General features: G+C 40.1%; 1 pseudogene; it reads right to left on the reverse strand.

Moving 5' to 3' along the window:
- Positions 1-16,552: 16,552 nt before the first annotated feature.
- On the reverse strand, positions 16,553-52,042 carry LOC103292913 (histone chaperone ASF1B-like; annotated as a pseudogene).
- Between the last annotated feature and the right edge of the window lie 20,047 nt (positions 52,043-72,089).

Raw genomic sequence — 72,089 nt, forward strand, 5'->3', positions numbered from 1 at the left:
GAGCAGCTGGGTGGTGGCCATCTTTGGCCTTCTAATTTGCATATTCACTCTGATTGGCTGTGGGCGTAGCGGAGGTATGGTCAATTTACATGTTTGTCTATTATTAGGTAAGATGCATTTTGTAAATGCATCTTACCTAATAATCTCCTACTCTATGGCTTCTTTCTCCCCTTAGGTGTGTCTTTCATAGAGTGGAATTTTTTAATTTTAATGAAGTCCAATTTATTACATTTTTTTCTTGTATGTGTCATGTTTTTGGTGTTACATGTAAAAACTCATTAACTATATATTGTGTCAGATGGGTATGTGATTTATCAGATTGTCATTAGTAACTTATATAATGTGTTATCACTGGATTGTACACCTGAAACTAACCTATATATATGAAAGCCCAGAGACCAGAATGGCAGAACTACCAGAATGACCGGTGGCTATGATGTGCACTGCAGCAGCCAACCAGCCTGATCTGGACCCCAATTGCCCCCACCTCCACCCCCTGGCAGGCCCAGCCTCCAATCGGCCCTCAACAGGGCAGGCTGGCCGGACCCTACCCATGCATGCCCCGGACTCTAATACAATAATGTATGTCAACTGTAATTGAAAATTTTTAAAAATGATTTAAAAGATTAAAAAATAAAATAAAAACTCCTTGCCAAATCCAAGTTCACCTAGTTATCCTCCTTTGTTATCTTATACAAGTTTTGTGTTTTATATTTAGGTCTATGTTCTATTTGGAGTTAATTTGTGTGAATGGTGTAAGGAAGGTCTATGTTTAGACTCATGGGGGGTGGGTGTATATTCACTTGTTACAGCACCATTTGTTGAGAAGACTGCTTTTTCTCCACCAAATTGCCTTTGCTCCTTTGTCAATGATGAATTGACTATGTTTCTGTGGGTCTATTTCTGAGCGCTCTATTTTGTTCCATTGATTTTTGTCTATTATGTCACCATTACCGCACTGCCTTGATTACTGTAGCTTTATAGTAAGTCTTGAAGTTGAATAGGGACAGTTCCCTGACTTTGTTCTTCTTCAGTACTGTGCTGGTTATTCTTGGTCTTTTGCCTTTCCGTATAAACTTTAAAATCAGTTGTAAATATCCACAAAGTAATTTGCTGGGATTTTAATTGGGATTATGTTACATTTGTAGACCAAGTTGAGAAGAACTTACACATTAAAATATTAAATATTCCTTTCACAAACATGTAATATCTCTCCATTTATTTAGATCTCATTTTATTTCTTTATTTAACATATTGTATGTTGTTGGTGTTTTTTTTCAGATAGATCCTGTGCATATTTTGTTAGACTTACACCTAAGTACTTGATTTTTTATATTAATATAAATTTAATATAATATTGTGTTCTTAATTTCAAATTCCAATTGTATAAGGTTGAGGGTAGAGCAGGGCCTTTTTGTCAGGGTGTAAAGGGAATGAAGCCTTGTGCAACCTCTAAGGATGCAACTCATCAAACAGATGCAATAAGTTGAGCCAGTAAGAAAGTCTCTGTCAGTAAAAGATTACAGGTGGCCAACACAGTGTACTATAGTAACAGAGTAGGGTGCTGACACTCAAACCCAGTGCTCATTCAGAGAAGGGAGATGTCACTAGTAAGCCTGGCCTGAGATTCCCAGGAGCCTCTGCAGAAGATGGGGACACAGAAGCTATGTTTTGGGACCTCACTGAACCAATATGAACCAAAGAGGGCCATTTCTTGTCAGACCTCTTCAGCTTCTCCTACCACACAGCTCCGTGCAGCTTTGGCTGGTGAGGACTCCACTGTGTGCATGGAAATATCCAGAGAGAACAAAACAGTGGCAGTGAGGCCTGCTGAGAGACCGCAGTGAGCAGCAGACCAATGCTAGTTCCCAGAGAGTAGCAATGGCAACTTCCTCAAGAGAAATGTTGTCAGAGCACGTGGGAAACAATGCCTGGGCTGCCCTGCACTATTTTGAGGCAGAGAGAGTTCGTGCAGGGGTTTAGACACCTACGAAGCAGGCTATGCAGGAGACCAGAAGCCAGGGGACATTTTAGGTCACTTGCCAGTTTCCAGATTGCAGTGGAGAGGCTCTAGGCCTGACCATTTCACCTCACAGGCGCCCAGGATGCCCACGTTGGAGACGGGGTAGTGAAGAAATGAAGTCATTTGCCTAGAGGAATTAGCGCACTGAGGAATAGTGCCAGCTAAGTTTGCTCAGGAAAGAGGAGATGCACTAACATTTTTTTATGTCTACTGTTGTGTTAGGCATTTCACACATGAAGTTTAATTCTCAAAAGACTCCAGTGGGGAAGGTGTTATGCCCATAACACCCCGAGGCTCAGACAGGTCAAGAACCACGTGCAAGGACACATGGTAGACAGAGATATGGTTTCTGAGCAATGGCAGGCACTCTCCTTTGCTGCTTTCTGTCGTTACAGAAGTTTCTTCCCTCAGAGAGTCTCCTGGCATCTGGCAGTCATGAGGAAATTCTCCTATTCCATGTAAACAGCAGTGCTTTTTCAATCTTGGCTGTCTCATCTGTTTCATAGTTCTAGATTTTAAATTACATTTCATTATGTGTGAGTCTGAAGCAATATTAGTTGTTGTTTTTTTTTGGGGGGGTGGATATTGGAAGTTGCCACAAAGAGACTTGTAATTAAATTGGCATATCAAATCCCTAGGAGGATTATTTTCACATGGGTATTTAATAAGTAATCTGTGGGGTAAAATAGAATCTAAAGTGTGCTTTGAAAACACATAGACCTCTTCCATCCTCTTTAGAGTCTCTCTATACTCAGTCTGCTGAACAGCTTCCATGCTGTGCTACCCTCTCTGACTCTCATGTCCAGGCCCCGTCCCGGCTGCTTTTCAAGATGCATAGAAGAAAGCTCAAAGCAGCTCTCTTACCACTGCCAGTGAACAAAAGTCTGCGTGATGATGGAAAGATAATATGGCTGTTGCTGAGAAGAATTCACATGCTTTAGTGCTGTGTGTATAAAAAAACATGGCAGCAGATAGACTGTGGACTTTTATGCCAATTTTATAAAGCTATGCAAAACCAATGCTAGTTTACCACGGATGCCACCAATAGAGTGACCCCAATATGCCCATAGGTGAAGAGAGACAAGGCTATTACACAGAGCACCGTGGTCATGAAATCCAATATTTATGATCACATTCAGAAAGCCATGAACCTTTCCCACTCGCCATCGTATTTTAATTCACTGCCACATTTGTGAGCACACGTATAAATCACAGGTGCATCTTTCAAAGATAAACCTCACACAAATCCTGGGCAAACTACTGCATCCTTTTTTATGGAATCTATGTGACCTGACTGCAAAGAGCACTTTTGATTAATCAGAACAAAGATTTTAATAAAGAAACAGCAGGTGGGCTAACCACAAAATTAAAACTCCCAACCATCTCAGCGTAATAAAGTCATAAATATAAAAGTGCTCAAAATACCTCATTTGCAACTTTGAATAACGTCCCTGTTTAACAAGGACAGGGCACTGGCTTGACCAGCAGAGGGCAGTTGTTCAAGTGTGTGCTCATTTCCTGGTTCAGTCTCAGCACCTTTGTCAATCATTCACTGAGTAATAGAGCAGGGCCGTGCGGTAATTAATTGCCATCTGCAGTGTGTTTTTACCAGTGATTTTCACACCCAATTGCTCAATTGCAATAGCATACGCGCTGCATTTCAACACATGCTGGAGAACAAAAATGTGCATCTAATTTCCTAATCAACTTTGGTCAATTTAAGGATTTTTTCCCCAAAAAATGATATCAGTGTATCTCAGTGACTATATATAACCTCCCTGTTAGTAGTTACCATTTTATGGCTTTTTAAAGAAGTCAGATCCAGACTTGAAACCAGGCTCTGCTGCCTGCTGTGTGACCTTGTATAGGTTTTGTTAATTAATCTAGTTTCTGAGACTGGACCTACTTTCTCATAGTAAAATTTAAATAACAATAGTAGCCAAAGGTTGTATTGAGGTTTAAGCTTTTTAAGAATTCATAAAAGGTGCGCTTGAAAATTTTCAGCTGATCTACATAAGTTACACATGTCCTCAGAACACTGCCTCCCAACAAATTTACCTGAGGAATTTTCTAGCATCATTGAGCTACACTAACTACCTCTAAGAAAACAGTTGAATTAATGGGGAACATAAGAAATTTGGGGGGGGGGGCTAGCAATCTGAATATGTGCCACTAACCTGCCTTCCACCGCACACTCTTGCTAGCTGATAATTAACTCCATTTGTGAAAGAATGTAGGCGACTAGCAGCCTGATATTAATCAGTATCCCTAATGCACATTCCTGTTGGCCTATAGTCTAGTCACTGCCCCTTCCTTCATTATCTGGTCTTGCAAGACCTGTTTACCTAAATACTCCCATTTTGCAGAGGCCATAAACCATGAACCATACACAACCCCCAGAGGGGGTTATCAGCGCTGGCACCAGGCCAGGCCTTTAGGTGTGGTCTCACAGCCCCCACCCCAACACACAGGGCTTTTTGCAAAGCCTGCAAAAGGTCCGGAAGTCTGATCCATATTTGGGGGACAAAGAAACCAAAGGGTATAAAGAGAAAGCCTCCTCCTTATTGGCTTGCTCAGGATTTGGAAACAGGCTCTCCTGAGTCATGGTACTAGTACATCTGGAAATAAATGGGTTTTTCCTGAATCTCAGAATATTCCTGTGTGTATTTTCTGGTCACCTGGTAAATCCTGTAACAGAGTCAATATGCTCATCTGTTGCCTTGGTGATTGTAAACATGGCAAAGGAATGATAACAAAAAAACTGTGTAGTTCATGAAATGCTTTTATGTACATCGATATTCATTCCTTTTGGCAACTCTGTAGCTAAGCAGGAAAGAGGTTAGGATTTTCCTTTTACATTGAGGAAATGCAGCCCCAGGACTTTAAGCAATTGGCTCAATATCATGTGGTGATGATAGATACAGACTCAAACTCATTCACTCTGACACCCAGTCCTGGGCATTTGCAACACACAATCCGGTACCTCTGAGAATCACAGTGACTCTCCTCTCAGTCTCTCTCTGCATTGTAACCAAGAGAATTAGGTCAAAGTACCACCAGGTTTCCTTTTTGCTCTGACATTAAAAGAGGTCCTAAAACAATTTCCACGGAAAAAATTGTTCTAACCTCAGTAGAGAATTACCATGACATTTGTATAATTCTCAGAGAATGAGTCTCTAAGGTTTAAAAATACTGAAGAAACTTCTTGGAGGGAAGAGAAGTAACAAGGAAGATAGTGAGGCTCTATTGGTGCCCAGTCAGTAAATCATTAGATTTTTTAAAAGTCAACTGTTTCATTCCCTCCTTTTAATACTCATTAAATATCACCTACCATCATTCTCAATACCATCCCCTAAGACAGTACACCATAATATAATTCTATCAAATTGTTTTCTAAACCCAAACCAAATGATTGCAAACAATAGTAGTAGTCATAAAAGTGGCAGTATTAAATAATAAACATGTATAAGCTTTCTATGTGCCAGAACTGTTCTTTGTGCTTTAGAGGCATAATCTCATATAATCTTTTTCATCTTATGAGGAAGGTACTTATAATATTCATGTTATACAGCTGGTCTTTTTACCAGCCCTCCTTTCACCACACTGTTTACCAATGGTCTCCAAAGCATCCAGACTGGTCTTTTAAAATGTAAATCTAATCATGCCATTATCATGTTTAAATTCTTTATGCAATTTATATTTCTAAAAAGCATTTCTGCCCATGACATAACTTTGTAATCTCATCTCATCTCATCCTCTCATCTGGTCTCCTCTCATCTCCTCCTCTCCTTTCTTCCGTCCCATCCCGAGGCTTCCTGAAGTTCTCTGTATTGCTTGGCAGGAGCAAGATTCTTCCCAGTGCAGGTCTTTCCCCTGGAGTTTCCTGCCTGGCGTGCCGTCCTTCCTGTTCTCCCCTGTGTTATTCCAGCGCTTACCTCTCACATGTCCTTTCTTCAGAGAGGCTTTCCTGGATTACCTAGTCTCACCTGGGACACACGCAATTGTTTGGCTCAAATAAATTTTTTTTTTTATTATGCGTAACACAATGCCTTATACCCTAATGTGCATGTTTATTATTGTGGTTTTTTTTAATTAAGGAAGGGTCCATGCCTGTTTGACTACTGCGATGCAGCCAAACTTTTACAGAGTTCCTTGCAGAGAGTAGAAAAAAATTATATAGCAAAGTCAAGGACTCAACTTTTTTATCCTTACTGAACATTCTCATTCATTTCTCCTCAATTTGTTCCTCAAAAAAGGCAAGACATTTAAGCAAACTATTTCTTAGACCAAAAGAAAAATTATAGAGTGCGTGAAACCATAATTGAAACAAGTAAAAACAAACAAATAAAAATGTTCAAGGATAATAAAAGAATAAGTGGGAATTGAAATAATAACTTCTATATTTATTATATAAGTTTTTTACTCTCGTTTTGTTTTGTTGTTTTAAATAATACTAGTCTCCTGATATTAGTATTCCATTGATTCTGCATGTAACTAATAAAGAAATTATAGAAAAATTACTGGGGGAAGAGAACTAGCTTCTATTGAAGAATTAGAAAGGTACTCAAGGATGAAATTGAGAAATTACTGGGCCCCGCATTTAATTGCAAAGGCCATATGATATAAGTCATAAAATTATAATTACATGGATGAGGTGAATGGTGACTAGTTCACCCAATCTTAGAGTAATAGAACTGGTAAGCACCCTGCAATTCACTAAAGAAATAAGTAGCAAATTTTAAAATAGAGATACATTTTAGAAAATGTATATGAATTCATGGATATTAGTATACTGATATCTTCAGGGGAGTAGGCCATTGAGGATCTATCACTTAGCTTTTTAACCAGGTGCCTGGACCAAAGATATACTTGTCTTCAGACCATGCTCATTTCTTAGATTAAACACATATTTGAATCAAAGTATTTTAGTCTACATTTTGGTGTCAAAACTTTTTCTTATTTTACTAGAATCATGGCATTAATTTAAAATATGTATTTTTATTGATTTCAGAGAGGAAAGGAGAAGGAGAAAGAGAGATAGAAACATCAATGATGAGAGAGAATCATTGATCAGCTGCCTCCTGCACGCCCCACACTGGGGATCAAGCCCGCAACCCTGGCATGTGCCCTGACCAGGAATCGAACCACCTCCTGTTTCATAGGTTGATGCTCAACCACTGAGCAACACCAGCTGGGCCATGGCATCAATTTTCATCCAAGTAGGGAAGACCTACCATTGATCAGGTGTCTACAGGACTGAGTGATCCTGTGCATAATGCTTCCAATTAACTCCTCCCTCAATCTATCTGAGCTGTTATCTAGGAAAATGGCTTCCTATTCTTTGCACCAATGACCACCCACTAGACATGTTTTTACAGGGCTTTGTTACTACCATTTATTATTTGATTATCCATAAATATTTATTGGAAACCTAGTACAAAGATGCTAGGTAATGGAGAAATGGGAAAGAGAAGAACATGATTACACATCTTGCAATGCATGCAAGAGAAAGGAAAAATTGAATGATCACTATATAGTGTGTGAAGTGCTACAAGAGAGACATGTGAAAGAAGCACAATATAATTGCAGAAAGAAAATCTCATAGAGGAAATGGATATTTGAGTTAAGACTTAAGTGCTCACAGGGCAACACTTGAGAGATGGGGAAAAAAACAAAACCATTTATCATAGAGAATTGTGCTAGAACATAGCATGCTTAAGAGAATGGAATTCATTTATGGGGGGCGGGATGCCTGAAAAGAGAGGTAAGCATGAGCTTAAGGAGAATTCATATCTAGAAGTTGAAACTCTGTTCTGAAGCAATAGAAATGGGCCCCACAGAGAGAAAAGGCTTCAATAGTTTCTGAGAAAGAGAAAGAGTCTAGGCCGGCTTTCTGATTTCTAACCTGTTTAGGTAGATGGATTATGGTGACATACGTTGAGGTGGGAAGCACCAGAGGCAGATCATTTGAGTGTTTGCGTGTGTACATGCATGTAATGAAGAGGGAAAAGGTATAAGATGGTGAGTTCATCCTTGGGCATGCTAGTGTTGAGGTACTGTGGTTCCTTTAAGCAGAAACATACAGCAGGCAACTTGACACAGAGTCGTGGAAATGAAGATTGCTGTTTGGCTGGAGATAATGACTTAAAAGTTATACAAATGGGAGTGAAAGCCATAATGCTGGATGAGACTGTGAAAGAAGAACATTTAGAGTGGAAAGACAAAGTGATGTTATTTAATCAGAAGTTATGAAAGGATATAATTTTCATAGAGCAAAGTTATTGAATTCTGCTACAATGGCCTCATCTTAGCAAATGGGAAAATGTGAGCACATAGCAGGCCTTCATTCAACAAATACACACCATTTCACTAGAAAAACATGGCATAGTTATACAAAAGTTCTGAAGTTGTTTTTTAACCAAAATTAAGCCTCATAGAAGTACAAAGTGTATTGATTTCTAATTGTTGTGTGATAAAATCCAGGAGAAATAAGCTTCTAGTTCTGATGTAGCAACATTAATAGAGGGTACTTAAGCAGGTATGGTCTTACCTCCTTGGGAAAGCTGAACCAGTATGAAGCAGCTCTTTTCTTCTAAAAATAGGTGGGGGGAGGGTAGAAGGGTGAGAACATTGTAAGACTGAGACTGCTCATGGACAGAACTCTGTGTTATGTATCCAACTAGTTTGAAAGATGTATTAGTATCTACCTCAACAGCTTGTCTCATGAAAGCAATTTGAGCCAGGAGCACAGCAGAAAGCAACTGATCCTATATAATAAAAGGCTAATATGCAAATTGACCAAACGGCGGGAGACAAAACATGCACTGACCACCAGGGTGCAGACGCTCATTGTAGGAGCTGCCCCCTGGTGGTCAGTGCACTCCCACAGGGGGAGCGCTGCTCAGCCACAAGCCAGGCTGATGGCTGGCGAGTGCAGTGGCCCCCCTCCGCGGCAGCACTAAGGATGTGCTGAAAGACATCCATCCCCAAGGGCTCCTGGACTGCAAAAGGGCACAGGCTGGACTGAGGGTATCCGCCCCTTCCTCCCCCCCCCCCCCCCCGCCACCCCAAGTGCTCAATGTGGTGCACTGGGCCTCTAGTGGTATATAAGTCGTAATGATATGCATTGTACTCACACCAGGGACCGTTGCCGGGTATTTGGGAATATCCTTCTTACAGTGAATGGACATGACCACCGAAAGTTGGCCACTTCCTTCTCTGCCCACATTTTCTTGTTAGATTGAGATATAATAGCAAAGTAAATAGAGAGATGATAGGTAGATAGCTAAACAGACAGACATTGCAGACATATACTTTAAAAAAAAAAAGATCTTTATTGTTGAAAATATTACAGATGTCCCTTTTTCCCTCCATTTACTCCCTTGCCCTCTTTACCTGTCCTCTCCTCCCCCCAGGCCTTCACAGCATTTTTGTCTATGTCCATAGGTTATGCATATCTATATTATAAAAGCCAAGGGACTGGAACAGTGGAATGACCGGAACAATCATTCCAACCACCCACAGCCCCTCCCCCTGGCTGGGCTGGCCCCGATCAGCCCCAATTGGGAGGGTGGGCCAGCCGGACCCCATCCATGCATGAATTCATGCACCTGGCCTCTAGTCTAATCTAATAATAGACAAATATGCAAATTGACCATACCCCCGACACACCCACAAGCCACGCCCACCCTCCAATCAGAGCGAGTATGCAAATTAACCCAAACCAAGATGGCTACAGCCACAGAGAGTAAGGTTTCCTAGGTAACAGAGGAAGCCAAGCTTTCTGCCAGCCGTTGCAGGCCTAAGCCTCCACTCAAGCTACAAAGTTTCAATTATAGAAGGTAAACAAATTCAAACAAATGGCCGCAGAATGGAGCTTGAGAGAGCAGGCCAGGGTTGCCGCCGGCAACAGGGGAAGCAAAGCTTTCCGCACACCTTGGCCAGGCCCACCCACTTAAGGCAACAAAGTTTCAATTATAACCCCAACACAAATGAATGGCTGCGGGCCTCAGAGGGAGCCCCAGGCTTGGCTCTGCTCCAGGCTACAAAGTTTCAATTGTAGAAGGAAAATAAATTCCAGATACCAGGGCCTCTGCTTGCGTTGCCAGGGGGCGTGGCTGGCCTGCAAACCACCACAGGCCCCTCCCTCAGGCCGCCCCACGCCCCAAGGGTACCCCACCCTGATCAGGGACACCCTTCAGGGCAAACCAGCTGGCCCTCACCCCTGTACCAGGCCTCTATCCTATCTAATAAAAGAGTACTATGCAGATTGATCATCACTGCAACACACAATATAGCTGCCCCCATGTGGTCAAAGATCCTGCCCCCATGTGGACACAGGATGGCCACCACAAGATGGCCAGCAGGAGAGGGCAGTTGGGAGGCACCTGGCCTGCAAGGGAGGGCAGTTGAGAGGGACCAAGCCTGCAAGGGAGGGCAGTTGGAGGTGATCAACCCTGCAGGAGAGGGCAGTTAGGGGTGACCAGGCCGACAGAAGAGGGAAGTTGGGGGCAAACAGGCTGGCAGCAGAGTGGTTAGGGGGTGATCAGGCTGGCAGGCAGAAGCGGTTAGGGGCAATCAGAAAGGCAGGCAGGCAAGCAGTTGGGAGCCAGCAGTCCTGGATTGTGAGAGGGATGTCCGATTGCCCGTTTAGGCTCGATCCCAGGGATCGGGCCTAAACGGGCAGTCAGATATCCCTTGAGGGGTCCCAGATTGGAGAGGGTACAGGCTGGGCTGAGGGACAACCCCCCTCCGTGCACGAATTTCGTGCACCGGGCTCTAGTATGTATATAAATTCTTTAGTTAATCTCTTCTTCCCACCTCCCCTCTTCCCTCTGAGATCCCTCAGATACTTACTGTGCAAGATCAGAAATCAAGGAGGATTGAAATAATGCTGCTGCCCTTTATCTCCTCACACTGCTCCCAATCTTCTACTCATCTATGAAGCTATCTAGGGATTTTAACTCCTAAAGTTCTTCATACTTAAGTGTACTAAAAGCTATTGGGTATTTCTCTGGCTATACTAAATGGTATTTTAAGTAGAGATAAACTTGGGCAAGCCAGAAAAATTTTGATAAATGTAAAAAGAAGGATTTCAGGGTTATCTGGCCAAAGAATCATTAGGAACAACTGTCTGTTCATCAAAATAGACCCATAGAGCTCCTCAATATCTGAAGCTTGAGTATCATATGAGAGAACATTAGGGATATAACCAAAGACTTTGAATTCTAATTGATTGAAAAATAATTGATATTGATTTCTTATATATTTTATTGTGCTAAGACTTTAGTCATATTCCTGAGCCTCCTCTTAATCATTTTACGAATGAAGGTGTGTCCATGACAGTCCTCTGCTTATTTCCTCAGTGTGTATCAAAGCCCTCCCATGTTCTTTATTTCTTAACGCTATAAAGGTAAGCTATAAAGAATATGATAACTGAGCCTTGAGGGATTTAAATTTTATTATTAGAAGCTCAGGAAAAATTTAGGAAATTACAATCTGGCTGTATGTACCCATAGATGAGCACTTTGGAGAAAGTAGTTAAATAGTCCTCCTGTCTGTGTCAATAGCAGAACAACTAATTAACTTAATGACTGTCTACTAATATATGTTGGTGATGATCATAAAAGAGTAACTGAGAATTAGGAGACCTATGTTCTCACACTGGCTTTTTAAATAACCATCTCTGTGATCTTGATGAGCTAAACATTTTTTTCCCATCTCCAAAATGAGATAAACTTATTCCCTCAACTCTAATATTCCATGAATCTATGAAATAATGTGGATTCAAGGGTACCTAAGCAAACCTTGGCAGGTACCATCGGCCCAGGCTGACCCATAAGCAGTTTCCACAAAGAGTGGTAAGATTTGCAGGGCCCCTGTCCTATAAAGCTGACTGAAGCCTGTTTCTATGCCTGGGTGCAGAGATGTTCTCATTGTAGTACATCTCTTCAGCTAGGAGCTGACAACTTGTTTTGATTCAAGTCAGCAGATGTTCTACTAGCCACCCTCAGTTATCTGCACCCTGGAACTAGCAGGAGTCAATCAGATTCACATGGGGACTTGGGACCCCTGGACATTATGTGATTTAGTCTCTAAATAACACTCCAGCCCAAATCAAGTCAGAGAGCCTGCATTGCAATTGCCAGGGCACCCACTGACTATCTGTGTGCTGAATAAATACTGTACTTCCTGTGACACAAACTTGCCAAGATACTCCTAAGCCTTTTTTAGCATGGGAGCTCCCAGGGAACTCTTAACCTGGGAGATTGTGGCAAGATCCGGCATACCCACTCCCCACACCTGTTTTTGTCTCCATAAATTTGCAATTACTTCCCTCCAGGCTTACACTGATTAGAGCCTTCTTCTTGCCCCTCCAGTTCCAATGTGAATCAGCTCAAATGCCAGAGCAGGTCAAATCTTTAACTTCCAGGTTCCCCAAGGGGCCTAGTGGAAGTACGAAGAGGAGCCTTTAAGCCTTGATGTGCAATGCCGTCTCTTGGTCTCTGAGCAGGAAACTGGCAGAGTTAGTAATGATGACAGCAGAGAATTTATTAACTGCCTTAATTGAGGACTGCGGAGAGGGGCTGGAGCCCACAGTTTGACCTGATTGAGCCTAGAAACTAGAGTGGAAAGACAACTAATATTTCCTGAAGCATCTAAGAACTAGAATCTTAAGCATTTTATTTTACCCTCATGACATCTCTTTAAGATAAGAATAATTATCACCTTTTCACATATGGCTCAGAGAGGTTAAATAATTTGCCCTGGGTCACATATCTACAAGTAGAAGAGCCATTATTAGAATGCAAATCTGTCTGTAGAGCTGTTTTTTTTTCCTGTTCCTTAGCCTGCTGGGGAGAAATACACAGGCATAGGGAAGTACAGAGTGACGCAAAGAATGGTTTGAGGGGTCCCTTGTCCTATAAAGCTGATGGAAGCCTGTTGTCACAGAGTTGGAGGCAGGAGCATGCAGAGGAGCCGAATGAATCTGAATAAATTACAGGTGGGGAGGGCAGGCTGTGAGAGAAAGCAGCAGGGATCAGGCTCTGCAGAGAATTAGCTGGGGCCTCAAGAGTCTCCATAGAGAAGGCTCAACTTACAATTCCTCTTACAGGCAATCAAGAGCCTCCAAAGCCAGCCACACTGGCGTTCTGACCTTAGTGTTGATTGCTGAATTGCAAGTGCTATAATTGACTAGCAGGATGGCGTGTCCTTCTCTGACCTTCACACACCAGAGGGCCTTCCCCCAGGGGCTGGAGATCTGTCTCTTCCCACCTGCCCTACTCCCTTCATCAAGGCCCAGATCAAATGTCTGTAACTTTCTCTGAATCCCCCAGCATGAATAAATAAATCTCCTCTCACTGAATTCCCTCAGCATATTAATCAAGTCCTAATCACATGGCAGTTTCTGTGCAAGCCTTACACTCCCTGCTGGGTCCTCAAATCCTTAAAGGTTGGGGCAAGAGATACGGTAGAAGAAGCACATATTTGCGGTTAAAAATCCCTTTCTCCTCTCAGTCTCCTACACAGAGATAATGCTCAGAAAATATGTATAGAGTAAGGAAACTTACTCCCATCATTATGGTTGATTTTTCTTTTTTATACCTTGCAGAAGACACTGACCATCCATTGATTAAGTCTTTTTTACTAATTACCGGAGTTCTGTGGTGGTCCAGAGCGTGCTAAGGCGCTGAGTGTTACTCGTGTTTCAGGGAGACATGAATAACTGTGAAGCAGGGATGACATAAGACTTATTTTTTTGGAGATTCTTCGAAATGCAACGCTATGGAGGGAGCTGCCCAGGCAGCAGGAAGAATGGAGGATGTGGGCTGCATTCCAGGCATGAGATGGTAATGGCTTAAATCAATCTTTATGATGGAGAGGAAAAGGACTGATGAAATAATAGAACTGTGGGTGTCTGCTCATATACTTTTCAGCTCTGGCTTCATCACTTGATCATCTACAGCTGGTTCCTAGTAGCCACCTATTCCTTCCTTTTCACTCAGTGGGGTTTGGCTTTTCTTCTTTGTATATTTGCCAAACATGATAGACATAAAATGAAGAACCTATTACTAATAAGGAAAAACCATGTATTACATTTTAAGTAATAGAAAATGTATATGATTAGGCAGAAACGAGTTCCAGAATGCGGTGGTCTTAGAACACTGTCATGAAATTGCTATGAAGCATGGGCCAATGTTAATTACGTATGCAGCTAGATGATGAAGGGCCCAACTGCTTTCAAGAGCTGGGGCAGCATTTCACACAAGGGTCCCAACTGCTCCACATCTTTACCAGCACCTGATTTTTCAAAATCATAACCATCCTAGTAGGTGTGAAACAGTATCTCGTTGCGGGTTTGATTTGCATTTACCTAAAGATGTTTAGTATAATTTCCTGTAATTATTGTCCATTTGTATATATTCTTTGGACAAATGCCTATTTACACATTACATGCCCAGTAATTATAGATTTGTAATTATTTTTATGTTTGTGTTTTAAATCATGTGAGAAAAAGCAGAGTTACAAATAATACATGATATAGGCTTTTATATTTTCCCATGTTTTTGTCATTACTAGATACATTTATATTTCTTCAGATGCCTTCAAGTTACTGTCCAGTATCTTTTCATTTCAATCTGAAATATTCCCTTTAAGGTGTCTTATAAGACAGGATTATTGATAATGAACCCCTTCAGCTTTTACTTCCCTAGAAATGTCTTAATTTGTTTTTCATTCTTTGGGGGGAGATTTGCCAGATATAGGATTATTTGACTTTATTTTTCTTTCGGCACTTTAAATATTTCATTATACTGTCTTCCTGCTTTCATGGCTTCTGATGAGAAATTGGCTGTTAATCTTACTGAACATCTCTTTTTCTCTTTCTGTTTTTAAGATTTTTGTTGGTCTTTGGCTTTAATTAATTTTATTATAAAGTGTCTTGAGTATGCTAAGGCGCTGAGTGTTGAGTTTATTATATTTAGAGCTCTTGAGTTTCTCGGATTTTTAAATCTATGTATTTCATAAAATTTGGGATGTTTTGGCCATCATTTTAATTATTCTTTCTGCTCCTATCCCTCTAATAATGCATATGTTCATCTACTTTATGGTGTTTCACAGAGACCTTAGGTTCTGCTCACTTTTCTTCATCCTTTTTCTTTCTGCTCCTTAGATTTAGTCATTTCAACAGTCCTATCTTCAAATCCATGGTTTCACTTTTCTGCCTGCTCCAATTAGCTGTTGAACTCTAGTGATTTTTTTATTTTAGTTTTTATACTTTTTGGTTCCAAAACTTGTTTGATTAATTTTTATAATGTCTATCTCTTAATCAATATTTTCACTTTATTTCTGTAATTTTTGGATTTCCTTAAATTTTTGACCATATTTTCCTTTAGTTCTCTGAGCTTAATTTAGCCAGTTGATTTAAATTCTTTACCTAGTAAGTCCAATTTCTGGGCTTCCTCACAGATGGTTCTATCAAAAAATTTGTTCTATTTAATGGGCTATACTTTCCTGTTTTTTTTACATACTTTGTGATTTTGTTGTTGTTGAAAACTGGTCCTTTTAAATATAAAACCCTTTAATATACAACAGCATCCACACAGCAGCGAGCAGATGGGAACCCTGGCAGAGAGCATGGCAGGGGGAGGGAGGCTTTCAGGGTCCCTACTGCTTCCTGTGCCTGCAATCACTCTGTTTGTTGCCTGTGGGAGTGTGAGGTCTTCGCAGAAGGCCCATCAAGGCAGCCAGAAGCAGAGGGGCCCTGTTACTTACAGCGAGACAGACAGAGCAGGCTGGCCGCTCCAGCATGCCATCTCCCCACAGTGGTACCTCCAGGGGAATCCAGATCCAGTGAGAAGGCAAGGAGAAGGTGGTTGTGACTGAGAGGAGAATCAGCCATCATTCCTCAGCATCCTGCTGATTACACTTTTGGGAAAAGAGTTGTCCAGAGGCTGTTGGATTGAAAAAGAAAACACACTAAAAATCATCCTGGGAAGAGGACAGAAATTGTGTCTGAGTCCACCTTCTAACCCAGATTCTTTGTGACTCCAGAAAGCTGAGTGGGTCCACTCAGATGTTTGGGAAGGGAAAGAAATGACAGAGCCTCTGGCCCAACAGGACTAGATCCTTGCCAGCCATTGACCAAGAAAGCCTCAAGGCGGCCAGGGAAGTCTGTGGGAAGCGCTCTGGGTCAATGGTACTCATATGGGGAGAATGGTGACACAATATCCTGCGTGTGGAAGAGAGAGAAAGAACACAAGTTAGGGAGAATTAAGAACTGAAGTACCTACTTTTTATAGGACTGAGCAGTAAAAGTGAGACAATCCTTCTATGATAAGACTGGGAGATATCTGAGGCCCGTTTTTTCCTTGCGGACAAGTTTGACAGGCCTGAATGTAGTTGATGGCCCCAAAGTCTTCCAGATGGTTCCACAGGACTCTCCAGGAGGCCTGACTGCCCCCTCCAGGTGTGTTGGAGACTGACCTTAGTCCCAGCTGGGCCCGAGTAGGGCCTGGAGTTCCCCAGTTAGATGCAGTCCATGGCATTCTCCAAGAGGAGGCCAGAGATGACACAGGGTCCCCCAAGCCCTTGGCAGAGGTGCAGTTGATGGGGAGGGTGAGGTTAGGGATGGGTCCTAGTTTTCTATGACCTCTAGGCTGTCTGTGTGGTTGTTTCAGTGGATGTGGAAATGGGTCACCAAGGGATTCCAGGCCAAGATGTTCCATTGGAACTGAGAGAGGTCTGGCTTTGGGTTCTCCTATATCTCTGGGTTGGGGTACTCATTGTTGACTTAGTAGCCCATAGGGATGAACTCCTGTCTATGGTAGGTGCAGGTGATGAGGTCCAAGGGCACACCTAAGGCATCGCTCTCATGGAGGAGGGATGAGTTGGGGACATCAGCCTGAAAGATGAACATGTGTTTCCCTGCACCGCCAACCAGCACCAAGTCTAGGGTGGGATCAAACTCCTCACTCTCAGCTGAGCCAACATAAATGATCACCAACTCCAGGCCGTCCACCAGAGTCTCATTGCACTCAAAGCTGATCTGGAACTGGAAGGAGGCTGTGGAAGGGCTTGGGTTCTCCAGCACCTTGGTCAGCGCCTAGCACTGCAGCAGCTGAAGCTGGCGCTGGGCCAAGACCACATCTGGGTCCTGTTGGGTCAGCAGGACAGCATTGCCCTCAGAACTTCCCACCTCCTCTGTCTGACGACTGAAGTGTGAAAAATTGGACTTTTGAATATGACAATGTGCTATCTCTGGAAATCAGATTCCACCCCTACCCTCCACTCCAGATTTTTCTGTTTTATTGATTGTTGAAGACTATAGGAGTCCATTTGTTTAGTGAATTTTCCAAACTATTTTTATGAAGATGGTATGCCTTCTGTGTGTGGCTACTGAATTCTCTGCTTAGCTTGTGTTCAGCTAATGTTTTAATAGAGAATTGTCTCTATGCTAGGGACTTCAACACTTAGCAGGCTTGCACTAGCCACAGGTATCAGCTCCAGGTGAAACTTAGGGTCTTCTCAGGTCTTTTATGAGTGTATGTCTTGCCGTGGGCATGTATATGGATTTTAAAAATCTATACCTGGGTACTTTTGACTATTCTAATTTCTAAAAATTCCCCCAGCTTTTCCTCCAGGGCTTTAGACAGCCAAATAGATTTTAAAGCCATAATCTTTTGCCCTAGGCACCTGCAGGTTGCAGTTCACCTTGCAGTGTTTTTGAGTAATTCTTACCACTTCTCTACCCTGAGTTCCAAGTTAGATTTAAAAAGTTGAGCAGCTCACATCACTGTTTCAGGCATCCCCCCAACAAGTTTGGACAGATATCCTATATAATAAAAGCATAGTATGCAAATTGTCCCCTCGACCAGGAGTTCATCTGGCAGTTCGACCAGGGGGCGGGTCTGGCCGGGGGAAGGGAGGGAGTACCTGGCGGGCAGCTGGCAGCCGCTAGGGACCCTACCAGTGCACGAATTTCGTGCACTGGGCCTCTAGTCTATATATATATAAGCCTAAGCATCTGTTATGACCGGTTGACTGAATGACCAGTTGACCGGTCTCTATGACATGCACTGACCACCAGGGGGCAGACACTCAACTCAGGAGCTTCCCCCTGGTGGTCAGAGTGCTCCCACATCCAACCTCCCATGGCCAGCAAACCTCTCGTGGTCTCTCCCCCTGGCCAGCAGGCTGGCCGGTCAGCCCCAATCAGTCCCAATTGGGACTGGGCAAGATGGCCCTGATTCTGATCAGGCCAGATCGCCGGCCAGGGCGAGGAATCCCACCCATGCGTGAATTTGTGCACTGGACCTGTAGTACATAATAATTTAACTAAAAGATCTGTTCTGCTGCCTCTAGATCCAGGAACAGGGTCCCACCCAGGGCTGCTGCTGCTTCAGAACCTGCTATGTGGGAGAGGCTGTGGGGCAAGTTAACACACACACACACACACACACACACACACACACACACACACACACACTGCTTTTCTACCATTTAGAGTTGCCTTTTTTTGTGATTTATCATTTGCTTGGGGTTCTGACAAAGTTGTTCCTGACAATTTTGCTTGTTTAGTGATATTTCAAGGAGAAAGGGGAATGAGACCTTGAGGCTGCCTATTGAACCATTGTGCTGACATGCTTTGTTTCTAAGTAAAATTTTATTGAGGAAAATCATGCATTCAGAAAAGTGCGTTAAGGGTAAGTATAGAGCTTGATGACTTTTCACCTGATTACACCTATATACCAAGCAATTCAATAAAGAAATAGGATATTACTTGTTCTCCAGTGGCCCCTCTTGTGCCCACTTTTAGCAAATCTCAAGTGTGACCACTCTCTAACTTCTAACAATGTAGATTGTATGTATTCTGATATTTTCTAACTTATTTTATTCAACATTATGTTTTTGAGACTTATTCATGAAATGGTGTGTAGCTGTAATACATTAATTTTTATTTCCAAACATTTTTTTCAGCTTTTCCCTTTCTCTTGTTAATGGTCATTTGTGTATGTGCATTTGTTGACTATTACCAATTTTACTATTATGGGCATTTTGGAACACATCTTTTCCTAGTTATATGCGCTTATTCCTTGGAGGAAATATCTAGGTCATAAGGCACACGCTAGTTCAGCTTCAGTTTTCCAAACTGGTTATACTGTGACAAGCCCGCCAACAATGGATGGAAGCTGTGGTTGTAGCACATGCTCATTAACATTTGCTAGAGCCTGTGGTTTGTTCTTTTTTACTTCTGGTGTGTGAGTTATGGCTGTCCAGCATGTCACACTATTACCAGAAAAGTGTGAGAGTTGTGGTTCCTCCACATCCTTGCCATCCTTTGGTATTGTCAGCCTGCTAGGTTTAAAGTGTCCTGGTGACAGTGTTATGGATTTCACTGTAGTTTTAATTTGCATTTCCATGATCAACAAAACATTGAAAATGTTCCATATGAGTATTGGTTGTTCATGTATGTTGCTTTGTGAACTCTCTTTAAATATTTTGCCCATTATTTAATTGAGGTTTGTATCAACCCAATATGTAGTCACATGGATTATTTATAAATTCTGGGCACTAGTCTTTTCTCAGATACATGTAATTTTTTAGTTTCTGGTTTAATTACTCATTTTCTTAAGGGTAATTTTATAAGTCCAAGTCTATTTTGGGGTTCACTATTATTGTTCTATATGTCTATCCTATTTAGCTGTCACACTCTTTTGATTAGTGTCAGTTTATAGAAAACCTTGAAGTCAGGAAGTGTAAGTTCTCTAACTTTGTTCTTTTTCAATATTATTTTAATATTTGATGTCATTTTCATATCCATATTGTTTTTAATTTTATTGATTTATTCTCTAATCCTTATCATTTTTCCCCTTCTACTTACTTTGGGTTTAATTTTCTCTTCTTTTTCTGGTTTCCTTAGGTGGAAACTTAGACTATTGCTTTTAGGTCTTTATTCTTTTCTAATATATGCATTCTACTATACAGTTCCCTATAAGCGCTGCTTTCACTCTATCACATAACTATTAATAAGTTGAGTTTCCATTTTTATTTAGTTCATAATATTTAAAAATTTATCTTGTGGTTTCTTCTTTGACCTATGGGTTATTTAGATGTGTCTTCTTTAGTCTTTACATACTTTTATTTTTCCAGCTATCTTCCTTTTGTTGATTTCTAGCTTAATTCCATTCTAGTTTGAGAGCAGAAGTTGTATGATTTCTATATTTAAAAAATTCTAAGGTGTGTTTTATGGCCCAGAATGTGGTCTATCTTATTGAATGTTTCATATGAACTTGAGAAAAATGTGTATTTTCCTGTTGTTAGGTCAAGAAATCTATAGATGCCAATTTAGATCCGTTGTTTGATGACATCATTGAATTTAACTATGTCCTCATTGATTTTCTGCTGCTGGGTTTGTCCATTTCTCATAGATGGGTGTTGAATTCTCCAAGTATGATATCAGACACATCGTTTTCTCTTTACAGTTCTATTGGTTTTTGCTGCACACAGTTTGATGCTTTATTGTTAATTACATACATGTTGAGGACTGTTATGCCTTCTTGGAGAATTGATCCTGCATCATTATTTAATGCATTTCTTTATTCTGGATTACTTCCCTGGGTTAGATAACTGCTCTATCTGAAATTAATAGCTACTCCTGCTTTCTTTTGAGTAGTGTTAGTATGGTCATTCATCTCACTTACATATAAAAATAATAAAAGACTAATATGCAAATTGACCGAATGGTGGAATGACCAGTTGCTATGACACACACTGACCACCAGGGGGCAGGCACTCAATGCAGGAACTGCCCTCTGGTAGTCAGTGTGCTCCTACAGGGGGAGCGCTGCTCAGCCAGAAGCTGGGCTCACAGCTGGAGAGTGCAGCAGCAGTGGCGGGAGCCTCTCCTGCCTCCGCGGTAGCGCTAAGGATGTCCGACTGCCAGTAGGACATCCCCCAAGGGCTCCCAGACTGTGAGAGGGCCCAGGCTGGGCTGAGGTACCCCCAAGTGCATGAATTTTAAAAATATATAAGTAGATAGATATAAAAATATCTAAGTATTTAATACCCTAGTATAAAAATATATAAGTAGATAGATATTTACATAACATATATAATCAAATAAATTTTCAGTATTATTTTAAACAAACTATTATCTGTTATATCAATACACCATACAAAAAATTAAAGTTTTTATTCTGCCTTTATTTATTTTGTTTTAAATGCTCTTCTTTACTTTATGTGAATCTCAGTTTCAAATTTCTATCATTTTGATTTTCTCTAAAGAACTTCTTTCAACATGTCTTGCAAAGCTAGCCTACTGACAACAAATTTCCACATTTTTTCTCCTGAAAAAAAAACAAAACAAAACATTTTCTTTACCACCTTTATCACTTTTGAAAGGTAATATTGTAGGATATAAAATTCCAGGTTGGTGGGGTCCTTTTCTCAACACATTAAATATTTCCCTGTATTCTGTTCTTGACTATATGGTTTCTGGGTAGAAGTCAGATGTAATTCTTATTTTTGTTCCTCTACAGATAAGATGTATTTCCCCCACAGTTCCTTTCCAGACTTTTATTTGTCTTTGATTTTATGTATTTGAAAATATGTGCCTAATATAAATAGTTGTTTTTTGTTTTTTTTTGTTTTTTTTTATCCTGGTTGATGTTCTCTTAATTTCCTGGATCTGTGGTTTAGTGTCTTATATTCTTATATTAATTTAGAGAAATTTTGGTCATTATCATTTCAAATATTTCTTCTGTTTTTTTTCTCTCTTTTCTTCCCTTCTGCTATTCTCATTACATACATATTATGTATGTGTAGTTGTCCCACAGATCTAAGATATTCTGCTGTGTTTTTGTTTTTAGTTTTTTGTTTTCTTTGCTCTTTGGGTTTTAAGGATTCTGATGATATATCCTCTAGCTCAGAGAATCTTTCTTTTTTAAAATTTATCATTATTGTTGATAGTATTAAAGATGTCCTGAGAATCTTTCTTGGGCCATGTTCAGTCTACTAATAAGCTCATCAAGGGCTTTACTTATTTATGTTATAGTGCATTTTATCTCTAGAATTATTTTTGGTTCTTTATTAAGATTTTCACCTCTTTGCTTATACTGTCCATCTGTTTTTCCATGCTTTCTATATTATACATTAGTGCCCTTAGCATATTAATTATAGTTGCTTTAAATTCCCACTCTGATAATTCTACCATCCCTGCCATGTCTGGTTTTGATGTTTGCTCTGTCTCCTCAATTTGTGTTTTTTGCCTTTGGTATACCTGCTGATTTTTCTTGACAACTAGGCATGATGTAATGGGGGAAAATACTATTATAAGTAGGCATTTAGTCTTGTGGTGATGAGGTGTCAGGTAAAGTATATAGTTCTATGATTAGATATCAGTCTCTTAGTGAGCTTATGTCCTGAATAGTAAATTTTACAAATGTTTCTTAGGGTTTTTTTAATCCTCTTTTATTTGGGAAAGATGTGCAAGAGAGGATTGAAGTTGGGTATTTCCCTTCTGCAGGTCAGTTGGGCTCTTGTTAACTAGTTTTCTCTCAGAGCAGAACTATTTCTGAAGAACAGATTGCTCTGGTATATAGGCATGTACTGCTTAATGACAGGGATATGTGCAGAGAAATGCATTGCTAAGCAATATTTCTCATTGTGCAAACATCATAGAGTGCACTCAATAACCTACTACACACTTAGGCTATATGGTATAGCCTATTGTTCTTAGGATATAAACCTGTACAGCATGCTACTGTACTGAATACTGCATGCAATTATAACACAATGGTAAGTATTTGTGTATCCAAACATATCTAAATACTAGAGGCCCGGTGCATGAAATTCATGCACTGTGGGGGGGGGGGCGGGGGTTCCTCGGCTTGGCCTGCACCCTCTCACAGTCCGGGACCCCTCGCTTCTTACCACCCACCTGCTCACTGCTCCTTAATGCTTGGCTTGTTGCTCCTTAGCACTGCTGCAGGGGCAGGAGAGGCTCCTGCCACCACCGCTGTGCTCACCAGCCATGAGCCCCGCTTCTGGCTGAGCAGTGCTCCCCTGTGGGAGCACACTGACCACCAAGGGGCAGCTCCTGCATTGACCATCTGCCCCCTGGTGGTCAGTGCGCATCATAGCAACTGGTCGTTCTGGTCGTTCCACTGTAACGGTTGCTTAGGCTTTTATTATATAGATAAAAAATGTACAGTACATATATAGTATGAAAAATAAAAAATTGTACACCTGTGCAGGGTACTAACTATGAACGAAGCTTGTAGGACTGGAAGTTGCTCTGGGTGAGTCAGTAGTGAGTGGTAATGAGTCAATAATGAGAAGGCCTAGGATATCACTATACACTAATGTCATTAATGTAGACTTTATTCACACTGTACACATAGGCTAGACTAAATTTATACAACAACATGGGATTAAATCAAGTACAAGATATAATGATGCAATCAGGAAACATGGTAAACAGGAAATACATGAGGCTGCTGCCAGCATAACACAGCATACTGTTTTACAGCAAAACATTTTAAGTAGAGATAGTACACTCTAAAGTAACAAGAAAAAAGTACAGTATAGTAAATACATAAACCAGTAACTTAGTCATGTATTACCATTATCAAGTATTATGTACTGTACATAATTATATGTGCTGTTCTTTTATACAACTGGTAACGCAGTATGTTTGTTTGCACCAGCCTCACTACAAACACAAGTGATGCATTACACTATGCCGTTTCCATGGCTACAATGTCACTAGACTATAGGAATTTTTCAGCTTCATTGTAACCTCATGGGATCACAGTTGTATATGCGGCTCGTCCTGGACCATAACATTCTTATGTGGCATATGACTGTATTTCAAAATAGTTTATTTCTCCTCTTCTCTCAGAACAAGGAAAGGATTTTTCTCAGACATTTACTGCAGGAATCTGGTCAAGCTCCTGGAGGTAAATCTTAAAATATTGTAGAGGCCCCACTATGAATGGGTCCCCCTAGAGTTTTTAACTTTCAGAGTTGTGCACACTGAGCCTGCAGCAATTTGTCAATTACAGTTCAGGTTTGCCTACCTGACACTGTTCCCACAGTGGTTTCTGCTAATGAATCTCTGCTCTAGTAGTTATGATTCCCTCTGTTCACCTGTCTGTCCAATTTGGGGGATAGAAGTTGTCCTATGTCCTTAAATCTTTTATGGATCCAACAAGAGTTGTGGATTTTCAGTTGGCTAGCTTTTTACCTGTTGTTAGGGTGGAGTGTTGACTTTCAAACTCCTGACATGGAGAATTGGAAACATTTTTAAAATGAAACATATTAAAGTTTGCCAGGGTTGAAAGACAGAGGGCAGAGGGGCTTGTGGGTGAAGTTATGAGAGATCAATGCAACAGATTCTTGTAGTGATAGAACCATTCATTATCTTGACTGTTATGAGTCTACATGTGAAAAATTGCACAGAATAAATATAAACATGCACACACACAGACACATAAAATGTAGTTCATTTTTTTAAAACTGATTTCATAGAGGAAGAGATAGAAACATCAATGATGAGAGAGAATCATTGATCAACTGCCACTTGAACACTCCTTATTAGGGATCAAGCCTACAACCCAGGTATGTGCCCTGACTGGGAATTGAACCATGACCTCCTGGTTCATAGGTACAAGCTTGACCAGTGAGCCACACTGGTTCACTCTTGGACTAGAGATTCGTGTGAGGTAAATGGATATGTGATTTCTAAGTATTATCTTGGCACTCTAGGATTCTAAAATCCATTGGCTCAATATATACTCTAAAAAGTGAAAAGTAATTTGATATTAAATTAAGACAAATGCAAAATATTTAATTATTTGCATCTAAGATTATGGCGTAGATATCAGTAATGTATCTAACTGATTCAGGAATATAGAATAAATGGAATTAAAAGCAGAAGTCATATCAATGGGAAAATATCAATAATAACCATTTAAAATAAAATATGAGAACAAAATTTAAAATAAAGAGAATATGAGTTAATTAACACAGCTTCAAATGTCTTGATATATATGCTTTCTAGGAATCCCTGAAGGAGAAGACAGAGAGTACAGATAAAAATTTAAAATTCAAATGACCAAAACTTTTAGACTAATGTTAGTTTTATTATACATTGTCAATATGTGTAACATTTTATTCTGTTTTATAAACATTATTTCTACATTTAAAACATATTAATTCTATAACTAAATACATTAATGGTCACTACTCATTTTTCTGCATCTTATTTTCTTGTTTAGCAAAAATACATCCTGGAGTGATTTCTTTAAAAAGAGCCAAAAGTAATAATATTTCTAATGTTTGCACATTCCTAACATGCTTTTTGTTATCTGTGAACAACTGTGTATATAAATCTCAAGTCAGGGCTATTTTTTTTTTCTTGAGACTTTTTAATTGTTCATTTGTGCTCTGGCATTGATGGTGGTTATGGAGAAGTCTGAAGCCAAATTCATCTTTCTGCTCTCATCTTTGTCTGCCTGCCCAGACCTCCATTTTGCAGGGCACTTATATGTGGTGACCATAATGTCAAGTTTTCCTGGCACACAGAATAAAGTTTAATCTCTATTTGGAGACTTTGTTTCTGGAAAGTTTTCTTGAATAGTATCTTTAAAGATAGATTTTATTCTAAATATTTTCTTTAGTTACACAATTTACACAATTCTATTCTCCCTTACCTTTTCTTTTCTCAAAATTCATTTAAGAACATGTATTTATACCCATTTTATTTTGCTTGCATTTTTAAATCCTGCCTTTTACAATCTTACTTAGAAATACGTATTCTCCTGTTATCAGTGACAATTTGCCTTTATTTCTGTGTTTTTTAAAAATTGTTCTATCATTTCTTTTCCTAGTTCTTATATACATATTTCATTACTAGTGTTCCCATTGCAGGAAAAATCCTGCAATAGGGTTTCCTACTGCACTCTACCCCGCCCACCTGCTCTCCTCCCTTCTCCCCTGCCTCGCCTTCTCCACCAGCCCCGCCTCCGCTCCTCCCTTCTCCTCCCACCGGCTTGCTTGCTTCTCCGCAGCTTTGCTACCTTCTGCAGCTCTTGGCTTCTTTCTACGCTGTCTTGATATGCAAATTAACCACCATCTTGGTTGGGGTAATTTGCATACTCATCCTGATTGGCTGGCGGGCGTGGCTTGGGCATAGTGAAGGTGCAGTCAATTTGCATATTTGTCTATTATTAGGTAGGATATCCTAATTTATTACCTTGTCCTAAATTCATGATCTTTGCTGATATTATCTTGTTTTTATTCATTGCTTTATGATATTTTTAAAACTCATGGTGGAATACTTTAAAATTTTCTGTTTTATTATTGTTATTGTGGTAAGTATTCTTTTCATGTCCTTTGATTTATTTATTATTTATTTCTTGTGCCATCTTTGATTCTGTGGCTCTTATTTTTTGATTAAATATTTTTGAAGTAAGTAATTTGTTTTCTGAAACCATTATTTTCAGAAGTTTCATTGAAGGAGAGGTCAAGCCTCTGGGTCATGGTAAAAGGAGTGTTCTTTAAGAATAAAAGTATTAGCCGAGCCGGAGTGGCTTAGTGGTTGAGTGTCATCCCATGCACCAAGAGGTCACTGGTTTGGTTTGATTCCTGGTCAGGGCACATGCCTGAGTTTTGGGCTCAATCCCCAGTAGGGGGTATGCAGGAGGCAGCTGATCCATTTCTCTCAACAATGTTTTCTATCTCTCCCTTTCCCTTCCTCCCCTTAAAAACAAAACAAAACAAAAACACAAAACAATAAAAGCGTATTAAAAATTATAAAGGAAGAACAAATATATTACATCTGGGTTTATATTTCACTAGTAAATGGAGATAGGCAGGAAGTTGAAGGATTGATATAGACTCTTTTTCATTTATCCCTTGCTATTGAAAGCCTTTTCACAAATGTCAAAATTTTGGATGATAATGTTGAGTTGCCGTTTCTCATTAATCTTGTTATTTCATGCTTTCCCATTAAACAATGAAGTAAAGGCTATTTTTCACATGCTCAATTTTAAATGAGAAGTTCTCAAAAATGTCTTACAAGTCTGGGAAAAATTATTGTGTGCTAGCATTCTTACAAATACACCTAGACCACAGACTCTGTAATGTAAGAGGCAAAATTTTGATAGTGTATTATTCTGGATTTTTCTGAAAATCCTGCTTAAGCTAAGAGAAGGAGGGAAATGGCTCTTTAGCCTATGGGTAAAGGTTAATGAGATATTAGATAAACACATCTATACTTTACAATAATTTCTCTGTATTGTCTACAATTGCTTTTCTAAGAGGTCCTGAGCAAGAGAGTTGAGGGGAAGGTATCTATCTAGGCCTGATATAAGGCAGAAAGAGCCTGGGACTGGCTGCTGCCATTTACATATTCATTGTCATAAGAAGAACAGAAAACATCAGAGAGTTAAAATGTGTACTAAAGGCTTCAGGGAAATAGTGCCGTTTTCTTAACTTTCCAAGTTTTCTTTTGACTGAGACCCAAGGCCGATTCGGTTGCTACAGCGATCAATTTACTGGAGCAAATGGATAGCTGAATGTGTCATAGGAAGCAATCAAAACGGGAGGCTTTGCTTGTGCATGCATGTGTAAGTGTGTGTAGGCTGATCCTTTTAGATAGGCCCTGAAACACTGCGATAGACTCTAAAGAACGTGATGATTAGTAAGATGTGGGTGGGGAAAGACAATTTGAGAATGATGCCTAAATGTCTTGTTTGGACATCTGAGGAGATTGTTAGATCTTCAGCAAAATCAAATGTGCAGAAACAACAGTGGGTCTGAGAGAGCAAAATAATGAGTCCAGCTTTGGACAAGTTAAGTTTCAGGTGTCTGGTGGCTATCAAGCTGATGTCTACCAGGCAGTTAGATACATGGGCTAGTGCTCTGGAGGGAGGTGTGGACTGGAAAAAGAGACTGGGAAGTCATCAACATCATGTCAAAGGCTTGTCAGGTGGAAATTCAAGTGAAAGCTCCAAGATTCATTTTATATCCAACAGGCCAAATAAATACCCGGAATTTTTTGTGTGCAAATGGTACATTTCTCTTTGAGGAATGGCATTCCTATATTAGAAAACTTTAGTATTTTAAAAGTCATTGCAATCCCCCTGTGAAGTGCAGCTTTTGATTAGTGACAATATTATCTCTGTCCCTGTGCCATAAAATCTATATTTAACCAGGTAAAGTCATAATGAAGAAAATAAAAGGAAAATAGTGTGCAATCTTTTAAGTTAATGAAACCAGCTTGGGTATTTCATCCTGGACTCTGTAATTATTGACATAACTTTTAAGGAAGGGGAGTTGTGAGAAAAAGTGGGGAGTGGAAGACTGTTTAAATGTGTGTGTGTGTGTGTGTGTGTGTGTGTGTGTGTGTGTGTGATTTTTATAGTAAAATAAAAAAATCATAAAATTTTCATTTTAATCATTTCAAAGTGGCATTAATTATATTCACAGGGACCCACTATGGGAAGTCACTGCTAAGTGGGACAGGATTTCCATTTGACATGAAAAATATTCTAGAACTAGATAATGGTATATGTATATTTGGCATTTTTTTCATCCTCACCCAGAGTATGATTTTCATTGATTTAAGAGAGAAAGGAAAAAGAAGGGAGAAGGAAACATCTATGTGAGAGAGAAGCATCTATGGGTTGCCTCCCTTATGCCCCAAATTGGGGATCAAATTGGGCATGAGGCTTGAGCAGGACTTGAACCTTGACCTTTTTATACACGGGACAATGCTCCAACCAACTGAGCCACACTGTCCAGGGCTTGGCAAAGGTTGTCTTGAACAAAACAAAACAAAGTGGAAGTGGGGAGGCTCTAGATCTCATCCTGTGCTTACGACAGTAAGATCTGTGGAAGATGTCTTTCAGGGCCTAGTATCAATGGCATAATAGTGTCAAAAGTATAGAGCTGTTGTGATAAAAAAAAATCTTACTGTGTGTGTCTGACATCACAAAATGGACATTTAATACATGTCAGTTTATTCCAACTACTGGTCTCTGTGACTGAAACCTAAAGTAGAGTCGGCGTGTGTTGGACATTAACTATCCAGCAGCTCTCCCCGGCATTGACCTTCCCTTGGCATTGGGCATCTCACCAGGAAAGTGAACACACCGAAATGACAATAGGCAGCTAAATAAATGGCAAATACTATGCTTTAGTGGCATAAAAGCAAGTCCACTTGTAACACAGAATATTGTGCAAATACATTTTTTTAATGTAGCAGAGAGATTTAGGAGGCTGTAAAGGGCATTCATAGAATTCAGAAACAAGTTGTGAAGAAGTGTGTGATTGAATCAGTAAGAAATAATGAGGCTATGGTTGAAAAGTCAGAAGCAGGATTAGGTACTCCACTGAGGAATTAGGAGAAAGATGAAAGACAAGGAGTGTGAGAGGCAGGAAAAGGGAGTGGGGAAGGAAAGGGGAGATATTGATTTAGTCATGCATGAAATATTGATTTAGTCTTCTTTTTCTAGGGAAAGCTGCAAAGTCGTGTATATCCAAACAGTAAAACAAGGGGGAAGGACTGGCTAATCAGGAGGATAGCCTGACTTCAATTTTCTGGAAGCAAAGCTTTTCAGAAGGAGGGGGTCCTGGAAGCTTGGGGTGGAGTGTGACTACGTGTCTTAAAGAAATGAAGGGAAGAAATGCCATCTATGGACCACAGCAGTGTCACTGGAAATATGTTCCTTGATGCTTCAAATAAAAGAGTAAGTTCTAATTAAGCCAGAGAATCAAGTTTTTAATGAATTTTCATTCATTCATTTATTCATTTGTGTATGCATTTATTTATTTAATCAACAATAAAATTTGAAAATTTATACATGCAAGGTCAAAGATACTCCCATCCTTTTGTTGTTGTTGTTGTTGTTGTTTTGTGTGGGGGTTTTTTGTTAAGTGTTGGGGGAAAAAGAAAAAATAGAAAGGAGGAAAGACAACATTTTTGTGTGAAAGGAAGCTCCTGGCAAGAATGTCATGAATGCAGGAAATTTAAGAACTTGAAACTGTTTTTCCACTTACCTGAATGTGAAATCCTTAGGCTCACATTAGCTTCTGCAAGCCTACCATCACACAGGTAGAACTCATTTTAAGATAAGGGCAATTATAAAGCTTGTTTATAAATTCTTTAAAACAAATCATATTTCCTACAACACATAATGCTCTGCATGGTCAAAAGTTTCAATGTTTTCTCCATAAATACCTCATTAACCCCAATGCTGCGGGGAATGAAACTGTCGGTGGTACTACAAATATGCAATGAATCTTCCCGTGATGTCCAGAGGGCTCCGGTTTAGAAATTCAGCATTAATTGGATTAAATTCAACCAAACAACACTAGGGGAGAAGTTAGAATGGGGCAGAAATAAAGAGAAACATTTAATAGCAACCATTGGTCCTGCAGGGGATGAAGAATTGTACTCTATCCCACAAAAGCTGGTTTGATAATAAAATCAACATGAGACAGATTAACAGGAGAAAGTAAATTTCATGTGTATGGAACCCACATACATGAGAAAGTCAGAAACCCCACACAAATGAAAGATTCAGAGATAAAAAGGTAAAATAAAGAATACATGACATCCTGAGCTAAGGGGTAGGATAAAGGCCTGAGGTTTTAAGCAGGGGAGGATAATTCACCAGAAGAGCAGATGTTGGGTAGATGTTTGTTCTGTCGAACAGACAGGTTACTCGGCTGAAATATATCTCTGGTAATGATTCCCATTCTGGAAAAGACCCTGAGTTAGAGTCTTCTAGGTAGTTAAGGCAGGGACGGAAGTTTCTCTGAGCCCACGGAGTCTCAATGGTCTTCAGTTCGAAACAAGCTACATGCCAAAGTGGCATAATTTTGGGTCTTATATTCTGCTCTTTTCCAGTCTCATCTGACAATTAATTCAAAGAGATTATGTCCAGGAGTGAACTCAGTGAGATGGTGGCCTGAGGCCAGTGTCCTCAGTGGGTTTGGTCTCCGTGCACCGACCCTTCATTACCTGTCTCCACTGCTGACGGTGGTTCCTGAGTGACAGATGCACAGGGGACGTTGACTTAGGATGTGGGGCAGTCCTTCTGTAGATGGAAGCCAGAGCCTTTGTTCCATCTCTCGGAGCTGCTTGCACTTAGGATTTAGCTCTTGGGAGCTGTTGGCTTTTTCTCTAATCACCATGGATTTTCCAGCGAGAACATCTCTCTGCTTCCCCCTGAAAACTGTCACTTCCCTCTTTGAGGGACATTTCCTAATTTCCATGTCTGGATTCTTATTACAAACAGAACTCTATGGCAACTCTCTGAGTGGCCCTGCCGTGTTCTCCGCTCTCGGGTCAGCAGCCGGGGCAGCACTGGCCAGTTCTCTCTGTGCTTTTCTTGACCCCATATAGCCAGGTTGCACTCATCTCCATTCAAGAGACTTGATATTAGCACTGAATCTACATTGTGAGTTTAATAGATGTCTGAGGACCAGATGACGCTTATAACTCATAGCAAGTAGCATATTTTTAATGCAGAATAAGTGGTATATAGAAACAATAAATATACTGTTTCTCAGGAATCAACTCCTCTACCTCAGTGGCAGGATCCACTTGTAAAGGCCATTGTATCAAAAATCAGACCTCAGCTTGATCACTAAATGTTTTCACTCATAAGGACAGTAAAAGTCTAGGAATTACAAGCAAAATTACTGCAAATATTGGTGAGAGAAAGGTCTTTGTTTTGGATAAAGTGCAGTAGGACAGACTGACCTCTGTGATCAGTACCCACCAGTAGTCCTGGCACATGGTTTGTGGTCAGTAGATATTACATTTGCCAACTGCGAGCCAAGTGGGAAACCCCAGGGATGAAGAGGGCCACACATTTCTTGATGTCAATTACTATATTTATTGTAATTTAAGTTACTATCTAGTATACTGCCATTATTTTATGGAATACAAAGGAAGAAGAAGTGTAGTTAGCTTTCAACACAATGCTTTCTTATGAAAATTTTATTTTAAATATAGTGTTTTGATGTATATCATGCTGGTTTATTCTATAACTTTCTGAATACACAATATATTCTGTTTCACTGCTTGGTTATAATGTATTGTTTTTAGAAAATTTTAAATCACAACTAAACTGAACATACCTCGAACCAGCAATGCAAATATTACACAGTCAAAGCCATATTTAACAGACAGCTACAGCAAAACTTGGTCCATACCAAGCAATAGCAACCTACAGCGCAGGTACCTCCTGGCCTACTGCATGACTGTTACGCACTGAAACACTCCATGGGCTCTGAGGCATATCAGATTTCAGGAATTTGCTCTATGTGAAAAAATACATATTACACATTTTTAAATAGAACATGCTCTCTGCCTTTATTGTGATGAATTTAATAGACTTAAGGGCAGCTCTACTTCAATCAAATGGTGTGCGGATATGTGGGACAATAATTAATTCTAAGGAAATTGATTCTAACAAGTTCAAATTTGTCACCGTGACAGGACAATCATTATTCTAAGGGATCTGCTGTCGGTACCTAGTAACAGACACCAGGCTTGCCATTAGGGAAAGAGCACAGCGATGCAGTGCCATCATGAGCACCCGGGGGACAGGCTGCCTCTAACAACACGAATGGCAACACTTGTATAGGCAGAGTGTGTGCCAGATTTGGTGATGCACTGTTTGTATTAAATTTTATGGCAATCTTCTGAGTGAAGAACCACTGTCAGAACATTTTATGGATGAGGACCTGAGGTGCAGGAAGGCTAAGTAACTCACCGGGTACTCCACAGCTAGTAAGTAGAGGGGCAAATTTCAGAATTTAGCAGTCTGACTGCAAAGCTCAAGCATTTCCCACACTGCTGTGCTGTCCCCTGGCAAGTTAGCGTGGGCCAGTAGCCTTTCTCTTTATGTGACAGGTGTTCATAAATTAGACATTTGTGAGTTGGGAAGTCGTTGTGCATCGTTGGCTTGCTCTCAGAAGCAATCCTAATTCTCTCCGGGCTTCACTGTGGGACCAATCAATGCAGGTGCACTGGCATAGAACATCGGAGAGTGAATGGTTGCAAAGCACTTGTTTTTTTATATAGTCTTTCTAGAAGTGTTTAGTTTGTGGGCTTATAAAATATGTTTCAAATACAAAATTAATAGAGTGTAGTATTGAAATTTTAGTCAATATAAAAGCAAAAGAATTTCCTCCTCCTGTTCCCTACTACTCCAAGGATAAATCACTGTTCCCACTTTGAGGAGTCTTCTATATAATTTACATACACATAAGTTTTTAAATTTTTACAAAAAACATATCAAAGTATTCAATTGTTATGAAACTTGACTTTTACTTCACCAATATATCATCAATATAGAAACTCAATTTTATCTATTTCAGTAAGAAGGGAAATTATCGGTTCATGTATTCCAAGGAAGGATTGGGTGAGCAACTATAGGATCAGAAGGATAGAATTGGAACCCAAATCTGTACACTCTTCTTATTTCAGATTATTGTGGATTTTCACCTTGATTGTCCTCTCATTACAAAGTAAGTTATCTCTACAGGAGGGAAAATGTGGTACCTATCAATTCCCAGTTCCATTTTAAAAAATCTATGGCATGACTCAAGTTGATTCCACTTTATTAGGTATCTATCTACATTTGGATCAATCAACTGTACGTACATGACTGTGGAGTTATGACTGTCACATATTTGTTTAGCTACCCAAACCTGGAATATTCAACAGTGGTCTATGGGGCAGAATAACTGCAAATATGCCAATTTCAAGTTTGAACCACATAGTTGAGGGCAGGAGCTAGGTGTAGTTTCTAGAAGTATTGAAGCCTAAAAAAATATTGCTAAGATAAAGTTATCTGGATGGACAAAATGATGGGAACCCATTAAGCAAATATGAATGTACTATAGATTATTTGTCATCTCTCTATGGATGGTCATTCACCTTAGCTCACATTTTTAATTACTGCAAATATTTTCCATTATCCTATCTAATAAAGAGGGAATATGCTAATTGACCTTCACACCCTCACAAAGATGGCAGCACCCACAGCCAATAAAGAGGGAACATGCTAATTGACTGTCACGCCCTCACAAGATAGCGGTGCCCACAGCCACAAGATGGCAGCACCCAGCCCCCTCAGCCCCGCCTCATCGAGCCTCAGTCCCCCAGTCCCTTTAGCCCTGCCTCATCCAGCTGGAGTCCCCCAGTTCCCTCAGCCCCACCAGGAGGCAGCAGGTGCTGCGTGCCTCGTCCAGCCAGAGTCCCTGTCCCCTCAGCCCTGCCTCATCCAGCCTCAGTCCCTCAGTCCCCTCAGCACTCACCTCACCCAGTCCCCGCAGCATCCAGCCTCATCCAGCCTCAGTCCTCCAGTCCCCTCAGCCCTGCCTTATCCAACCAGAGTCCCCAAGTCCCCTCAGCCCTGCATGGGAAGACAGTTGGGGGTGATCGGGCCAGCAGGGGAGGGCAGTTGGAGGTGATTGGGCCAGCAGCGGAGGGCAGTTGGAGACGATCATGCCATCAGGGGAGCAGTTAGGTGTCAATCAGGCTGGCAGGGGAGTGGTTAGGGGGCTATCAGACTGGCAGAAAGAGTGGTTAGGGGCAATCAGGCAGGCAGGCAGGCAAGTGGTTAGGAGCCAGCAGTCCCAATTGTGAGAGGGATCCCAGATTGAAGAGGGTGCAGGCTAGGCTGAGGGGACACCCCCCCACCCCAGGTGCAAGAATTTCATGCACTGGGCCTCTAGTTATAAATAATGCTGTTATAATAAATTTGTACACATTTGAGTCCATATAAACATTTATGTTGAATAGATTTGTAGAAATGGAAGTGCAAGTTCAAAGTATATGTATTTTTGAATTTGATATAGACTATAAAATCCCCACTAAAAAATATTTGTACCAAGTTATACCACCACTAATGGTGAATGATTATGCTACTCTGAAATCTCCTAAAAATATTGGATAACATTAAATGAAAGGAAATTAAGAACTTTCAGAAGTGGATTACAAATTATTGAAATTTCTAGGCTTTGTTTTCACTCTACTTCACGTTATGTGGCTTTGAGAATGAATTGACACTGAATATAGTATTAAACATCTGAATTTTGGGATCTTTTTCATCAAGAGTGGAAGAAAATTTAATCTTAAGGTGTGCAGAGAGATGGCTTGGTTTCTTTCTTAGAAAACATAATATTATGAAAGGATCTCTTAAAATTTGGCTTTAGCTATTGAGGGCCAACTTCAACATTTATTTGGGCTGCTCTCTTTCTCAGTTCATTAGCAGTGTCAGTCTTCTACATCAGAAATCACTGAAGTGCGGGCAGTGAGAGTGGAAGAAATGGTGTGCCAAAGAGAGCCTTATCCAGGATGAGGATATATTTCTGTATTTAATTTCTTAGATGACTCAGTGATGTTCTGAACACACATACTATAGCATAAATTTTTCTCAACATATTTTGTGCAAAGATTCACCTGTATCTTGTTAAAATGCAAATCTCAATGTAGTAGTTTAGGAATGGGGCTGAGAATCTACTTGCCAACAAGCACCATGTGTTGCTGAGGTGGTTGGACCATGGACCACATTGTACAGAGGAACAGGCTAACAGGTAACAAAGGGAAGGGACCTAAGATTTAAGCATCATTATGTTAAACTAGAGGCCCAGTGCACGAAATTCGTGCATGGGGAGGTGTGTCCCTCAGCTCAGCCTGCACCCTCTCTAATCTGAGACCCCTCAAGGGATGTCCGACTGCCCATTTAGGCCCAATCCTAAGGGATGTCCGACTGCCCGTTTAGGCCCAATCCCAGTAGGATTGGGCCTAAACGGGCAGTTGGACATCCCTCTCACAATCTAGGACTGCTGGCTCCCAACTGTTCACCTGCCTGCCTTCCTGATTGCCCCTAATTGCTTCTGCCTGCCAGCCTGATCATCCCCTAACCACTCCCCTGCCAGCCTGATTGATGCCTAACTGCTCCCCTGCCAGTCTGTTTGCCCCTAACTGCCCTTCCCTACAGGCCTGGTCACCCCTAACTGCCCTCCCCTGCAGTCCTGGTCCTACCCAACTGCTCTCCCCTGCAGGCCTGGGTCCCGCCCAACTGCCTTTACCTGCAGGCCAGGTTGCCCTCAACTTCCTTCCTCTGCCGGCCTGGTCACCTCTAACTGCCCTCCCCTGCAGGCTTGATCGCTCCCAACTGCCCTCCCCTGCTGGCCTGATTTCCCCCAACTGCCCTCCCTTGCAGGCCTGTCCCCTCCCCTGCTGGCCATCTTGTGGCAGCCATCTTTGAACACATGGGGGCAGCCATCTTGTGTGTTGAAGTGATGGTCAATTTGCATATTACTCATTTATTAGATAGGATAGAGGCCTGGTGCACGGGTGGGGGCCAGCTGGTTTGCCCTGAAGGGTGTCCCAGATCAGGGTGGGGGCTTCCTTGGGGTGTGGGGTGGCCTGGGCGAGGGGCCTGTGGTGGTTTGCAGGTTGGCCACACCCCCTGGCAACCCAAGTGGAGGCCCTGGTATCTGGGACTTATTTATCTTCTATAATTAAAACTTTGTAGCCTTGAGTGGAGGCCAAGGCAGGCCAGGGCTGTGGAAGCTTGGCTTCCTCCATAGCCGGGGGCAACTCAAGCCTCCTGTTCTCTCCAGCTTCTTGGGTGCCGCGATTTTTGTTGGTATTTATTTATCTTCTATAATTGAAACTTTTTAGCCTTGAGTGGAGGCATGGGCCAGCTAGGGTGTGCGGAAAGCTTGGCTTCCTCCATTGCCAGGGAAACCCAAGCCTCCTGCTCACTCCATGGCTGCAGCCATCTTGTTTGGGTTTAATTTGCATACTCACTCCTGATTGGCTGGTGGGCGTGGCTTGTGGGTGTAGCGAGTGATGGTTAACTTGCATATTACTCTTTTATTAGATAGAATTTTTATAAGAATATCAGTGCGCAGGCAAGTTATTGGCCCAAGATCACTCAATTCAAATCTTGAAGCCATGATTCAATCACAGGTCAACTTGAGTAAAAAAAACAAAAAACAAAAAATCCACTTTTTTCCTAGTCACAGCTGAACACCCAAGTCAAGTCTTGTGGTCTGAGAATTTGGAATGAAGGAGACAACTTAAGGAAAATTTTACATGTTTATGTTCAAAGACTTCATGAGCTAGTTTGGGAAACACAAAGCATTGTGTACAATGCAATATGTTCTGTAATACAAGGATATATAATAGTTGTGATTTATAATTTTATTTATTTATTTTATAAATTTTAAATTAATTTGAGACAGACAGAGAGAGAGAGAGAGAGAGAGAGAGAGAGGAACACTGATTGGTGCTCCCCTCCATGTGCCCTGATCAAACCCACAACCTAGGTATGTGCCCTGACCAGGAAGCGAACCAGCCACACTTTGGTGTACTAGACGACACTCCAACCAACCAAGCCACACCACCAGAACTAATTTTATTTTAAATAACAGATACAATTTATATTTGTTGCAAATTAGAAAATATGCAAATGAAAAATAAAAATTAAATTACCTATAAACTCAATATCCAGAGATTATAAGATATAATATGTATATGTTTTGTATATCATTATGTTTTATATTGATTTTTTCTATAAATACATAGATTTATGTCAGGATATCTCAGAAATAGTTTCTGGGATGAGGTTAAAAGTTATCCCGACAACAGTTTAACCCTATAGAAAACTGAAGCTGGTTGTTTTACCTACAAGTCACAATTAGCAGCTACCAATCATACCTGCTTAGAGATTTCTGTCTGTCTGTCTCTTGTATGGTATTAAATGATTCTTACAAGACAATAAATATGTTAATTATATTGTGTTTTCTATTTCTTTATGATATTATCTTGTATGCTTGTTCCTCACCTCTGAATTCCGCTCTCAAAAATTACTTCGATAATTAAATTATGCAACTTAGCATGAAATATATGACATAGGAATGGATGAGCTTCAAGGCTTCCCTTATTCTCCTCCATCAATTCAAAAGTTATGTGTCATTTTGTTGTTCAAGTTGTCCAAGAACATTTACATACACAAAGCAGGAATTCCTGATTCAGAGAAGGCCAGGCCCAGCAAGGAGCTCAGCCGGCTAGGGCCTGGGCTTCCGTGGCCTCTGCTCAGCTGCAGGTCCTGGAGCCTCACCCTCGCAGCAGAAACCCATGACAGGGTGTGGACAGGCGCCACAGACAGGCGTGGAGAGGCCCGCAGCACATCTCTGTGCTTCCTCCTCCGCCCACACCAGCAGCAATGGTGGAGCCCCAGGCAGGACATTCCTTCCAAGTGACAACCAGCAGAACTTGTCCTCTGGGAAGACCCTGGCCTCTCCCTCTGTCAGTAGCCCGGCCAGCAGAGAGCCACTGCAAACTGCTTCAGCAAGTTCAAATTCAGGTCAATAGAGATATCTGTGCTTCAGGTTTAGCAGGAGCCTGAGTGAACCTCAAAGCAAAGACCCAGTGAAGACACTCAAACTTCACATGGTGGGCAGCACAGGCAATGATGGAAGAATCTGGAAGGCCCAGTGGTGCTTACCATACTTTACATGGAGTATGACAATCACATGCTCCCCAGAGTCTATCGGGGTATCATGCAAGCCGCTGCCAGTGAAGCCAAAGGAAACAGACGTGCTGCTGCGGTGCACAGCTCCCAGGGCCGGAGGGCTGCATGAGTGGGAGACCTAGCACGCCCTGACACAGAGCCCTCTCAGTGTGTCCGCATAAGTGGGTATCTAGAATTTCCAGGGCCTTCAAAAACATTGTCTCTATACCAGCCATGGAGTTTCCACTGTGAAAGGCTGCCAGGAGCCACTGGACAGGTAGCTAGCTGACCCTGGCTGCCAGGCCAGCCACTCTACCCACCTGGGAGGATGCACAGACTGACTTGGCGCGTGTCCCCTTGGGCACATCTCCTCTCCCTCTCCCCTGACTTTCTCTGTCTTTTCTTATATTTTTTTTGTTGTTGTTGTTTTTATTTTTGTTGTTGTTGTTGGAGAGGGGAGATGGTTCTATTGAAATAAACACAGTCCACCCAAATGGAAACACACACACACCCACTCTCTGTCTTCCTCTCCTTTTCTCTCTCTTCCTCTCCCCCCTCTTTCCTCATGTCCTGAAATTCACTCGTAATGTCTATTACCACTTCTTCGAGCTGACTAGATTAGATCATCCCTTATAATAAACTACATGTTACATAGTAAATGCGTTCACATCACACACTCCGGTGCGAAAGGGAGGCACATAGAGATAAGAATCTCCGGGCCAGATGGTTTAAACTGTAATCACTTAAAATCAAGAATGGCATGAGAAGTCAGAAGAGCACTGAGCTACTTCTGAAAAAAATTATTTTCTCTGGAATATCAGTCAACAAAGTTCAGCCAAATGGCCTTTTGAGCACAACTGTTTTCCAGCAAACACTGCAGAGTGCTAAGATGAACACACCTAACCTGTTGCCATAGGCTGGTCGGTGGTTAGAGCCTCTGGGTTCCAAAGCTCTAGCATAGATTAAATATTTTATCTTCGAGGAAATGTAATCAGAGAGGAGAATGAGGACTTGGCTTCATCTGATACTTGATTTACTTTCCCTGTCATTTTGATGAGTCACATTTTGGTGTTGATTTTCAATTCAACTGCTGTTGCAGCACCAGAATCCTGAATTATGAACAAAAAAGAGTAGTTTCATTTAGAAATAAATATTTATTCCAGCAGCTGTGGACTCGGGATTTAAATATCATGCTAACTTGCTGAAAGCAAATAGACATAACAGTCAAGCGAGAAGCGAATGGCAGAAACAGTGGGTACACTGTGTGGCGGGTTTGTGGCTTGCTTCTTGTTATCTGCCCGTTTCTTCCCTCTCTGACTTTTACTAGGAATCCTCCAACCACTGCACTTCCAACTCCGCCCCTACAGACCAAGTGATTCCTTCATTCTCTTCATTTACTCATTTAATAAATATCCACTGAGTGGCTAGTGAGTACTCTGCTCATCTATGTAGATACAATAGTTAAAATAATTTATATTAGACAAATACATAAATGTAGTACTGAGCTAAGTGATATTTTTTAGGGTATCTTTTGATAGCTGTTGGAACAGAACATAGTATAATTAATTGTGGGTAAAATAATCAGTGAATGAGGAGAAATATAAACTGTAAATATATAAGAAAGCAAATTATAGAAAGAGCTAGAGAAAAATCGCAGGGTCTGGAAGGTTATCTGAGAAAGATAATGACAAATAATTGGTTATGACATAGGGATGACATGTGGCAGAAGTGGTGGGAGATGACACAGAAAGAGAAGGAGAGACCAGTTTTGAAGAACCTGGAGTGGAAGAGTGTGGTCTTTATTCTGGAGGTGAATCCCCAATGACTGTGGTCAGATGAAGTGTGTATTCCAGGACAATCACTCCAGTTAACGATGGAGAATTTCTATTAGAAATCCAAGATTCTAGACTGTTTTTTACAAGATGTAGAAAAAAAGTTTTGAGACCATAGTTTTTGCTAACACATTAATTACCAAGGTTGTAGCTGATGAGTACACTTCTCCACTCTACAGTTGGCTATAAGAAAATGAGGTTATTTTTGCATACCTTAAAATTAAAGCAAGAGGTAATATGGTGAGTAGGATGCTCTGAATGTCTGACTCTCTTTTGATCTTCAGTGATGATACTTATGATCAAACAAAGATACTAAACTAAAACTAGTTCTTAATGAAAGGAACTGCTTATAGGAGGCATCATTTAGAGTGTCAGCCCAACCCTAGCCTCTTCTTTGGTAAACTTCCCCTCTCACAGCCCCTGTATATTTGGCACAATAAGAAACCTATCCCCTGCCCTTGCCAGTTTTTCTCAGTGGTTAAAGCATTGGCCCACAGGTTTCAGGTTCCATTCCAGTCAAGGGCACGTGCCTCAGTTGCAGGATAGATCCCTGGCCCCATCAGGGTCTGTGGGGGAGGCAACCAATTAATGTGATGTGTCTTTCTCACATCAATGTTTCTCTCTCCCTGTCTCTCCTCCTCCCTTCCACTCTCTCTAAAAATAAATGGGGAAAAAAATATCCTTAGGAGAGGATTAACAAAAACAAGGAAACAAAAAAAATTATCCCCAAACCCTGTCTCCAGGTAATGGGTAAATGATAGGCACATGACCTATGGATAATCAATCCTTTATTATTTTTCTAAACATGTGTTTATTTATTTCAGAGAGAGGGAGGGAGAGAGAGAGATAGAAATATCCTATATAATAAAAGCCTAATATACAAATCAACTGAACGGCAGAACGACTGGTCAGAGGGGGGGGGCGGGGCCTGTGACCCGGCTGTACCAGGCTAGCCAAGGTGGGTGCCAGTGGGCAGAGGGAGGGGATGGCGATCAGAGGGCAGTGGTGACCAGTGGCATTGGGGCAATGGGGGGAAGGGTCTGCCACTGGCCGGCTGGTGCCATCCCCCAATTGACCTTCCGGTCCTCTTTCAGAGGGAGGCCAGACTGTAGCTTAGGCCCGCTTCCCCCTAAGCCATCAGTTGGACATCCCCCAAGGGCTCCCAGATTGCAAGAGGGCACAGGCCGGGCTGAGAGACACCCCCCCCCCCCCGCCCCCAAGTGCACAAATTTTCGTTCACCGGGCCTCTAGTCAATGAATAAGAGAGAATCCTCTATTGGTTGCCTCCTGCATGCCCCCTACTGGAGATCAAGCCTGAAACTTGGGCATGTGCCCTGACCAGGGATTGAACAGTGACCTCCTGGTTCATAGGTTGATGCTCAACCATTGAGCCACACTGGCTGGGCCAAGCCTTTAAACTGGCCTAGTATACCTACTGTGTGACTTGGTAGGCAATGCTACCTTGCCACCCAAACCATAATCTATGGAGAAGTATCTTTGGTATCACTTGGTAGCTTGTTAGAAATGTAAGATCTCAGGCTCTATTCAAGACTTCCTAAATCAACCTGCATTTTACCAAGACTCCCAGATGATTCATATTTATATTAAATTTTAACAGGTTTGACTGTCTTTAGAATTTAAGTTAAGAAACATGGAAAACATGTGAGTTAATAACTGGAAAGAAACCAACACATACAAAATATAACTATGTTCATGTTCACGGCCAATTAGTTCTATAGAAACCCCTGACTACTCCTGCAACTGAGGTGCCTGTAGCTACCCCACGTCTAGACTCTCCTTCCAGTTTCAGGTGTTCAGACTCCTCCTGCAATGTATCTGCTCTTAAATTTCCATGCAAGTCACCTCTTTCATGTAGATATGTACAAGGAACTTCCCTGCTCTTTGAACCAGCTTGCGATTCTTTGTTTCCTTCAACACAAGTTGCCAACATAAAATACTTTTAGTAGCAATCACTGAGGAGTTAGCAAATACAAATCTCCAATTCAATCCCTAAGAGGAACAATTTCTCTTGTGCATAAAATTGTCAGCAACTCTTTTCTCCAGTCAGAGCTGGTCAGCAAGGGAAAAGCAGATCACTCCCATTAGGTTGTGCATTGATTCTTCAGGCAAGCAGAATGGCGCTTCCTCTACAGAAAAGGGTCATTGATTCTTGACCTGTACGAAGGGAAAAAGCCATGTCCACAGAAGTTGGTCCTGCGTTTTCACAGGCAGAATTGGCAATCTTTGCTGATGCTTCTCTAGGGAGGAAGAGAAGAAGTTTAATGTAGATATTCCTATTTTAAATTCCGGAAGTTTGCCTTTTTTCCCAAGATCCTTGCCGGGAAAGTCTGTCTCTTTATTAACATTTTCTCTTTTGTTTTCATAAACTTCTTTAAAGAAAATAGTATCTGCCATAAACACTCTGTCCTGCCTCATTGCATGATATCTGACCTCAAGCTAGTGGTTTAATCTTTCTGCTTCTTTATTTCTTTACTTAGAAAGGGAAGACATAAAAGCCTGTCATCTCTCCTATATGATGGCATGCCATAATCAAATCCAATTACATATATAATATACCAGTATATCCTATCTAATAAAAGGGTAATATGCAAATCAACCGTCACTCTGTCACAAAGATCTTGGTGCCCATAGCCACAAGATGGCTGCACTCTGTCCTCTCAATTCCGCCAGAGTCCCCTAGTCCTGTGGGGGTGGCCGCTGAGAGTGGGCAGCATGAGTGGCCTGGCAGAATGCTTGCCTCATCGCTGTGGTGATGAGGCAAGCATTCTGCACCTGGCCACGGATGGGCCTCTGGCCAGGCAGGGGCATGGAACACTTGGTCGTTGCCCCGGTGATGACACAAGCATTCTGCACCCAGCTGCGGATGGGCCTCTGGGCTGCGGAGAGCCTCTGGGCAGCGGGTGTGGAGCGGCCAGGTCTTGCAGAGAGCTACTGGCGCATGGATTCATGCGCAGGGCTACTAGCATGTATATAATACATATATATAATATATGTAATTACTTATATCTAATTTTTCAATGTTAGTTATATAAATGCAAGATAGTCCTAAAATATCCTAGGGTGACTTAGTACTTTTTCAATATTTTTAGATGTGGAATTTTTTGTTGAAAGAAAATATTGCATTCTAAATAAATAAAAGAGTTTTTGGTCTGTTTGAATTAGCTGCAAGGTAATTTCCTGCTGGATGATCTGAGGAATTTATACTTTAAGCCCTATAACTAAATGCATAAAGAACAATGTGAAAATCAGATTTTTGTATAGCTTGAGACATCATATATTCACCTCAACAACTGCTTGTGGAGTGCCTGAACTATATATCAGCAACAGGGCCGCAATAGAAAGGTCTCAGTATATATAAAACACTACAGGGTATGTGCTAATTGATTGTTGAATTAGTGTTATTGAAGCACAAATACCTCATCAATTAGCTCTGCCTAATGAAAGTCAGTGAGAACTTCACTCTACCTAATGATGGTTGGGGAGAGAGAAGTGAGGTTATAATTGATCCACACTATTAAGAAATAGTAGGAAATTGCACCCTGTGCAGTGTGGCTCAGTTGGTTGAGCATTGTCCCATACACTGAAAGGTCGCAGTTTGATCCCTGGTCAGGGCACATGCTGAGATTGTGGTTTTGATCCCTGGGAGGGGTGCATGCAGTCGGCAACAGATCAATTTCACTCTCACATTGATGTTTTTCTCTCTCTCTTACTCTCTCTTCCTTTCACTCTAAAATAAATAAATGCATGTCCCCAGGTGAGGATTAAAAAAAGCAACAAGAGAAATAGTAGAAAATTTTATGAGAAATAAGTAAGCAAAGAGTGTTCCATACAAAGAGAAGCATAGGTGGGTAAAGTCACAGTGGTGAGTGAGTGAGTGGCTTCAAAAGCATCACATAGTCTGATAAGATTGGAGCTTAATTTATGAGGGGAAAAAGAGTAGCTTAAAAAGTAGAAAAGCTAAAAAAAAAAAAAAAAAAGAAATGGTTGGGGCCAAGCTGTGAAAAGCTTTGACTTTCATGAAACTATTTTCGCAATACATGTTTAATAAAAGAAAAGAAAATGGCTAAATATTTATTTTAGAAAAATCTCTGTGGCAATCAGGTCAAAAAGAGTTTGCTAGATTGTCTCCTTTTGCTCCTGCAAGTCCACAGACCATTTTGTCATCCTGCTCCCCAGTTCCCAGGAATCTGACCTGCATAGATTACATGGAATGTGTTGCCATGACTGCTAGGTTTTGGTAAGATTACATCAGTGGGAGGCCCCAGCAGGAGACTGGAGGGGTGGAAGAGAGTGCTGCTGAGCTATGCTTGGCCTCCAGCTTCCTTCCTTCTGGGTCATTTCTTCCTTTTTCTTTTCCCTCATATATTTATTTATTCATTATTTACACCAGTGTTGAGCAAGCCTTTTAATTTTATTCAATGGGGTTATAATCTGCTACCATTGTATTTATTTTCAAGTTGTATTTTTAGAAGTGTGGCTTTTGAAGGTCCTTCAAGCTCTCATGTCCTCTTGACACGTCCCTCCTTACTTTGAGGCTCAACACAACATTCTAGATTCCTCTTCTGTGACTAGTGCCCTAGTTCTAGAATTTGTCATTTCTCCATGGAGATCTAGTTCCTCTTAGTGATTCAGGGGTGCTTATTGCTGTTGTGATGCATCTGGCCCTATCAGCAAATACACTCAAGGAAAGTCTGCCAGTTTATACTGACAACTCCACAGCTGATCTAAGACCATAGCATTCATTTTAGTCTCCCCCTTTCTATATGTTTAATCCCCTTCTCCAACCTGACTGCCATTATCCTTAGTATATACTCATTTGCACAATCCTAGAATATATAGAAATTAGTTTCAGAATTAATAACTAATATTACTGAGAAAAGGAAATCTACTCAGGTTTAGGGAATGATGGTGCATTCCTGCTGTCACTGACCCTGGAATATTGTACCATTTCTTATTGGCTTCCCAAAACTCTGTGAAAGATTTGCTAAATGGATTTTTATTAAACACTCTTTTTGTATCCAATTGGATCCTGCCCTTTTCCCCTCTAGTGGGTCAATAACTGATAAAATGTGCTAGAGTGTCTGCTTCCCAGGGTTTTAGAATATGTAGCAAGAGTCAATCTACCCAAGTCCTTATCTCTCTGCAGGCTTTGAGCACTGTGTCAGCGCCAATGGATTTATCCAGCTTCTGACTTAATCATGAACACTGCTGTAGTGAGCCATGTAAGAACCTCATATTATGAAATGTATGCAGTCAGAGATCGAGGGAAAGTCATACACCATTTACACACTTTAGAGAAATAAGTCCAGAATGGTTTAAACTAGCTAGTTATATTCACTCTAATTAATAACATTCTATTATTTTTGCTTCTCCACTTAAACCTGGTCCAGGGGTTACATGACAGCTCTTCCATAGCTACCTCTCATTGGCAAGACTTATAAAGAAACACAGAACATTTCTGCAAGCAGCCATGTCATGACATGGCATAAACACACTTTTGGCTGGTTAATACTGTGACTTATAATAAGAAATATATGTTTGGTCTCCATGCCTATGACAGTCCCATGGTTTCTAAGTACTTCGAAATTTCCTGTGATGAGACCAATAAAGGTATCTTGTTGTCAGTGGAACTTTCAGTCCCACTCTCTTCCCTTCCTCACCTCTTAGGAGAGGAGAGGGGCTGACGCTTGAGTTCAATCACCTATGACCAATGATGTAATCAATCATGCTTACATTATAAAATCTCCATTAAAACCCCAAAGAGTTCTGAAAGCTTCAAGGTTGGTGAACACATAGAGATACAGGGAGAGAGGCATTGAAGAGTGTGTAAAACTCCACATCTTTTTTTTCCATACCTTGCCCTATGTATCTTTTCATCTGGCTGTTGATTTGTATCCTTTAATATCCTTGGTAATGAAGTGGTAATCTAGTAAGTAAACCAGTTTCCTGAATTCTCTGAGCTGCTCTAGCAAACTAATTTAATCTAAGAAGGGGGTTGAAAACTTCTGATTTATAGCCACTTGGTCAGAAGCACAGGTAACAACCTGGATTTGCAATTAACAGCTGAAGAGAAGGGCAGTCTTATAGAACTGAGCCCGTAACCTAAAATCTGATGTTATAATCTCAGCATTGCGTTGAATTGCAGATGCCTCACTGGTGTTGAACAGCTTGGTGTTGTGGGGAAAAACACACACACACACATTGAAATTGGGTGCAGAATTGTATCCAGAAGACCTAAACTTTATCTAGTATCAACTTGAATATGTACATGTACCATCATGAGTGTTCATAGACATTTATGGAAGGAATCACAATTAGAGCTGAAATATTAAGGCTCAGAAAAATTAGCTAGTTGAGTAACCAATGTTTGTATTAACCATGTGACCTTATTTTTCATATATTTCATTTTGCATTGATTAAAAATAATATATTGATTATATACTGGAAAACAAGAAATTTCTCATCCCTACACCTGAGAATTTAAAGTGGTACAAAGTTTCTTAAAGGAAATTTGATTATTTTACACTGCATTTGGTATAAATTATTTATAACATTTGATTTAGAGACAAACTGTTCTCTGATTATTCTTTAAAAATGAATAAATAAGAAATGACTTAAGAGGTTTGCATTAAATAATTTTTATCCCATCATATGTTTAATAATTAAATCTTTGTGAAAATATTTAATATTGATAGATTGCCTAAATCTACTTTGATGAAGCTTTTATAAAGTTATACCTTGGTCCAATAAATAATGGTGGAGAATTAATTACAACACATATTTTAAAAAAGCAGGACATAAAATGGGAAATTTATGTATTGATTTATATTAAGAGTTATGGACCCAAATCCATTCGAGTTTAAAAAGTAATGTTATAAAATGTAAGCTAAAAATAAATTGGTCAGTTTGGGGGAATTCTAATTAATCAAATTATTATTTTGAAACATAGGAAATTAATGGGAAAGAATGAAAATTTGTCTACATTTTTTAATTCAAAATATACCAGTAAATAACCAAATGGTAGTGGGGAGGTTCTTTATAGAAGCATCCCAGGCAATGCATGAAGAAAAGTAATAAAACTAAGTTATCCCCATTTTGCCACACTTAATAAATTATTAGTGGATCTAAGCATTGTTTCTCAATGGCTTATAGTATCACAAAATAAGTGAGAACTATATATTATGTATGCTTTGATGAAGAAATACATCCTTTAAGTATTTTTACTCTCTCAAAAATATTGAAACTGCATCCAGTCAAACCTCTTGACCCAAATGTTATTTAGAAGGCAGAGGAGCATATCAATTCACACTTTGATGACACAATCACTTTACAATCTCTACAGAAATGTTTTTAAAATTGCAAGAGAATGAGAAGTACTGGGGAGAAGCACATATAGATTATTTAGATTCTAATTCAAACTATTAAAATTTAAGACCTAAATCCATCGGACAAATTGACTAGATATCTAATGGTATAAAAATATTGTCTTTTATTTTTAGTTGAATAATGGTCTAATGGTATGCTAGAACAGAATTCTTGTTTTTTACTGAAATAAGTACAGATAAAATATGATATCTGTAATTTGCTTTAAAATAATTTCATAAGGGGGATAAGTAGTTAGGGGTATAGGAAAAACAAAACTAGCCATAAGGTGGTAATTGTAAAACTGGATGTTGGGTAGTTGGAGGTTAATTAAACTAGTATGGTTAATTTTGTATACAATGGAAATTTTCTATAATAAAAACATAAAACAAATGAACAACAAATGTACAAGGTGAATATAATTTAGATAGTAATTCAGTAGAGCAAGTAAACAAATGAAAAAATAAAACACCTCTTTCCTCAAAATCAATACAAATTGCTTTTTTGTAATCTACATGTTTATAAAAATTTTCTGACTCTGGAATTTCCAACAGCCAAAACTTCATTGGCATTTGTTATCCTGCAATTCCTCTACCAAAACTCTAGGCAAACCAAAAAACTCAGAAAAACTATTATAGTACTTACCATGACCAATTTCGAATATCATAAAGTCTTCTGCCTTGCACCATAATTTCTAACTAATTAGTGTTGACACACAGGAAGATCACCAATATTATGATATTACATTTAAAAAATATATTTTATTGATTTTTAGAGAGAAAGGAAGGGAGAGGGAGAGAGAGAGAGAAACATTGATGTGAGAGCAAAGCATTGATTGGTTGCCTCCTGTGTGTTTCCTGCCAGGGGATCAAGCCCTAGTCCCTTCTGTGCCTGGGATGACACCCAACTAACTGAGTCACTCTGGCCAGGGATATCATTAAAATTTTAACCAACCAAATCAACAAATTTTCTTATTGATGTTCTTTCTTTTTTTTCTTCTTATCCTCACCTGATATGTTTTTTATTAACTTTAAAGAGAGAGAAAGAGAAAGAGAGAGAGATTTGAGAAAGAAATGTTGATCAGTTGCCTCCCATATGTGCCCTAACTAGGGATGAACCCGAGACCTAGGTATGTGCCCTGACCTGGAACCCAAGGGCAACATTTTTGATGTAGGGGACCAACTGAGCCAACCAACACACACTTTACTGGTTTTCTTTTATAAGAATTTTTCAACTAATTCTCTTGCATTTCTAAGGTACATATTAATAGCATCAGCAGTACTAAAAACTTTTCTTTATCTTTTTTTATAATGAATACTTTTTAATTTTTACATTTGTCTGCTTGAAGTGTTGATAAATATTAGTGAAGACAATAGCCATTTTTGTTTTTTCTTCATAACTAGATTTTGGTTTGAGAGACAATATCATTTATAATTTTTTAAAAAAAAACTTTCATTGAGATATAAATGACATATAACAGTATATTAGTTTCAGGTGTACAACATGATTCAATATTTGCATATGTTGCAAAATGATCACCACAATAAGTCTAGTTAACCTCTGAGACATCATATACAGTTACAACACAAATATTTTTCCTGTGATGAGGACTTTTAAGGTTTACTCTCTTAGCAACTTTCAAATATGCTATATAGTATTATTAACTACTAGAGGCCTGGTGCAAGAAATTCATACACTCAGGGGGGGTCCCTCAGCCCAGGCTGTGCCCTCTCACAATCCAGGAGCTCTTGGGGGATGTCCGACTGCTGGCTTAGGCCTGCTCCCTGCCAGCCATGAGCCTGGCTTCTGGCTGAGCGGTGCTCCCCTTATGGGAGCACACTGACCACCAGAGAGCAGATCCTGCATTGAATGTCTACCCCCTGGTGGTCAGTGCACATCATAGCCACTGGTTGTTCTGCCCTTTGGTCGATTTGCATATTAGCCTTTTATTATATAGGATACTTTTAAACAATATTTAATATTTCAAAAATAATACTTGATATATTAATTATAATATTACTTTCAAGGACATACACATTTTCTACTAATTTTGCAGATGGCTTAATTTTAAATAGAAGAGTGATGAGTTTTGCATGAAATGACATTTCCCAAAAATATTATAAATTGCTTCAAGCACTTTATGTAATACATGTAATCATAAAAACCATCATCATCATCATAAAAACAAATACTCAAGTATCAACCACCTAATTAAGGAATATATTATCTTTAAAACCATTTCAAATGCCTTTTCATCACCTATGTGATTATTTTTTGTTTTAAATTTTTTAAATTATAGATTTTGTTTATGCTTATTAAAATACTGAAAACTATAATAGAATATGAGAAACCTGTAATCTTACCACCTAGTTGTGAGAACTCTTAACCTTTTGTACATTTCCAATGTTTTAGTATATGTGCATATATTTATGTGTTTGCAAAATATAATCATACTATTTTACCTTGGGATTATTAAAATATTTATAAAAGTTTACCATTAAACTTGGTACACATCCAATGTTTTGTTCATATATTTATAAAACATAATCATACTATTTTAACTTGAGATTTTAAAAATATTTATAAATTATTTGCTATTATAAATGTTATTAAATATTGAATCTCTATGAACATCTTTATTATTTTCTTATAAATGGTTTTTGGTAGTGAAAATAGTGGATATGGGTACAAACATTTCTAGTTTTAAGTATTCCTAAATAGCTTTTAAAAATAGTGAAATCAACTTACATTTCAGCAATGATATATTTTGCAATTCATTGTATACTAATTTTACATAAAATTTAGGTGTTCATAATTCATATATTATATGATTTTAAAAACATGAATTTGAAATATTCACACTACTTTCTTAGACAATAGACAAATTTCTGTTTATTTTACTTTCTATACTTTTTACTTTGTTGTTCTGTATTTTTATTCAAGATTTTTAAAATTCATAGTTAATAAGTGTCATTTTCTTATTAAAGACTAGAGGCCTGGTGCACAAAATTTGTGCATGGGGGGCCGTCCCTCAGCCCAGACTGCACCGTCTTGCAATCTGGGGCATCCCTATCGCAATCTGGGGCCTCTGGCTCCTAACTGCCTACCTGCCTGCCTGATTGCCCCTAACTACCTCTGCCTGCCTGCCTCATTGCCCCTAACCACTCGCCTGCCTGCCTGATCGCCCTGGTCTCTGGTCATTCTGGTCATTCCACTGTTTTGGTCACTGGGCTTTTATTATATAGGATTAAGTATTACAAACCAAACTGAAAAATCAATTAAAGTCTTTATGCTTTCAAATTCTATGTTAAATGGCACATTCCTGAGATATATTTTAGGTTGGACTTTCTAAAGTTAACTGAAATTTTACAGGAGATATCAAACCAGGTGCACTTCCACAGTATGTCTGTACAATACATCATGCTTGTCTATTTTAAAATTCCATTCCACCGTTTTTTTTCTTATGTCAGACATGCTGAGAACCAGAGAACAAAGTTAAAACGACAGATATTATTAAATGTCTGGCTGCTCCAGCTAATGGGGCTTAGAATCTCATGCATTTCTAGTTTCAGCTGCCAGTTCCCAAGCAAGTGGGTCTGTTGATAAAGGGTGGCTTTGACAGGGAGGAGGGGAGGGAGGCAATATGATTTTGGGAAATGTACAGATTTAATGGAGAGTATTTTTAGAGCCAAAAGAAAAATGTCTTCAGAGCTTCTTTTATGCTTCTCTTAAGTTGATTCCACAACCACCTTCCCTATCAAATATGGCCGGAGGAGGTCAAGAGAAGAAACCAACCCACCCAGCGATGCAGAACAGACTTCCTGAGAGTTGGGAGTGTCAGATGATTTGACAAGGAAGTTTGGGTAGGGGTATGGGTAAAATGATTCTTTAGAAGATTTTTTTTACCTCAGTTTTCAGTATTTTGTTACAGTAATTTTGTTTTTTGGACCTGCCACCCAGGCATTTTATAGTTCAAAATACAAAGTACATTGAATACTTGACATGAAAAAAGAGGTTAGTTTGGGGAAACTTAATTTAGCCATATTAGCGCAGCCCACATCTGGAGATTCTCCATGCACACAGGGACTCCACCATGAACATGTTCTGCCATGAACATTGCACCATGACCCATTAGACCTCAGCAAGTTATGCTGACCTGGCTCAGTCAGTCCTCTGACACTCACCTGAGCACAACTCTCCAGTGTCTGGCTGGCCTTTGGGCCACGGTTCTGTGCCTTTTTCATGGCTGCATTGCACAATCTCTACTCCTTTTCCATTCTCCATTTCTTTTTTCCCACACACAATCCATCCTTAGTGCACTTCTTACGGAATTATTCTCAACAGTTGTTAAGTTTAGCATAACATGAATGATTGATTGTTTTACCCTCTTCGAGACACATAAAGATTCTATGCAGTGATGTTTACCATAGCCAAGATCTAGAAACCTCCAAAATGCCCATCAGTAGATGAGTGGATAAAAAAAGCTGTGACACATTTACACAACGGCATACTAGATGGCTGTAAAAAAGAAGAAACGTTTACCTTTTGGGACATAATGAACTGGCCTGGAGAGAATTATGCTACTAGTAGGTGAAATAAGCCAGTCGGAGCAAGATAAGTACCTTATGATCTCACTTGTATGTGGAATCTAATGAGCAAATAAACTGATGAACAAAATAGAACCAGTGCATGGATACTTGGGACAGACTGACAGCTGTCAGAGGGGAGGGGAGAGGATGTACTGGGTGAAAGAAGGTGAAAAGATTATCCAAAGAACATGAATGCATAACCCATGGCCACAGACAATAGTGCGGTGATGGCCAGAGGGAAAGAGGGCCAGGGGGAGGAAATGGGGACATCTGTAATAATAATGTCAACAATAAAAATAAGGACACGATTGTGCTTAAGTAATTGAGAAGAAAGGTGAGTGAGCCCAGCACTTTCGCCTCCCTGGGTGCACTGGCAGCCAAACCCCGCCTTGGCCTGGGCGGGTGTGCACACACCACCCTGCCGTTCCTGGACCTCAGATGCCTCCTGTGCAAGGACCTGGGACTCTCTCTTCCAGTCAGGGTTAACCTGACTTATACCTCCATAGCTCTCTCTCCCCACCTCCCTGCCTTTATGTAACTCCTGCCGGAACTCGGATTTAATAAAGAGAAAGCAGGAAGGGGGTTTTAACTTCCATCATCTTTGCTTTGTACTGCATCACAAACCTCTAAATATATACCTTGGATTTAATGGAACATGTGAAGGAATGTAAGAAATGCTAGGTAGGCATTTGGGTAGGTGAGATGTAAAAATAATCAAACCTCTTTCCTTTCTTGACATCTAATTTAATTCCATTTGTAGGCAACTTTACTTCAGACACTTAGATACTTTTACATAAGGATTTTCAAAAGGCCTCAACAACAAAACTCAGCAATTACTGGGACTTTTCTTAGATTACTTGAGTTTAGAAGCCAGTATACCCAACCCATGCAAAATATCTTTATTTTGAAGATATGTTAATAACACACTGAAATTTGATATTCAACACACAGCAGTTGGGTGGCAATAGAATTAGGTGTAGTTGCACAGATCTGAGTGTGACTTATAAAACTTCTTCCCTAGAAAGTTCTAGCTGAACTGCTGAATTTTCAGCAAAGCTATTCTACACAGAGTTGCAATTTTAAAAGGACTTAAATCTTAAATGTAACAACCTTTGCAAAATTTTATTTTGTTATTATTTTATTTAAAAGGTATCCATAATACACTACTTTTGGAGGCCAATACAGAACAGTAGACACAATAGAGCCTGAGTCTTTCTAGAATCTCTAGAGGATCCTTTTAGGTTCTTTTAGAGAATGAAACAGAGAAAATTGTATTTGGATCCAATGAGATATAATGGAAGGTGCTGATATACATTGTATATACACAGTCTTTAATACATGTAGGCATTAATAAAACACTAAATTTCTGTTTAAATAATAACTACTTATGTTATTCCTAAATTCTAAGACATTTAGGGACCAGTTCCGGCCTGCACATATTAAACATAACAGTAGGGTACAGGTTTCCCTCCCAGTGTTGTGGAAAGTTGTGTTGAATCTGTTCCTGCATGTATTTCATCTTTGATCAAGTGTATACAATAGGTATTCCGTTATCTACATTTTGAAAGTAAGGAGCCTAAATTACATGGAATATCTTTCTCTCTCCCTGATCTTCTTGCAAGCAACTAGTAAAGCAATAGCAAAACACTTGCGTTGATTAATATATGCTGGGTGCTATGAAAATACTTTCTTGCATTATATTATTTTTTAAAAAGCCTGCCTATGCCACTAGCATCAAAATGTTTTGCCTGAAGTAGTCCTACTGAGGCAATGTGATCTAATAGGACAGTCAGGCTCATGCACGTCCGCCTCTGTGTGAAGCAGCAGAGATTGGGGGAGTAGGTGGAGAACATCCCGAAAGAACAATATTAGAACACAGTGCCTGACTTAAGGATAAGGCACAAAGACAAGCAGGCCTTGAATGCAGCAGCTGGGGGGGGCGGGGGAGGGGGTATTGAATGTCTGAATTTCGCTATCTACTAAAAAAAATGCAAATATCAAGAATGAAATTGTGCCTTGGCTGGTGTGGCTCAGTTGGTTGAACATGATGCACTTAGTTACACATGATTTAACAAAGTTGGGTCATCAATGTGTCTGGTGGTAAAAATACTACTATCTGAATATTTTTGTGACTTAATGTGATGGAGCCAAAATAAAATATATGTTATGCTTATATGAGGAAGTAGATACACACAGGTATTTAGGTTAATATTACTCATTAATAAACCTTTACCATAGAAATTTAATAATTTTAAATAGCACAATTATTTAAATACTAGAAGCCCATTGCAGGAAGATTCCTGCAATAGGGCTTCCTGAGGCAGTCTCCACCGCCCCGCCTGCTTCCCTCCCTTCTCCCCAGCCCCACCTGCTTCCCTCCCTTCTGCGCCGCTGAGCTTGCTTGCTTCTCCGCAGCTTAGTTCCCTTCTGCAGCTCTTGGCTTCCTTCTAAGCTGTCTTCAGTCCTCGCTCTAGATATGCAAATTAACCACCATCTTGGTTGGGTTAATTTGCATACTCGCTCTTGATTGGCTGGTGGGCGTGGCTGTGGGCATAGCAGAGGTATGGTCAATTTGCATGTTTCTCTTTTATTAGATAGGATGCAATTTACCAATCTGAAATGTTTTGATAATATTAAAACCATCCAGAATTAATTTGTAAAATTAAAACCCAGTAAATTACAGATGATGACATATACCCATGTATAACTGCAAAAATTGATAGATGTTGGCTTTTTTATTTTTATACCTTAAACTTTTAAATTAAATAAACAGAATTGTACAGATGGATCTGAAACCACTCTTTACTCCCTTTAGTTCCATCCCATCCTTTTTTTAACTCAAAAGCAAATATTGATGTGTCCATGTTTTGCATAATTTTGGTCCATGTTTTAAAACTTTTACTACATATTTTCAACCCATAAATAATATATCTGTGTGTGTGTGTGTGTGTGTATTTGTGGAATTTTTAGTTTCCCTTTTTCATTTAAACATATTTTTGAGATAAATTTAAGTTCATACAACAGTTTTATTTTAATTATTTAAATTAAGTCTATTCACTGTATGAATATAACACATTATCTATTCCTTTACTGATGTTTCTTTTGTCAATTAGAAGGATATTTGTAATATGTTTTTTGAGATATACTTTATCAGGTTAAGGAATTATTCTATTTCTTTGTTTTCTGAGAATGTTTTTCAATGATAACTATCCCTTAAATGTTATTATGTATATTTAATCTTGGGCTTCTTTAATTTATGTTAATTTATTCCTGCAACCAAGAGAACCAGCAGTTAGTTAAAAAAAACAAATAACATTGCTGATCATTTTCAGTGTCATATAGCAGAAAACTTTAATAAGTATTAGTTTCTTTAACAAATTTCCAAAAATAGATCTTACTTTAAAAAATAATAAACAGGTTTAAAGGGATAATAATTACATACTATAAACTTTACTCACTTTAAAGTGTTTGGATGCTTTTTAATATATTTACAGAGCAGTGTAACCACTACCACAGTTATGTTAGTTCATTTGTATTACCCCAAAAATAACATTGTACCCATTAACACTTTAATTGGTTAAAATTAAACAAGTTCTTTCTCTTCCACCCATAAAATTCCCAGCTAGCTCTAAGCAACCACTAATATACTTTCTCTTTCCATATTTTTGTTTATTCTGGACATTTCATATCAATAAGATCACATAATATGCAATATTTGTGGCTGACTGCTTTCACCAAGCAGAATATTTTATGTTTGTTAGATTCACTCATGTTGTAGAATGTATCAGTACTTCATCCTCTGCTATTACCAAGTATATTTCATGAATATGCATTCCACATGTTATATATTCATTCCTTCATTGATAGATATTTGGATTGTTTTCACCTTTTGTCTATTGTAGTTCAGGTTGCTACGAACATTGTGTATAAGTTTTTATGTGACATGTATCTTTATTTATCTTGAATGGAGACAGGAGTGAAATTGGTGGGCCATATAGTAACTCCATGCTTAACATTTTGACGAATGGCCAAACTGTTTTCCAAATGGCTGCATTGGGTTACATTCCCACCAGCAATGTATGAGGAAGTTCTAATATCTCCCCGTCCTGGTCACAACTCTTTTATTATAGCCATCCTAGTGCTTATGAAGTGGCATCTCATTTTATTTTTCTCTAATGACTGATAAGATTGAGCATCTTTTCATGTGCTTATCTTACCTAATAATAGATAAACATGTAAATTGACTGTACCTCCGCTACGCCCATAGCCAATCAGAGTGAGTATGCAAATTAGAAGGCCAAAGATGGTGGCCGCCCAGCTATTCCGGGCATGGAGTGGCCAGGAGGGGCAGGACGCCTGCCATGAGAGGGAGGGCAGGGGGTGAAGGGATCTACAGGAACGGAGTGCCGCAGCGAAGACAAGACTGCAGACTCTGGAGTCTGCAGCAAAGATGAAGAAGGCAGACTCTGGCCAGAGCGAAAGCCTGGGTCCCGGGAGCTGGAGGAAAACTGGTGCTGGAAACCAAGGGAAGAAAGGCCTATTGCACGAATCTCTTCATGCAATGGGCCTCTAGTTTATCATATTTAATCTTCTTTTGAGAAATGTTTATTCAAATAGTTTTCCCATTTTTAAATTAAATTATATTTTTATTATTGAATTATAAGATTTTGAATATTCTGAATACAATTATCTTATCAGATATATAATTTGCAAATAATTTTACCATTCTGTGGGTTGTCTTTTTACTTTCTGGATATTATTCTTTGAAGCAAAAATGTTTTCAATTTTCATTAAGTCCAATTTACCAATCTTGTAACTTTTGCTTTTGGTGTCATAAATAAGATGTTATTGTCTAGTGTAAGATAATGGTTTACTCCTGTATGTTCTTCTAAAAGTTTTACAGCTTTACCCTTACAGTTAAGTTTATGATGGACTTTGACTGAATTTTTATGTGAGATGTGAGACAGGGGACCAAATTAATCTTTTGTACTAGGACATCTATTTGTACCAGTATGTGGGCATCTATAAAACAATTCTTAACATCCTATTCTCTTCTCTGATAATTATATTTATTTTCCTTAAACCTTAATGAGGTTAATTACCTTGATATTTTCTGGTATTGTATTTCTACTTCTCTTATAAATTAAACTTCATCATTTTTATTACTTACTAGAGGCCCAGTGCACGAATTCGTGCATGTGTGGGGTCCGACCAGCCCGGCCCCAATCAGGGCCTGATCAGGGCTGGGCTGACTGTGGAGAGGGGCTGGGGTAATTGGCTGGTGAGCCCTGCCCCTGATTGGGGTGGGGGGCTGATTGTGGGTGGGGCTGACCATGGGAAGGAACTGTGGGCAGTGGGCCAGCTGGCCCCGCCCCTACCCTTGAATGGGGTGGGGGGGCACCGATCAGGGGTCATCGGCTGGGGGAAGGGCTGAGGGAGGTTGGTCAGCTGGTCCCACCCCCTATTGGGGGGGGGGCAATCAGGGGTGGGACTGGCTGGGGGGAGGGACTGTGGGCCAATGGGGGCAGAGCGGGGGGGAAGGGCTGTAGCAGGGTTGGCCAGCCAGCCCGACCCTCTGATATTCCTGTTCACTGGCCACAGTGGGCCTCATAGCGACTGGTCATTTTGGTTATTATGGCGTTCTGGTCGCTGCCTGTTTATATATATATATATATATATATAGATGTCCTAAAAACTGACTGTCCTATTCAATCTATTTTCAAACATACTGAAATATATTTGTATTCTAAATTCTATGTGATGTTTATTCTACATAGTTTTGGATACCATTTTCATTCACAGTATTTATTTCAACTGTTTCTTCAGTCTTCCTAAATGTTTGTACATTTTTAAAGTTTTCTTTAAAAACAAGTTTTCAGTTTTGTGTATCACTCCTTTTTCAATTTGTTTGGTTTTTAAAATTTTTATTAGTTTGTATTTTTAAATTTTTTATTATTTTACAATACAGATTCCTCTCTTTTCTTTATAATTTTCTTTATACATTTTTAAGTGGAGATAAGGTGAGTGATGAATATAACTCTTTTAGCAGTTTCCTTTTTTCTTCTGAACTGAATTAATGTTGAAATGTATATGCATTTCAGGTGCAAGTCACAACATTTTAGCATAAATTACTTATGTTACCATTTAAATTGGGAAATTTTATAACTCCTATTACACTTTCTTCTTAAAGCATGGAATAATTAAGGTATACATTTTTAGTTCCGCACTATATAAAATTTAGCTTGTCATTTAATTGAATATTTATTTTTTGTTATATTATTTTTTTAAGTTACAGTTTGTGTGCAATATTATTTTGTATTAAGTGTACAGTGGTCAATCATACACTTCACACAGTGCTCATCCAGTCCCCCATCGAAATGGCCATTACCCACCTGGGACCACAGATAGTTATTGACAATATTATTTTTAGTTAGTGCAATATTATTTTAATCAAAATGAAATAAATTAAAAATGAATTTTGAAAAATAAATGATATAGCATAATCATACAGGGTAGGCAAAAGTAGGTTTACAGTTGTTCTTATGGAAAGTAATAAAATAATTAATAATGATACAAGAATAAACTCTATTTCACATAATCACAACTGTATACCTACTTTTGCCCCTACATTTATTTAAAAAAGTAATAATATAATAATGTGATCAGGATGGTGTTAATTCTTTGAAATTGGTTGAGACTTCACTCATAGCCAATATTTATTTGATATATTAGTCTTTGTAAAGCATGTTTATTTTTATTTTAATATTCCTGATTATTTAACTTTACTCAATTATAATCTGCAAACCTCTGACCATAGTTTCTTCAGCTTCACATTGTATAAGTCTGTGAGCCATACTGGCTTCAGCTTCCAATCCACATCCTAATTCTTAGAGTCCTCTTCCTTTATAACACCTGGGAATTTTCATCACTTAATGTTAATGCTACCATGTACAGCAAAATACTTTTTATACTTATTCAAAAGTATTACTTTGAAGACAGAAGGTTAAATAAACAGCTCATTTTCCTCCAAATTTACCAGGTGTCTGTGAGAGCAATTTTTAAAGTTTTCAAAATATGACCATTTAAAAAATTTGCCCAGTCCAAATAGTTAATTAAGACAAAAATTGATTATAACTTTTGAAAACCAAATATTTAATATGTTTATAGACATTATGGATTAAATAAAAAGGAATGCTTTTCAATTCATTGTAAGAAATGGGCATACCACCTTAAAATATGGGAAAGAGAAAAATCTAAAACATTTCTCATTATTTTAGAGATCAAATAGTTATTTAAAAATAAGCCAAATATTTTTATAATATATTAAAAGGACAAAGCATAATAACCAACTACTTTTTATCTAATAAATAAAAGGTTTACTAATGGTTGAACTCAGAAATATGGTAATAGCTAAAGATATTTTATTGGATCAAGAAGAAAACAAATGTGGTTATTTAGTTTTGCAAGAAAAAGACATTCAACAATACAAAGCAAACTATTTCTTCTACTAATACTATGAGACACACTACTTCTTATAGATGATAAATGTCACTCTGAAACCATATAATAATAATAATAATTATAATAATAATTATTATTATTATTATAATCACTTTAATGCTTGAAATATTCTTTCTCATTAAATCAGGTCTTGACATGTCATATATAAACCTCTTAAAGAATTTTCTGGAAATTGTATTCAATCTAATTTACAAAGTAAGAGCAAAAGGAAATATATAATTGGAAATGGCTAGGAAATTTATCATTATTTGAAAATTATATGACTCTACCATGAAACCTAAGAGCATAAATCAACAAAAAGTATTAAACACAGTAAGAAATTTTAGTAAGTTATCAGCTTATAAATGACTATTAAAACAACTATATTTCTATGTGTAGCAGTAATCAGTGATAAAACATAAGAAAATACGTAAGAATAAATTTAAAAGAAAATTATAGTGACTATCTGAAGAAAAATTACTGAGCCATATATGATGAAACAATGGAAATTTAGGAAACGTAATTTAAGATACACATTCTTACCAAGTTCTGCTATGAAAATTATATCAGCATTATTTTTTTAGAAATAAAGAATTCTAATATTTATTTTGAAAAATAAATGATCTTGCATAATTATATTTTATGTTTTGTTTTTGGTTTTCTTGTTGTTGTTTTTGTTAATCTTCACTGGAGGATATTTTTTCCATTGATTTTAGAGATAGTGGAAGGAAGAAAGGAGGAGGTAGAGGAGAGAGAGAGAGAGAGAGAGACAGGAAGAGAGAGAGAGAGAGAGAGAGAGAGAGAGAGAGAGAGAGAGAGAGAGAGAGAGAAACATCTCTCACAATTGGTTGCCTCCCACAAGCACCCCAACCAGGGCTGGGAACCTGTAACCCAGGCATGTCCCCTTCCTCAGAATCGAACCTGCGACCCTTTTGTTTGTGGGCTGACGCTTTAACCACTGAGCAATGCTGGCCATGGCTGCATAATTCTATTTTAAAGTAATAATATGTTAATGAGGTATAAGCTGTTCTCACAGATATTAAGCCCTGTTGGGATTTTCTGGTTTTGTGTACTTTCATCACTTTGCTTCCACACACATTGTCACCCTTGAACTGCACTTCAAAGACCACATCGACACCTTCCTAGAGGAGCGGTCTAACACACACCATGATCTATTATGCGAGCTTTCTCTTTTGTCAAAACTAGCACTATCGATCTCTTTGGACAGGAGTGTTTGTGCAGTTATTAGAATAATTTATTTTCTTTCTTGCATTACTTTATAAAACTTAGTTAAGAATAAAAATTATGTTTCAAAACCTTAATCATTGTTAAAGTGATGCTTAAACTCACTGGATGTAGAGAAAGTAAATGGTCTTTAACCTTGATCTAACATTCATTGGATTTAGCCTAATGTATCATCCTATATAATAATCCTATATAATAAAGAGGTAATATGCAAATTGACCATCACGCCCTCACACAAGATGGCCGCCCCATGTGATCAAAAATGGCCACCCCCATGTGGTCAAAGATGGCCACCACAAGATTGCCAGCAGGGAAGGGCAGTTTGGGGTGATCAGGCCAGCAGGGAAGGGCAGTTAGTGGTGACCAGGCCAGCAGGGGAGGGCAGTTGGGGAAACTAGACCGGCAGGGAAGGGCAGTTGGGGGCAATCGGGCCAGCAGGGGAGCAGACAGGCGTTGATCAGGCTGGCAGGCGAGTGGTTGGGAGCCAGCCATTCCGGATTGTGAGAGAAATGTCTGACTGCCTGAATCAGGCCTAAACCAGCAGTTGGACATCCCCCAAGAGTCCCAGATTGGAGAGAGTGCAGGCTGGGCTGAGGGACATACCCCCAGTGCATGAATTTCATGCACTAGGCCTCTAGTTTTTTATAAAGATCCAAATTCAAGAACAAATTGCTGGAATGGGTGTTTGCATATTCTAAGCAAGAACAATGTGGGATAGAGAGCAGAATTCACCTGCAAGTTTTCTTTCTCCTATTTATTTTTGTTTTAAAAATCTTAAACCTGTTTAGGTGATTATATGGAACTTTCAGGTATGATTCAGAACAGAGTGAGGGTAAAGAGGCTGAAAGAGATGTAGAAAGAGGTTCCTGTTGATGTGGGTGGGTGGGAGGGAAGGATAGCGGTGGTGAGTTTTCTGGCCTCCAGAAGATAATCTATGGGTTTGAATACAATTAGAACTGGGAAAATATGACATCTCATGGTTGTCAGGCTGACTGATGTCTGAGGACAGAGAAGTCTTCCCAACTTATTGAGAGAAGTTCCCAGAATTCCATACCCTGAAAGCTAGAAGCCCAATGGTAGTTCGAGGTTGACTGTTTCTTTCACCATGAAGATGAAGGCTAGGAATCACAGATAGTTAAGTCACCAGTAATAAATATTTCCTTAAATTTTGAATTCTACACTGAAATTGATAACTACTATTTTATTATAATTTAATAAGCTTGTTCTTTTCTATCCTTTGGAATTTTGTTAATAGTTGATATGTTAAAGACTTGGAATAATGTATTAAACTCTTCCACTTCAATGGTATTTCTGTTTATCTCTATTTTTAATAATGTTATTGTTTGTTTTATTTTATCTTCCATTATTCCTTTTTGAATATATACATGTTGAATAAAAGACTGTAGCTACAAAGTCTTCACTGTGGATTTTACATTTTACTACACTGACTACTATAAAAGAACTCATCTTTGTAAATATCTTAATCTCTATCTGGTTTGTTCTTGCCTTCTCTATATCTGTTATAACATTTGACGTCTGCACAATTGTTTTTCTAAAATAATCATTTTATTTAAGTGTATTATATAAATGATATAAAATAAATGCTTTTCATACAAAGATTTACTTCATCTGAAAGATTTTACTCATTTTGATTGATCATATTATCAAATATATTAAATTTTTAGTGTTTTTAAATTTTTTATTGAAATTTTATTTTTCCCATCACCATTTATCCCCTCTATGCCCTCTTCCGCCTTTTGTCCCCGTTACCCCCCACAATCACCACACTTTTGTCCATGTCTATGAGTTCTCTCTCCTTTTTCTTTCTTTTTTGCTCAATCTGTCCACCTCACACATCCCCACCCCACGCCCAGAGCTGTCTGCCTGCTCTCTATCTATGAGTCCGTCTCTATAGTGCTTGGTAGTTCCATTTGTTCATTAGCTTCCACATATGAGTGAAGTCATATGGTACTTGTCTTTCTCTGATTGGCTTATTTCACTTAGCATAATGCTCTCCAGGTCCATCCACACTGTTGCAAAGAGTAAAACTTCATTTTTTATGGCAGCATAGTATTCCATTGTGTAAATGTACCACAGCTTTTGTATCTACTGATGGACGCTCAGGCTGCTTCCAAACTTAGCTATTGCAAATAATGCTGCAATGAACATAGGGGTGGGTGCATACATTCTTTTGAACTAGTGTTTTTTTAAAAAAACAACAATTCTCTATTTCAAGAGTCTGCAATCTACAACTTGTAGACCAAATGTGGTCCAGCACCAGTTTTTATATAAGCTAGAATGTCTTAACATCTTTAAATAGAAAAAAAAAGGAAAAATGTGTGAGATAAACCATATGTGGCACACAAAACTTAAAATATCTACCATCTGTACTTTACAACAGAAGTTTGCTGACCCCTGTTCCATTTTATATCAAAACATACTTTTAGCAGATGCTTTCCTGGTCCCGCTCATGTTCTCTGTGCTTATCCAGCTGCTGGCACATGTGACTTTCTGACATGGAAAATGGGGCTCCGTTCTCTGTGCCCTGTAGCTGGACCTGGCTGAGAGCCAAGGAGTTAGTGCCCCTCGCAGTGGTCCTCACTGATGGATAAACACCCTCTCACTTGCTTCTTGGGTGGAAAAACTCTGAGGCCCACATTCTACACTCGCTTGGAGAGTCCCCACCACGATTAAGAGCCTGCTGACCACAGCAGTAACACGCTTCAGACTACATGTTTTGTGGCTTCTTTCTGGTCCTTGTCTGTCTTCCTCACTCCCTCTCCGTGCTTCCTGGTGTTGTATTCCCAATAAACTACTTAAACTCAATCCATGAATCATTGCCTAAAATAGCCTTTGGAATGCTATCTTCTATTTTCCTGCTTCCTTGAATTTTACCCAGTTCTTTAATTTCATATGTAACGAATTCTTGAAAATAAGTATAAGTTCAACATGTGTAATTTGAAAAGGCAGACTTACATTTAATAAGTTCTCAGAGAACCAAATATATCATTTAAAATTTCTCCTGACATTAACCATGAGTCCCAAATTTGAAAGGCATGTTTAAAATATTTCATAAGCAATTTTAAAATGTATTTTTCTTCAAAATTCCTCACAGGTGACTGTTTATCCACTGACTAAATGAGGGTAAAGACACACTTAGTAGTTTCTATCCTAGAGCTTTATTCTATATGTGGGCTGCTTAAGACTGATAACTTCATTTTTTATTTTTTCTCTTTCAATTTGTTTTAATACAGATAATTAGATACAAATGAATTAGGTTCTCACATAACTGAAGGAAAACTATTCTTCAGACTAAGGCCTCATGCTACTGCTGCACTCTGTTTGGTGAATAGGCAAAGTCACCTTGAAATATTTTACTGTCTTTATTCATCAGGTGAAGAATGAAAACCATAATTGATTCGGGAAAGGTATTTCAGAGCAAACAATGCATTATTTTTCTAAAGAATGACATACATCGCCCGGCTGGTGTCGCTCAGTGGTTGAGCATTGACTCAAGAACCAGAAAGTCTCAGTTCCATTCTCTGTCAGGGCACATGCCCAGGTTTCGGGCTCAATCCCCAGTAGGGGGCATGCAGGAGGCAGCTGATGGATGGTTCTCTCTCATTGTGTTTCTATCTCTTGCCCTTTCTCTCTTCCTCTCTTTAAAATCAATAAAAACATGTGCTTTTCTTAAAAAACAAACAAACAAAAAAGAATGGCATATATAAAAATCAAATTTTTAAATCAAAGACCCCCAGCTAGCTTTTTCCTGTTTCCTCCAGGTGTGCTATAGTTTTGGGTTGCAGTAGCTTTTTTAATTCTGGTGATTTTTCTTGGTCTAATTATTCTTGTAAAAGGAGAAATGTCTTTGCCTAGAGTTTGTTTAGGGCAGCGATTCTCATCCGAGACTGCACAGGGGATTCAGGGGCATTGTGCACAGCCAGGGGCTGGTCTCAGCTCCACAGATCCTGGTTTAATTGCACTGGGATGTGGTCTGGGCATTGAGAATTTCAAAAACTTAGCAGGAGATTTGTTTCCTTTTTACTGAATGTGTTGGGGTGACACTGGTTAACAAAATTATACAGGTTTCGAGTGCACCATTCCACAACACGTCATCTGTACACTGTATTGTGGGTTCACCACCCCAAGTCTAACCTCCATCCATCACCATTTATCTCCCCTTACACCCTCCAGCACCTCCCTCACCTGCCTCCCCAAAACAATCACCATGCTTGTCTGTGTCCATGTGTCTTTTCTCTTTTTTTTCTTTTTTGTTCAATCGTTCTAGCCCTGACAGCTGTCAGCATGCTCTCTATCTGTGAGTCTGTCTCTATTTTGCTTGTTAGTTCATTTTGTTCATTATATTCCACGTATGAGTGAGATCATATGGTGCTTGTCTTTCTCCAACTGGCTTTATTTCACTTGGCAATAATGCTCTCCATTCCCGGGAGATTTTAATGTGCAGCTAAAGCTGAGAGCTACAGATAGAATCAGCTGGGAGTTCAACTGAATTCTACTGAACTTAGATATTGTTTAACTCTTTTACATTCTGTAATGTAAAAGTTATATACTGTTATATCCAGATATATCCTGATTTCCATCTCTGGTATAGACACTCAATTTCCTTTAGCCTGAAGTGCTGGTGTTTCTGTCGCTTCCAAGTCAAAGAGTCCTGAGTAGCAACAACACTCAAGCTGTAATCAGACCTGAGTTTGAGACTCGCCTCTGACCCTGGGGATGCACATGTAGGCATTCCTGTGAAAGGACAGTAACATCGGAGACAAGGGGAGAGCACGCCTGTCTCGGTGCCTGGGAGGTAATCACAGAACAGAACAGCCTCCGGGATTAGGAACCTTCCCCCTCTGCCTCCCCAGTCCTCTCTCCCCTCCGCCTGTAAGAAATGAGACCCCAGAGACCCCAAGCAAAGGGCCTGGAGTCGGCTGTGTATGTTCTAGTTTGTCCCCACACAGATTCACCCACATCAAGCAATCCCTACGTCGTAAAAAACATAGCAAAGCAAATCTTCCGGATTTTTTCCTTGCCTGGAACCCTTTCATCCCCCTCTTTCTGAATAACTACATTCTTCAGTTAATGTCTGCGGCGATGCGCACGCCTCCTGCTCAGCCTGCTCCTCCGGATGCAGCCTGCTCCTCGCGCCTCCTGTTCAGAACCGAGAGGTAAACCCTGGCAAAGTCCTAAAGCAGCCACAGGAGTCAGATAACGTGACAGTCCACAAAAAATAAAAGAACACTCCATGTCATTCGATTTCGGCCGTGTCTGAGACATCTTGAGGAAGCCAAAGCTTTCTATTGATCGATCAGTTTAGAATGTTGCTCTACCGCAGAGGAAAGTGATAATGAAGCGCATTCATTAAGTGTTCAGAGACCACATCGGAATCTAGAATGAGTGACAGGTCCTGCTGCCCTCGGAATGTTCCACATTCCAGAGGACAATCCTGTCCGCATCCCCAGATGGTTCCTTGCTGTCACATTCTCTCTCTGAAATTTTCTATTTCAAACCCCTATCGTGTTCTCATTTGTGCCGTTGCTGCCTGCTCCCACTCTGGTGAGGGTGATAGATTTGCATCCTCACTGGGAGCTCAGAGGATTGGCTAAACACACCAGGGGCCCATAAGGCCACGGAGCACCCCCGCGCTCCTGCCACTGCCTTCTACTGCAGAAGTGCCCTTGTCCTTGGGAAAGAGTCTGTCATTTCCTACCTGTGGGTTCCTCGGTGTCTTCTTGCCCCTCTACTGCCAAAGAGCCATCAGATAAAACGCAGAGAGGGAGCCAGTGAGCACAACACAAACGCTTTGGTGTCCCAGAAATTATGTGAATTTTTCAGTTAACATGAGGTCTCATTTCTTTGCTTACAAATATAAACACCTGGAATATCATCTGTGCTTTTTGCTCACTGATCTTTAGAAGACATTTGTAGGAGCCCTGGAGTCCGCAGATAGCTTTGTTAAAGTCCAATTTCCGTTAACTAATTATATTTGTCCAATGAAGTGTAATCAATCCCTCTGATTATTGTGTCTCTGCTTTTGTAAATAGGAATAATAATAATAACAACACATAACCAATACTTGGTTTAGGTAGAAATGAGATAATGCATGTGAAATTAAGTCCAAAGCAGTTTATTAAATACCATCTTCTGGCGTTAAATCAACCTAAGAGAATTTCCCAGAGGGATTACTGATATTGTCTCTGGAGAGACAGTCCTAACAAGACAAATGTCAAAGTGCTGCCTCTTTGGGGAGGAGCGGGAAGTTAAACCATATAATTAAGGAGCCATGTTTTCTTCACCTCTCAAAGTCTCACTCACTACTGATGTCTGAATGACCTCAGAACACTGCTAAATTGCTAATGGAAGAGACAGAGTGAGGTAATTGAAATAAAAATGCCGGCTTGTCTCTGCACTCTGAGGCTGTGACAGAGCTGTTACTATCATCCTAGAATCAAAAAGCACCGTCTCAGATATCAGTCAGATAGAAGCCTTACTTTGCATGGAGTTAATCGAGGGAACTCTTCAGACTCTTAAGTAACCATTTTCAAACTGGTTCCGTGCAGGCCTGACAGTCTGCAACATGGGACATTAGAAAGTCAGAGAGATGCTATTAAGATGCAGACACTCAGCACGTTCTACACCCTGCAGTGGTCCCGCACTGGGCCTGATTCTTACAAATGACATCCACCTGGCTTCATTCTCCCTCTTCTCATGCCACTGGCCCACACCCCTTCATGCTAGGCTGGTCTCTCCACGTGTCTATGCCTGTCAGAGCCTCGGGGGTGTAGAGGAGATGTTGGTCACTCCAGCCTGTATGTGGCTCTCTGACACTGCCCTCTCCTGCTGGAGCAGCCTGGAAGAACTGTGTCTTCTGTTTCGGTGTGAAGAGAGAGATCTCCCGAGACAGCTGAGGCTAGATGAGCACCGTCTGCTTTTCTTCTGCCACGTGGCTGTCAGGAAGGGCACTAGCCTGTTCTAGCTTTCAATGGAAAGTCACTGTACCTTACATGCCACAGGCAGTTGTCATTGAATTCGTGAGCCTTTCTTATGTCATAATTTTAATGATTCTCATGCTGCAAAGGCCAGGGATTTAGACGTTTAACCATTTCATAGCAAACCAAGCTAGGCAGTCATTGGTCATATAGGTATGGCTGGGAGAGCTGCAGAATGTGTTCAGAAAAGCAGAAATCTTGGGTTAATATTTTAAATCTTGTCATAAATAAAGTAAAAGCAATTCAAAGAAAGCAGAAAATACAAGTATAACAATAGCAGTTTAAGTATATCTATGTCTATTATATATTTATTTATATTGTTACTAGAGAGATAATAAAATATATTGAATCTATGAAACAAGAAACTATAGAATACTATAAAAGTAATAAGAAAGAGTTATTACAAGCACATATATATATATATATATAAACTAGCTTTCCCGTTGCAGGAAAATTCCTGCAATGGGATTTCCTGCTGCACTCTACCCCGCCTCCGTTCCTCTCTTGCCGCCCGCCTCGCCTTCTCCTCCAGCCCGCCCGCGTTTCCCTTCACCCCGGCCCCGCCTCCGCCCCGCCCTTGTCACCGGCCCCACCTTCTCCTCCAGCCCGCCCAAGTTTCCCTTCTCCCCCGGCCCCGCCTCCGCCCCGCCCTTGTCACCGGCCCCGCCTTCTCCTCCAGCCCGCCTGCGTTTCCCTTCGGCACCGGCCCCGCCTCCGCTCTGCCCTTGTCACCCACCCCGCCTTCTCCTCCGGCCCGCCTGCATTTCCCTTCGGCCCCCCGCCCCGCCTCCGCCCCGCCCTTGTCACCGGCCCCGCCTTCTCCTCCAGCCCGCTCGCATTTCCCTTCGCCCCCGGCCCCGCCTCCGCCCCGCCCTTGTCACCGGCCCCGCCTTCTCCTCCAGCCCGCCCGCGTTTCCCTTCGCCCCCGGCCCCGCCTCCGCCCCGCCCTTGTCACCGGCCCCGCCTTCTCCTCCAGCCCGCCTTCATTTCCCTTCGCCTACGGCCCTGACTTCACTTCTCCCTTCTCCTCCCCCCGCCCCCCTGGCTTGCTTGCTTCTTCGAAGCTTTACTCCCCTTCTGCAGCTCTTGGCTTCTTTGGACGCTGTCTTGATATGCAAATTAGCCGCCATCTTTGTTGGGGCAATTTGCATACTCATCCTGATTGGTTGCTGGGCGTGGCTTGGCTGGTGGGCGTGGTTTAGGTGTAGCGAAGGTGCAGTCAATTTGCATATTTGTCTATTATTAGATTAGATTTTTAATTCAGTAGAAAGATTGAAAGACAATAAAAAATACCATAGGGAGTAGAACAAAAACAAAATAAGTCTCACAACAGACTAACAGGAGTTTCACAAAGAGAAGAAAAAAGGGCAAGGGATTAAATAAAATAATAACACTGGACAATTTTCCGTAAAAAAGAAATTCAAGATTATTGTGGAAAGACACAAAGTGTCCAGCTTGATAAATGTAGAATAGCACCCAAGGCTATAGCATATTAGATGAACTCATCATGATATTCCAGCACCCTGACTATAAAGAGATGTCCTCCAGAAGTCTCAGTGTGGGAAACAGAAGGAAGCAGACTTCTCAGAGGGCTTTAAAACTGTGTGAATTTTCTGGAATGCTGTGAAATGATGGCATAGTGTAACACCTTCAAACTTCCAGATGAAAATAATTTCCCAACCCAGAATGAGAATTTTTTTAATGATGATGAAAATATGGATATGTTCTTCCTGAAAACATTACTAGAGAATAGATTCCTGCCAAAGAAAGGAAAACTCCAAGGCAATGAAAGTGATGGGATTGCTGATCTAGGCTGGGCTCAGCAGGCTGACTGTTCAAGCTCTGAGTTGGGTGTTTCTCTGGAGCTCAGGGTGAAGGGAGAGAAAACCAGGGGACAGTCTTCTCATGCTTGAACACTGTTGTGCAAGAAGGAAAACAGAATCATGAGTCAGTCTAAAGTCTCTGTCCATCAGGTCCACTACTACTTGTTGACCCAATGGTTCTCCAAGGGGTCAATTTTCTCCCCTGCCCAGGGGACATTTTATGAAATCTGGAGACATTTTTAGTTATCTGGAATCTTGGAGAAAGACAGGGGTGCTATTAGCTTCTAGTGGGTAGAGTCTGTGGATACTGATAACCATCAGCCCTCCACAACAAAGAATTGTCCAGCCTACAGTACACTTTAGTGTTTTGTTGAGGACCCCTGCGTTAACCTACTCAAGTCCCATAGACAAGCCCAATGTCAAGGGTGAGGAAAGACCCACCAGGAGCCCAGGGCGAGGGTGTAGATAGAGAATACTGCCACAGGGAGTGAGGAATCTGTTGGATAATTTGTTCTAATTCATCAGCAGATAATAAATTAAAAATTCATTTCAAAGTATGTATGCAACTCTTTCAGGGGAAGAAGGCATGGCCTTTATTTCCAAGAGAAGAAACTATTAATTATTACTGCATTTCATTGATTCTAAGATGCATAGTTCTTTTTCACATTCTAACATCTCCAAAGTAATGTGTCTTATGAACCAAGTGTTAAGGAAGTATTGTATTATATTTCAACTAGCGGCCCAGTGCACGAAATTCATGCATGGGGAGGGGTGTCCCTCAGCCCAGCCTTCACCCTCTCCAATCTGGAACCCCTCAAGGGAAGTCCAACTGCCCTCTCACAATCCAGGACTGCTGGCTCCCAACCGCTTGCCTGCCTGCCTGCCTGATTGCCCCTAACTGCTTCTGTCGGCCAGACTGATCACCCCCTAACCACTCCCCTGCCAGCCTGATCGACGCCTAACTGGTCCCCTCCTGGCCCGATTGCCCCTAACTTCCCTCCCCTGCAGGCCTGCTCCCCCCAACTTCCCTCCCCTGCTGGCCTGGTAACCCTTTAACTGCCCTCCCCTGCAGGCCTGGTTGCCCAAACTATCTTCCCCTACAAGTCTGGTTGCCCCCAACTGCTCTCCCTTGTTGGCCCGGTCACCCCCTAACTGCCCTCCCTTGCCAGCCTGGTTGCCCACAACTGCCCTCACCTGTTGACCTGGTCTCCCCCCCCCCCCCGAACTGCCCTCCCCTGCAGTCCTGGTCCCCTCCAAATGCCTTCCCCTGCAGGCCTGGTCGCCCCTAACTGCCTTCCCCTGCTGGCCTGCTGACCCCTAACTATCCTCCCCTACAAGCCTGGTCGCCCCTAACTGCCCTCCTTGCCAACCTGGTTGCCCCCAACTGCCCTTTCCTGCTGACCTGATCCCCCCCAAATGCCCTCCCCTGCAGGCCTGGTCCCTCCCAACTGCCCTCCCTGCCAGCCTGGTCACCCCTAACTGTCCTCCCCTACAAGCCTTGTCGTCCCCAACTACCCCCCACTGCTGGCCCAGTCACTCCCAACTGCCCTCCCCTGAAGGCCTGGTCCCTCCCAACTGCCCTCAACTTCTGGCCATCTTGTGTCCACATGGGGATGGCCATCTTGTGTGTTGGGGTGATGGTCAATTTGCATATTACTCCTTTATTATATAAGATTGGCCTTTTTTGTTTATTCCAGTGGACCATGGAAATATTATACCTTCTACATTAAATGCTTATTATGCATTTGCCCTATGATAGGCAGTAAATTCAGAAGAACTCTTGGAGGTACAAATAATTATTTTGCAGATGTATGTGAGGATAAGAGCGTCCCACCTCTGTCTCTACATCTCCACATATAAACAGGAGTTTACCTTGCCATAGTGTTTCCCAGAGACAGAAAAAGAATGCAAACATTATTGTTGGCCTCTAGAGCTACATTTGATAGTAACTGGGGACAGATCCACACAGTGGTAAAAAGGAAATACTGGCTGCAGCTCTGAGGTTAAATGAAGTACAGAGTGAAAATGCGTAGGATGGTGTTTGACATCTAATAAACATAGATTAAATAGTTATTGTAGACATTATATGCCCAGTACTGTGATAATTGCTTTATGTGAACTATTCTATAGCCTATT

This window comes from Eptesicus fuscus, chromosome 17 (assembly GCF_027574615.1).
Source record: "Eptesicus fuscus isolate TK198812 chromosome 17, DD_ASM_mEF_20220401, whole genome shotgun sequence".
In the NCBI taxonomy this organism is placed as follows: Eukaryota; Metazoa; Chordata; class Mammalia; order Chiroptera; family Vespertilionidae; genus Eptesicus; species Eptesicus fuscus.